Here is a 72,089-nt window from a genome sequence, read left to right as displayed (position 1 = left end):
TAAAAAGGTATCTCTCCCAAATAATGTTGCTCCTATTATTGTTGTGCCTCGTGAGAATGAATCAAAAATAATTGTGGAAGATGATGCAATAGATGACGATATTGCTTCTTTGTCTTATGGCACAATATCTGAAGGAACTATTGAGGATGATTTTGTTATGCCTATTAATCGTTGTGATGATTATGATTCGGAAGATAGTGACACTTCCTATAATCTTGAAAAAAAATTGGCGCCAACTTGGAAAATTATGATACTAGTAATTGTTATACTATTGGTGCTATTCATACTATTAATGATGAGAGTGATCATGCTAATGATATGCAAAACCATAAACTTGGGGATGCTATGTTTGATGAGAATGACATGTTTGAGAATTTATTTGCTGCAATTAATGTTTGTCCCAAGCTTGGGGATGCTATGCTTAATGAAGATGATCTTTTTAGTCCCCCTACTTTGAATGATCAAATTTGTTATAATGATTGCATGCCTCCTACTTATGATGATTGTTGTGATGTGATAACCCACAAGTATAGGGGATCATCTATAGCCTTCTTCGATAAATAAGAGTGTTGAACCCAATGAGGAGCTAAAGGCAGAGCAAATATTGCATCAAGTTCTATCGACCACCGATACAACTCTACGCATGCTTAACATTTGCTTTACCTAGAACAAGAATAAAACTAGAAATACTTTGTAGGTGTGGATAGGTTTGCAAGATAATAAAGAACATGAAAATAAAAGTTAGGTGTTGCTTAGATAAAGAAACAATTAAGTTTAGTAAAACAAGTGTGGATTAGTGGTGGTAGGATTTGCAGACTTGTCCCTTAGCAATTGACTATGTTGCTAGACCCGTAGCAAGTTTTTATGTGGGAGAGGCTACTACTTGCATGTCGTCCCTTACTTGGAATTCTATGCACTTATGATTGGAACTATTAGCAAGCATCCGCAACTACTAACGTTCATTACGGTAAAACACCCAACCATAGCATTAAGATATATATTGGTCCTCCTCCAATCCCGTACGTATCAATTTCTATGATTAGGCTGAAGCTGTTGTCACCCTTGCCATCCAATGCATAGTCCTATAAACATACAACTAACCCTATGGTGTGATCCACATGCACGCTCATATGGTGGACACCAAAGGACATCAACATAACCACAAGCAAATTAAACCAACCATAGCAATTCACCAATTACCGATTGGACAACAAAGATCTACTCAGACATCATAGGATGGCAACATATCATTGGATAATAGTATGAAGCATAAAGCACCATGTTCAAGTAGAGGGTACATCAGGTTGCGGGAGAGTGGACCACTGATATAGAGGGGGGAAGGGGATGAAGATGTTTGTGAAGATGATAGAGTTGTTGGAGTAGATCACCGTCACATGAGGATTGCCCCGGCGGCGTTCCGGTGCCACCGGGAGAGAGAGGGAGAGAGCCCCCTCCTCCTTCTTATTCCTTTGGCCTCCCCCCTAGATGGGAGAAGGGTTCCCCCTTTGGTCCATGGCCTCCATGGCGGCAGAGGGGCAAGAGCCCCTCCGAGATTGGATCTATCTCTCTGTTCTCTTCTGTTTCGCGTTTGTATTTTCTGGCCCTTCACCATTTCTTAAATTCCCGGAGATCCGTAACTCCAATTGCGCTGAAATTTTTACATGTTTTTTCCATAAATTATATTTCTTATGCCCGAAGGAGGGCCCCAACCGACTTACAGGGAGGGCACAAGATACCTGGGCGCACCTGGTGGGTTGTGGAGGGCGTGGGCCTCCGTTAGCGTTGATTCCACCTCAAAAATCATAAATATTCAAAAACAATTCTCTGAAATTTTTTGTCTCGTTTGGTCTTCGTTTGATATGTCTCGCGAGGAGGCGGAGAGATCAAGGCAGGGTACCTCACAAGGTGCCCATGACCCAAGCCATGACGACCGAGGCCAGGCGGGCGCCAGGCGGGCGCCGACCTGCGCAGAGTCCTTGTTTCCTCTTTGGTGCAAACGGGGCCAGCGCAGGCAAGAGTATCAAGCAAAGGCAACCATTTTGGTGCAACAAGACCAGGACAAGGAGAACGACAGGACGGAGGTCATCATGGAGCCCAGGAAGGCGTCATCGACAGAGTCTTTGGTAGGCGAGGACCAACTTTAGTCAGGATAAGTGTACTAGATGTTCCCCTTCAAAATGGCCAATTGTTGGCGCCCTTCCTGCTCAATATTTGGGAAGAGGCCCAGGGCCTCCCTCTATAAATAGAGCTAGCCACCACAGAGAGAGGTATCTGATCAAGATTTTGGGTAGGCCAGAGAGAGAGAGAGGCGACTGAACTCACCCAAGTAGTTCATCGCACCAGCCCAAGAGCAGCCCCTCGCGAGGTTGTTCCCCCCTTGTATTGTTCATCATCAGCCCCTGAGGCAATCCACCACGCCACAAACTAGACGTAGGGTATTACACCACAATGGTGGCCGAACTAGTATAAACCTCGTGTCCCTTGTGTTGTTCTTCGTGTAGTTTAGATCCTTGCGAGGCGACGAGACGCAGGTAAGCAGGAGGTGTGATCACCGCGTGCACCCCAGAGTTCGAACCTTTAGGGTCTGCCGGAACCCGAAATCTGACATTTGGCGCGCCAGGTAGGGGTGTGCCAGAATCCTTCTCCCACCGCCTCGCGTACCATCGCATCGCCGTCACCATGTCCGGCGACCCAACGGGCAACCCCGATCCCCGGGCAGCCTGGCCCGCCCGCGCAGAGCCGCTTGCCCAGGGCGACCTCAACCCTGTGCCCCAGGCGGCCCACGGTCCGCAGGGTGCTGCGGGCCGCGGGCGACGCGGTCAGGCGGCGCCATCTCTCACGCCGCGGAAGATGCGGTCGGCAGCAAGGGCCTCAAGCCACGCCGCGGCCACGGCGCCGTACACCCGGCGGGAGCAGGCAAACTCAAGGGCCGCGCTCATGGTAGCCCAAGAGCTACTACAATGCAGGTTGCTGGAAGGCGGCCGCGATGTGCTACTGGAGCGGGTGGCAGAGCTCCTAGGCTACGCTGCCTCGGGGGCTCACCCCTTTTGCACCCAGCCGCTTCCTCGGGCCCAAGGCGGACCGCACGGAGGCCCCACGCGCGCCCGCACAGCTCCGAGCGGATTCCAGGGCCACTCCAACGCTAATCTGGTCATCGGCGCCGGGCTACCAACAGTGCCGCCTCTGCCTCCGACGAGCGAAGGGGGATTCATTATAGCCCACAGTTCTGGTGGGCCGCCATGCTACCACTCCCAGGTTGGCACCTTGAGTAGGGCTGCGTGGCACACAGGGCACTACAGCGAGGCGTTCGGGGCGGCGGCCCCAGAAGTGTATGTGCCCCATATGGTGGATCAAGGGCACGCGCAGGAGGAAGACCATAGCTTGTTCCTCGGCCCAGGCTGGGGAGAAGAGACACCCGAAGCAGAGCTCTTTCAGGAGCCTAGGTAAGGCCTCGTCGACCGCGCTGGAGGCAGCAACTATCGGGTACCTCTAATTCCTCAGGAACAGGCATACGCTAACCATGGATCACAGGAGGTGCATGTCGTCGCGACGGATGGCTACCCCAATCCAGCAACTTCCTACCCCTTAGGAGGAGGGCACCGGGGGCTGCAGTAGAGGGGCCGAGATCCGTCCGCGCCACCGCGGCGCAAGGAGCAAGGCGTCCTCAAGAGGTAGGCCCTCTGCCGGGGAGGCGCCTCAGGGTCTACCCCCGGCAGAGGACCCATGGTCGTCGGGGGAACCGCTGGTGACCGCTCTATCCCATCGGCGGCGTCCTCGGTCTCCAGCCTTCGTCGATGGCAATAGAGTGTGGCGCAAGGCGGGGCCCTCGTCTGGCGATATGAAGCAAGGCCGGTACCTGTGAAGAAGGCCCAGTGCCTGTGAAGCTCGCCGCCCCGTGACACTCTCACATAATAATGAGTGGGGCTGTACACGCCCCGGAGTCTCCGGAGAGCCGCCCTTGGGCCTCGGGGGCTCCCACCCACACCCAGTGGCAGCACTTAGCTCCGCGCTGGTGAGAATACGTCGAAGACTAGACTAGGTGCTGGACGTGGCCTTTCTGCTTTTTGCCTTTCCCTTGGTTGTTGTTTTTCCCTGTTTGGATTTAAGTTGGATTTGAGCTTGAAACTTGCGTGTGTTCGGGGAGGGGGTGTTTAGTCTCGTTCAAGCAATCTCTTGCATTCTGGCTACCGCTTTGCGTCCATCCAGCTTCAGTTGCCTCCCCTTGTGAGCCCCTCGTGAGCCGGGCCAGGCCAAGCATGAGCGCAACCCGGACTGCCATCGCCACGCCCTCTCAAGAGGTTCTCATTACAGGTTCAATGGGTTCGTTCAAGAGGCACTCAGGACACCACGGCCCCCCGCAGGCTCGCTCAGGGCCCACACGGGTCGAAGGTAAACAAGCCAATTGACTCATCACAAGATCAGTCGCTCGGCGTAGACATGCGGGCGATATCGTGTCTACAAATACGCTAACTGCAAGTTTTTACATGAGGGGCTCCCCCTCCCAAAATGCTCTTACAACCTTCAGGGCCGAGCCCGAACTCTCTCTACGCAGGGTAAAAGTAGGAACAACATGCAGTCAATCGGATAAATCCCCCAATGCATCCTCAGAGGCACCTCTGGAGGCGTCACTGGCATCGCTGGCCTCGCCATTGCCTTCTACGTCGCTGTCATCAGCACCTGGGCCGTTCACCACGCCGCCCTCATCAGCAACCACGACCACACTGTCGTCATCAGCGGTGAAGGCCCTAACAAGGGCGTCCACGTTGTCTTCCACCCAATGCGCCAGATTGCCCCGGATGGCCAGGGGCACCGGTGCGATGGCGGCATCAAAGTCAAAGTGGGGGTCCATGTTCTGAAGAGGACTGAAGACACGGGAAAAAGCACGCCCAAGCAGGGCACGGCTCCTCTCCTCCACCAACCTGTCGGCTCTGCCCGACCGAGTCTCTAGCTGCGTCACCACGTCAGTGAAGAACTGAAGGTTACAAGCATAGTTAACCTCATGAGGCTCCCCAACGGCTGCCTCGCAGATGTTGCCCAAGGCCGTGTTGGACCTTTCCCGGTGCGTGCGGAGCATAGGGACATGCATGTGCTCCAAGGTCTGCCACTGGCGTACCTCGTCCTTGCTCCGCCGCGCGATGACCTCAGCCGCGTCAAGCCTTTGACGGAGAAGAAGCACCTTGGCGTGGGAGGAAGCCAGCTCCACCTGTGTCGCGCCGAGGGCGGCCCCGGCAGTGTCCGCACGCCGCGTCACTTCATCCAGCCTGGCCTTCAGGGCGGCGGTCCTGCCCTCTGCTTCGACCCTGATCAGCTCCAGCCTATCCTCGTACTCGCGCTCGAGGTTCGAACGGGCCTCAGCCACCCGGCGATCAACCTCTTCTAGGGCTCGGGCTTCCCGTGCGGCGACATCATTCTCCGCTTGAGCCACCAGGTGCTCCCTCGTCTCCAACTGCTCGAGGTCGAGGGTACGCTCCACGGTCTCCAGCATCAGCACCTCCGCACGTCTCTGGAGCTCCGCCTGGTCGACCGGGGCCCCCTCCATCGACGCAAGGGCCGCCTCATGCAGCTCCACTTGCTGCTCCAGGGAGCTACTCCGGGCCTGGAGCTCCCACGCCCGCTCCTCTGCAGCCTGGTGCCGCTGGTCAGCCTTCTGGGCCTCCTCGACGGCCTGGGAGCAGTCCTCCCGAGAAGCCGCCAGCGATGCCTCGGCCTTCGCATTATCAAGGTCACGCCAGTGGCACGCAAGGGCAACGGCCACCTTCAGGTTGCGCCTCTCCTCAGCTAGGCGCTGGCCCTCGGCCTCAAGGCGTGCGTCCTCATTGGCAAGCTCTACACCGAGCTGGCTCACTGCATCAGCCGCCCACTGGAGAAACCCTTGGCGAAGGGCGCAGCGCTCCCGAGCGCGCTCAAGCACGTCTTCCGCGTCGACCCCCGCCCCTGGCACGCGCGGAAGGCCACGAATCGGCACTCCCCTTCTGGGCAGGGGGCTGGGGGCTGGCGCCCTCGCGATGGCCAAGCGCGCCACGCTAGAAGCCTGGCCTGGAGCCGGTTCATCCTCCAAGGAAGAATGCAAGACCAGCCTCAACCAGCCGCCGTCCACGACCAAGGGAAGAGCCCGGGGCAGGCTGGCTGCGCCCTAAGAAGGCTCGCGAAGGAGGGTCGTGAGGTGCATAGAATCAAGATGCACTGCAGGATGGCTCACCTCTCCAACCGACCTTAGAACAAGGGCAGTACTCGAGCTCGGGACGCTTGGGGACAGTGGAGAGGGCGAGGCCTGGGGGGATGGCTCCTCGGCCGTCTCCGCGAACTCGGCAGGAAGGGCCCTGCAGGGCAATGGTCAGCTGAAGCGACAAGAAAGCAAGGGACCAAGAAAGGAGAAGGCTTACTCATCAATGGCGAAGTACTTCCTGCGCTTCAATAGGCGGCAGGGGTAATCATCACCCAAGGCCTCCTTTCTCTTTCGGAGAGCCTCGAAGTCCACGCGGAAGCAGCCTAGGAGCTCGACGCAAGGGTCAGTCTGCGACGAGGAAGAATCGCCAAGGTGACCGGCGTCGGGGGCATTTCCCTGGGGCACGCCGCTAGACGCCGCCTCATGGAGGGTGGCCGGGGCCTCGGGGGCCTCTGCCACAGAAGCCGCAGGTCGTGGCTCAAAACCTTCAGCCGCCACGGGGTAGGCCTCAGAAGCCGCCACCACAGGAGTTCCGCGTGGCGTCATTGTCCGACGGCAGCCCCCTCGACCCCCGGCGGCCCTTGCCTCCCGACTCCACCACCTGAAGAAGGACCGCCGCGGGCGACCGGGAGGGCAACCACCGCAACTGGGTACTCGCGAGGTCCCATGAGGCCTGCTGGGCACAACCCCCATTCATGAAAGTTGGGCATCTGCTTCACAAAATAAGCCCTGCCTGAGCAATGGTACAACAAGGCACCCTCTTGCCGGAGGCTGCCGGGGGAAGGATCCCTAGTCAGAATCATGAGAACCTTCCTCAACACTTCAGGCGCCAGATCTTCCTTCTGGAGCCTCATGTGATCGTCACGCCCCCAAAGGTCCACATCCGGCGGGAATGATGCTGGAGAGGGGCAATGCGCCTTTGGAGGAACTCCTTCACCACCTTGGGTGCCGTCACACCGAGTGCCCTCAAGTTCTCGAAGCGATGCCAGACGAAGACGAGCTGGGGTCTCGTGAGCGTCTCATGCACCCAGCCCGAATTGGGAACAACGGGCAAGGTTGGCTCCGAGAGCAGGGGGCTGGGCACTCCGACGTCCACGTACAGCCACTGCTCTCGAAACCCAGTCGCAGGTGGGGGAAGGCTAAAATCAATCCCCGAGGCTACCGCTTTTGGTACGGCGAGGAAGCTTATGCACCCCGAACATTGGGTGGGGTCACTAAGGCGCAAAGAGAAGAAGTGGCGCAGCAAGGCAACTGAAGGAAGGATGCCCACCATCGCCTCACAGACAAAAGCGAAAACGGCAAGAAGAGCAATGGATTCGGGACCCAAATGCATCATGTGGATCTGGTAATGGGAAAGTACGGCGTTGAAGAAATCGGAAAAGGGGGGAACCAGTCCCGCCCACAGGGCGTCGACAAAGTATCGGACCTTGGTGACTATTCTGTCAATGGAGAAGTAAGATGCAGGCCAGACCGTCATCCTCCCACACTCGTTGAATATGGTAGCAAGGGCGGAACTGACCTTGCCCAAGGCTTCCGGGTTGAGTATGATCGACCGATCGACAGCAGGAGCCACCGACGGCGGCGAGCGAGGCGAGGGCACATGCTTCTGCCCTTTCCCCCTCTTCATCGGTGCCATGGCGACAGGAAGGGGGAGGATTCGAGATTGGATTGGAAGCGGAGGCTGGAGCTCGAGAGGAGGAAGAGCAGGAGATGCGCGAGCAGCGAGAAGAGGGATGACTGTGTGCAATGGCGGGTCTGCCTAGCTGGGCGCAAAATAAGGAGGCATGGGGAAATAGGGGCGCCCACGTCCAATTAACCGCCACGCGGCACCCAAGGTCGCAGGCTGATGGGGCCCATGGCGCTTCGCACTTGCCCCTTCGCTTCTCTGCTAAGCCAAGTCCAGACGTGCCTTGGGCCCGGGGGCTACTGTCGGCGTTCTAGGAACGGGGGTACCCAAACTTGCCTGCGTGTGGCCTGCAGCGTGGCTCAGAGAGTGGCCCAGTACGGCCCATCTTCATCGACACACGCTCAAGATGCTCGCCAGGGGCCAAGCCGGACGACAGGAAGCTTCCTCGAGCATAGCCTCATCAGGCTGGCTCGCGAGGAGGCAGAGAGATCAAGGCAGGGTACCTCACGATGTGCCCATGACGCAGGCCATGATGACCGAGGCCAGGCGGGCGCCCGGTGGGCGCAGAGTCCTTCTTTCCTCTTTGGTGCAAAGGGGGCAAGCACAGGCAAGAGTATCAAGCAAAGGCAACCATTTCGATGCAACAAGACCAAGACCAGAAAAACAGCGGGATGGAGGTCATCGTGGAGCCCTGGAAGGCGTCATCGTCAGAGTCTTTGGCAGGCGAGGACCAACTTTAGTCAGGATAAGTGTACTAGATGTTCCCCTTCAAAATGGCCAATTGTTGGCGCCCTTCCCGCTCAATATTTGGGAAGAGGCCCAGGGCCTCCCTCTATAAATAGAGCTAGCCACCACAAAGAGAGGCATCTGATCGAGATTTTGGGCAGGCTAGAGAGAGAGAGAGGCGACTGAACTCACCCAAGCAGTTCATCGCACCAGCCCAAGAACAGCCCCTCGCGAGGTTGTTCCTCCCTTGTATTGTTCATCATCAGCCCCTGAGGCAATCCACCATGCCACAAACTAGACGTAGGGTATTACACCACACTCGTGGCCCAAACTAGTATAAACCTCGTGTCCCTTGTGTAGTTTAGATCCTTGCGACACGATGAGACGCAGGTAGGCAGGAGGTGTGATCACCGCGTGCACCCCAGAGTTCGTACCTTTAGGGTCTACCGGAACCCAAAATCCGACACCATCATCCATTCCTCACCGGGACAATGCTCTAATAATGAGAATTGATGATCATCACACTTCTATTTACTTACAACTCAATATTACAACTCGACACCTATAAAAAAATATGACTCTATATGATTGCCTATGGCAGTGTACTAGGATGTGCAATGATCTAGCGTAACATGTATTAAAAATGATGAATGGTGGCTGAGCCACAACTACTATGTCAGCTATATGATCATGCAAAGCAATATGACAATGAATGCTCAAGTCATCAAAACGGAAGCAATGGAAGTTGCATGGAAATATATCTCGGAATGGATATGGAAGGGCTATAGTAGGTAGGTATGGTGGCTTTTTTGAGGAAGATATAATAAGTCTTATGTGTGATAGAGCGTATCATATCACGAGGTTTGGATGCACCAGTGAAGTTTGCACCGACTCTCAAGGTGAGAAAGGGCGATGCACGGTATCGTAGAGGCTAGCAAATTGCGGAAAGGTAAGAGTGCGTATAATCCATGGACTCACATTAGTCATAAAGAACTCATATACTTATTGCAAAAGTTTATTAGGCCTCGAAGCAAAGTACTACTACGCATGCCCCTAGGGGGATAGATTGGTAGGAAAAGACCATCGCTCGTCCCCGACCGCCACTCATAAGGAAGACAATCAATAATAAATCATGCTCCAACTTCATAGCATAATGAGAGACTATACATGCATGGTTCGGGAATCACAAACCTTAACACCAATATTCTTACTAACCACAATGGTTCACTAGTACATCACACATATTCCATCTCTATATCGTGAAACTATTCCAAGGAATCAAACACATCATATTCAGTGATCCACAAGTTTAATGTAGGATTTTATGACTAACCATGCAAATGACCAATTCCTGTTGCCTCTCTAAATAGATATAAGTGAAGCATGAGAGTTTGGTTCTTTCTACAAAAGACTTGCACATGGTCTAATAAATATAAGTGAAGCAAAAGAGCAATCTACAAACAATGGTTTTCTATGTGAAGAGAAACATGCAATCCAAACTTCAAATGATATAAGTGAAGCACATGAAGCATTATATAAAGCCATACTCAAAAGATATAAGTGAAGTGCAATGAGAATTCAATAAATAAACCATGGACTATCTCATATTAGCATGGTGCATAAAACAAAAATGAAAACTAAACACAAAACACGCTCAGAGATTTACACTTATCACATGAACGAAACAAGAACGAAAACATACCGATACTTGTTGAAGAAAGATGGGATGCCTTCCGGGGCATCCCCAAGCTTATACGCTTGAGTCTCCTTGAATATTTACTTGGGGTGCCTTGGGAATCCCCAAGCTTGAGCTCTTGCCTCTCCTCCTTCTCCTCATCTCGAGACCTCCTCGATCTTTGATCACTTCATCCACACAAAACTTAACAGAAAACTTGTGAGATCCGTTAGTATAATAATGCAAATCAATACTTTAAGTATTGTTGCAAACCCATTCATATTTTGTTTTTGCATTGCAACTACTATAATATAACTTTTCCATGGCTCATACCACTGATATAATCGATAGTTTCATCAAAACAAGCAAAACAATGCATCAAAAATGGAATATGTCTTAAACAGGACAGTCTGTAGCAATCTGAACATCTATCATACTTCTGTAGTTCCAAAAATTCTAAAAATTTAGGAAAAAATAACAAAATACACAAAAAGTTTCAGAAACAACGTTCCAGTAAAAAGGAAAATTCACGCGCTACAACAAAGTTTATGTTTTTACACCACACATACCAACAAGCAATCTAATCATCCTAAAGGCAAATCTTGGCACATTATTTTTATAATACAATGGATTTGTACAAGGGGATAATTATTTTTGTTTAAAAGTTTCTGGAATTGAGATTCACAAAATTTCCATGGGCATGAACAAAGTCCGAGTCTAGCTCCCAGTTTAGTAATGCTCATCTCTCTCACTTTCACTTTTCTTTTTGAAAAAGTTTTAGGTTCCCCTCTATTTTTTTGGTTTTTAAACTTTATAGAGGCACAAAACAGAATAAAATGACTCTCTAAAACTTCCGGGTTGTCTCCCTGGCAGCGCTTTCTTTAAAGCCATTAAGCTAGGCATAAAGTGATCAAGTAATCGATCCTCCCGGATCCCAAGGTATATCAAAGCCAATTTTAATTAGCAATGACTTATAATTTAGTAGTGAGCACAAAGAAACATATATCATGCAATGACGAATTCTAACTCTCTTCCTATGCATTAGCATGTCATAAAAGAACAATTCCTGCACATCAAGTAAAGGCCAATACATAGCATAAGAAGTTTCTTGCAATTTTTTCGTGTTGGAAACATAAAGAGGCGGAGATGTAGTAGTTCCTCTCCCATAATAATTGCAAGTAGCAGCAGCAAGCACATGCATATCATATTCATCAAAGTCATCATGTGCACCACTAAAAGGCAAGCCATCAATATAATACTTAATAAGCGCAAACTTCTGCGATATAGTGTAGTTTGGAGAATTCAAAAAGATAATAGGACTATCATGTGTGGGTGCAATAGCAACAATTTAATTCTTAACATAAGGAACTATATCAAATTCATCCCCATAAGCATAATTCATATTGGCATCTTGGCCACAAGCATAGCAAGCATTAGGTTCATCAAAAAGGGATATTTCAAATTGTGGCACCCCAGGTCAAAGCAACCAGTTTACTTTGTATGGCCAGCCCAGAGATCAAGTCTTCTGGGAACACATAACAACATGGTACAGAAACAACCACTTTATTGATGCTAGCTGGAACATAAGTCTGATATTACATCAAGTTGCGAGGCCAAGCGGCACACATGGTGCGGCTGAACAGTATATACATTATTTAATGAACATGAAGGGGCCTCGATCACATAAACTACGCGGCAGCGGAACGACGACGAAGTGGAATTCCATAGCATAGGGACACCGACGTGGACACGATCTAGACACGGGAAGCTCTCTGGTCCAATATGACTTGCCTGAAATCTGGCATGACACATCAGGCCAGTACATTGAATGTACTTGCAGGCTCACAACAAACATAAGCATGATGGCAAACAATATCATGACAATTATTCAGGTTAATGCAATGCAAATTATACTACTGATGCGGTGAAACCAACTTGTGCACTGAGTCCCTCGTACTCGCTTACCAGATGGGTTACCTCGTAACCGAGCGGTGATCATACCCAGATCACAACTGAAACCAACATTCATGATCAGCTCATGATCCCATAGATCATCACAAAACCTGTGCTAACAATAAATCTTTAGTGTGCAAGGTTACTTATAAATGTTGATCCATGGTGTGACTTACTCATGAGTTTTGTCTGTAACTGAGGACGCGGCTATCGATAGATTAAATACACTCTACAGTGGTAGCGCACTTTACCCACATCACGGAATCCTTGGCCTCGACATCCCATTCGTGTGGACCAACGGTATTCCAACGAAACCCTTCCCTTGCCATGACACTCTCCAGGCCACTCCACCAACTCCCTCTCAGGGCTAAGTCATGGGTGGCCCCGTGCCTACCAAAGGCATCAACGACCACCGTTATGGCAAAAATGGTCCCAAACGGGGACAAGGTACCATAAAAACAATAGGGCACACAAGGTTATGTCTGCTTACTGGGCTATGGTATCGCACGCCCATAACCTTCCCTCGTTAGAGGCGCCGGCAAGAGGCATGACAACGGACCGAATCAAGACCTCCCCATAAAGGTAAATGTGGTCGCACCGAGGAAAAACCCGATTATGTGGCACCATGACTTGATCAATGTTATATTCAAGTTGGATTATTATCAGGTTTAACTTGAAAATAAAATCACCCCAAGTCATCCGATGCCATGATCATGCAACTATTCGACATGCAAAGCATAACACTCCCATGAACAGATCAACATCATAAAAATGATTTTCTTGCACTAATCATCATCAAACTTACTGGTTCTACTTCACTGGTGTTTATCATGCATCATTTTAATTATCTCATCATTTATAGGAAAATCCATTTATCATGAAGAAACTACCATTATTCATAAAAGCATGTTCACTAGTTAAAACTTTATTCTACTTGACAAAACTAGTTCATGCATTCAACCAGTAACTTAAGCAAGCATTTCAATCATACCAAAGTAACTAGCACTAAACAATATTTATTTATCTAATTTAAATGCATAAAAATAGCTCATATTCAAGTAAGAAAAAACATAGATATTGAAATGACACCATCCAAATATTGGTGTGGCTTGCTTTAGTTCAGAGGAGGTTCACACTCCTCTTGGTTATCTTCAAGACAAGTCTCTCCCTCTAAAAATATATAGCCACAAAACAAATTATCAAAAACCATTCTAAAAATTACCAGAAATTCTAGGCAGCAAAAAATTCCACACTTTGGTGTGCTTCTAGAGCTCTTCAAAACAAACACAATGCAAAAAGAATCAACTCATTTGGACTTATAGTTTAGAAGTTATCACTGGTCAAAGTTCTGGTCAAAATTTTGAATTAATTTGAATTAAACAAAAAAATCAGGGGGGTGATGTCAATGGCGTGAACGCAGAATACGCACCCACTCATACCGCGTAGGGAGCGAGTGGAGAGGCTGACAGCGGGCCCCACCAGTCAGGAGGGAGAGGGGGAAGAAGAAACAGAGCACGTCGGTGCTTCGCCAGAGCTCAGGCCAGCGAAGAGAGGTCCTTGGGCGATTCCAGAGGGATAGAAGTGGAGAGGGGGGTCATGGCGCACCTGCCTGTACTCGTGGCTTGTCCGGGGATGGCCGGAGCTGCTCGCAATCAAGCTCGCAAGCGGCGATTGCTGTCGGGACTCACCGGAGAGGAAGAAGGCGACAAAGAGGGGCGACTCCAGGGGCTCCAGTGCTTCCAGACGGGACCAGTGGACCTCCAAGGATGTGCCTGCGGGGTGGATCGAGCTCGAGGGGCTCTGGAACAGCATGGAGGGGCTGCGGGGTCACCGGCGAGCTTGGGTCAGGGACGGCGGCCAGAGGCCTGCCCGGCCGGGCTGCGGCTAAACTACGGGGTCTTGGTGGTTGGGTGGTGTGGTTTGAGGCTTCGGAGCGGAGGGAGGTGAGGGAGTCCCGGATTAAGGGGCCCTCGGACAGCCGGACTATATGCATATGCTGGACTGTTGGGCTATGAAGGTACAAGATAGAAGACTTCGTCCCGTGTCCGGATGGGACTTTCCTTTGCGTGAAAGGCAAGCTTGGCGATTCGGATATGAAGATTCCTTTCTCCGTAACCGACTCTGTGTAACCCTAGCCCCCTTCGGTGTCTATATAAACCAGAGGGTTTAGTCAGTAGGACAAGGATGATCATAATCATAGGCTAGCTTCTAGGGTTTAGCCTCTACGATCTCGTGGTAGATCAACTCTTGTAATACTCATATCATCAAGATCAATCAAGCAGGAAGTAGGGTATTACCTCCATCGAGAGGGCCCGAACCTGGGTAAACATTGTGTCCCCCGCCTCCTGTTACCATTAGCCTTAGACGCACAGTTCGGGACCCCCTACCCGAGATCCGCTGGTTTTGACACCGACATTGGTGCTTTCAATGAGAGTTCCACTGTGTCGTCACCGTAAGGCTTGATGGGTCCTTCAATCATCTACAAGAATGCAGGCCAGGGTGAAGTTTTTCTCCCCGGACAGATTTTCGTATTCAGCGGCTTCACACTACGGGCCAACTCGCTTTGCCATCTGGAGCAGATTGATAACTTCGCCCCTGGCCATCTGGTCAGGTTTGGAAGCTTGAACTACACCTCCGACATCCGCGGAGACTTGATCTTCGACGGATTCGAGCCCATGACAGCCGCGCCCTGCCGCCACGATGAATATGACCTAAATCTGTCATCAAACGGTGTGCGGGGTGTAGCGCCTGTAATCGCTCTGGCCTTAAATCCAGAGCAGAGCGCGCCATCCAAGAACGGGGAGCTCAACCTCACCACAAAGGCCGCAGACTCAGCGGCGCTAGAGCCGAACACATATCTGGCCTCCAACGAGGCTTGTGTTTTCGGAACCTCGGACTCGTCTCGGGCCATAGGCTCCGAATCGCGTGTATCCGCACACATCGAATCTGACCGGGCGCCGATCTTAGAGTTCAGCTCCGCGGACATCTTCCAACACTCACCCTTAGGAGATGTGTTAAACTCATTAAAGTCCCTCTCCCTGTCAGGAGATTCTTGGCCGAACTATGTCCGGCTTGAGTGGGAAGTGGACGACGAAGAACTCCGTTACCCACCCACTACCCACATGATAGACACTGTCGACGATCTGACCGACATGCTTGATTTCGACTCCAAAGACATCGACGGCATGGACGACGATGCCAGAGAAGAACAGGAACCACCGCCCATAGGGCACTGGACAGCCACCTCCTCATACGACATATACATGGTGGATACACCCAAAGAAGACAATGAAGAAACTACGGACCCAGCAATGGAACAGGACGAGCAAGGTGATGGCAAACACAGTCCGGGGCCCCTGTCCAATCATAGTGATGCCGAAGACTCCAATTATTAACCTGTCTCTCAAGAGGAGAATAGTCTGGATGATGATGCATTCATCGTCCTAGAAAAACAATTGGAACAAGAACACCTCCACCAGAGACTTGTCGCCACCGCGATCCTGAAGAAGCAGAAACAACGGCTTAAAGCCGCATAGGATATGCTCAATGATAAATGGAACGAAGTGCTCGACACTGAGGAAAAATACGACGACAATCACCAAACATAGAGCTACCCCAAACGCAAACTGCTGCCCGAATTCGATGACGATGCTATTGCACCCATACCACCGAATAACAATACGGCCGATCAACCAGGCCAACCACCTTGTGGTCGAGATAGAGCCGCTAACATCACCGCATAGAAAAATGCACCCCCTCCCCATAAAGGAAAGGAGGTCGCAACCCAGACCAGAAACATGATTTACGTGAAGACCCGGACAAAAGGGCTGGCAGAACCAGGTCCATTTATGGATCCAGGGAACATGTTCCCGCACAGGATCAAGGCCATCAAACCAAACATGCCGGTCACTTACCAAATCGGAACCAACACCGAACACTACAACCATCGGACCCACGCCACGACACAGCCAAATACAAGGGTGCCGCACACCCCCTGTGCTTCACCGATGAGGTGCTGGATCATGAATTTCCAGAAGGGTTTAAACCTGTGAATATCGAGGCATATGACGGAACGACAGACTCTGTGGTCTGGATAGAAGAATTTATTCTTCACATCCACATGGCTCGTGGAGACGATCTCCACGCCATCAAATACCTACCCCTCAAGCTAAAAGGACCAACTCGGCACTGGCTGAAAAGCCTCCCCGAAAATTCCATCGGAAGCTGGGAAGAACTAGAGGATGCTTTTAGGGCAAATTTCCAAGGGACCTATGTCCGACCTCCAGGATGCAGACGATCTAAGTCACATAACCCAACAACCCGGAGAGTCGGCCCGTAAGCTTTGGAACCGATTTCTCACTAAGAAGAACCAAATCATCGACTGTCCGAATGCCGAAGCCTTAGTAGCTTTCAAACATAGTGTTTGGGATGAATGGCTAGCCAGACACCTAGGCCAGGAAAAGCCAAAGACAATGGCAGCCTTAACCACCCTCATGAACCGCTTTTTCGCGGGAGAGGACAGGTGGTTGGCCCGTAGCAGCACCAGCAATCCTGGCACATCCGAAGTCAGGGATGGCATTGGAAAGTCACGACACAATAAAAACAGAGGTCAAAATAATGAAGAAAGCCTAGACAATACAGCGGTAAACGCCGGATTCAATGGCTCTAGACCCGGTCAATGGAAAAAGTCACTTAAAGGCAGCAGAGATGGCCCATCTAGCCTAGATAAAAATTCTAGAAAGGTCCTGCCAAATTCATGGCACCCCCGATAAACCAGCCAATCATACCAATAGAGAATGTTGGGTCTTCAAGCAGGCCGGCAAGCTCAACGCCTAACACAAAGGGAAGGGACAGCAAAGCAAAGACAAGGACGAATCTCGCGACCCAAATATGGGGGGACAGAAGAAATTTCCACCGAAGGTCAAAACAGTGAACATGATTTATGTCACTCATATCCCAAAGAGGGAGCGCAAACGCGCATTCCAAGACATATATGCTATAGAGCATGTCGCCCCCAAATTCAACCCATGGTCGGCCTGTCCGATCACCTTCGATCGCAGGGATCATCCGACTAGTATCCGTCACGGGGGCTCGGCTGCCTTAGTGCTCGACCCAATAATTGACAGATACCACCTCACCCGAGTCCTTATGGACGGTGACAGTAGTCTCAGTCTGATATATCAGGACACTGTCCGCAAGATGGGGATAGACCCGTCAAGAATCAAGCAGAGTAGCACTACCTTTAAAGGAGTAATACCAGGCATAGAGGCCCGCTGCACGGGCACCCTAACATTGGACGTCGTCTTCGGCTCTCCCGATAACTTTTGAAGTGAAGAGCTAATCTTCGACATTGCTACGTTTCGAAGTGGATATCACACACTACTCGGACAGACAGCCTTCGCCCGTTTCAATGCAGTCCTGCACTTCGCGGCGGCTCTAGTAGCCGAAGCATGAAGCGGCCTTTTCAAGCCGAATAGCTCATCGTTCCTCAAGACCGCGGACAAAGCCAAGCGTGTTCAGCGCACACCTATGGGTAAAAGCTCAGATAAACCTGAGCTTGTTTAAGCATCCCTGCCACCACAGATCGCCCCATAAGAAGACTATACATGTTTTCCCGTATACATAAATATACACTCAAAATTCCTTGGGTAGCGCTGGGGGCACCTTGCATGTAAGAAGTCTATAGTTCGGCTTGACCCTATTCGGACTCAAGAAGCTATAGTTCACAGTTCATCAAAACCAACAAACTATACCCACGGCTGTAATAGATTCTTTCACCTGGTTCTTTCTTTTTTATAGACAGGCCATCATGATATACCCTTCAAGGACACTGCACAACAGAGACAAAGGCACAGACGTGCAGCAGGGTCCTGTTTCAAGGTTTCTGTTTAGATTAAGACCCTGTGTAATCCTTTTTTCTTATTATTCTCTCTTGTTGTTTCATACCCTCCTGGCATATAAAACGCCCAGGAAAGATATCGGCAGTATTCGCGAACTATAAATTCGCCATACTAAAATGGATGTTATAGAAGCAGCCAGTAGTGTGTTGTGAGAACTATGTTCTCACCATAGGCGCTCTCTCCCCACGTCGGGTCATAGCATGCGCCTTGAGGTCAGGTTTCATTACCGGGGGCTGTACCCAGCTCGGTATATATTGAAAAGTCCGAATACCTTCGGGAGTGTTCGGCGTCGCGAGTTTTGGCCTTATATACATCAGCTCCAAATCATGTCTTTGGTCAATAGTTGGGTTTCCCGGCTCATGTGCTTGCTACCTTATGTTCCGTTCTATCGACTAAGGTGGCAAAGGGAGAACTACTGCGATTGTGCCCTGGTTCATTCGGACAAGCACCTATGTAGAGAAAGCCGAAAACTGACTGTCATGATAAGGCGAGAGCTGGTCAACCACTCGATGACTTAGCGGAATCTTCGCGATTCCTCCGGATTAACCAAGGACCGGTTTACTGGTCATATATGTAAACACACCGTATTCGGATAAACGCGGACATACCAGGGGCTATATAGTAGCCCCACCATCAAACTCCTATGGCTAAGTGAAGGTGTTAAAGCTCTATAGTCCGATTGCCTAGTTCGCCGCACTAACACCTCCTTAACGGACCAAGACATTGAGTCAAGTGTGGTCATGTGCTTTTCCAAACACCTCTGCATTATACGCGAGGGGGCTGAAGCCGACGACTGCAAACTTTCAGGTTATATACATATATACATAAACGGCCGCACAGGAGGCACTAAAATACTTTACGGGCAAAAGTATAAACACAACCTTCATTATCATAAGCATTGTTTTTACAGTTCGGATACATGTTACTCGAACATAATATTCTTCGATCACTGACCCTCTATCAAGCGGGCACCCTCTAAGACTTGTTCAAAATATTGATCTGGTGTGTCCTGACCCCTGGGTGGACCCCCTGTTGCAATATCGGTGGCCTTCATCTTCACCCAATACGTCTTCACACGGGCAAGGGCCATCCATGCACCTTCTATGCATGTTGACCGCTTGACAACGTCGATATGCGACACCGCACAAACAAGTTGTTGCACTAAACCAAAATAACTATTTGCAGTTGGTCCCCCAGGCCACAACCGGTCCATGACAGCCTTCATGGCAAGTCCGGATATCCGGTGGAGCTCGGCCCATTCGGCCATCTGCTCATTCAATAGCAGCGGATGCCTTGGCATGATAAACTGTGACTAGAAAAGTCGTTCCACTTCATGGCCTTCTTGGGCCTGGGAAAACTGCGTCGCATCAGAAGAACTCTTTGACAAGTCTAAATATGCGTCAGGAGAACTCCACATTTGATCAAGCGGGGCATACTTCGGATCGCCGAACTTAGCTCGTAATAAAAAGGGCTTCCCAGCCGTGATCTCCCCGGCTTTCAGGATCTCCTCCCATGCCGCTCTGGCCTCTGGTCAGGTTTCCTTTGCCGCTTGTAAGGCCTTCTCAAGGTCCGCCTTTTTTTCTTTGGTCTCTTTCTCGAGAAGTGCATATTGGCTAGCGGCATCCCTTAGCTCAAGCGCCATGTTGGATATTTTTACCTCACTCAGGCGATGAGCAGCCTGTTTGGCATTTAAATTCACCATCTGCCTTCTCCGCAGCCGCATTGCTTATCCTGGCTTGCTTCTTTGCCGAGCAAGCTTAGCCCGAAGGGTCTCCACGGCGGCAGCACCATCTGCAGTCAAGCATATTATAAATTCCAGCATCAAGCTCCTATTTATACTCACTGACCGCCCAAAAGACATACCTTGCGCCTCGTCAAGGCGCTTGTTAACGAGCGTGATGTCATCATCCGCTACATCGAGTTGCTGCTTCAGTTCGGCAAATTCGGCAGCCCGGCCAGTGGCTGGGGCTGCAGCCTCCTGTGTACAAATTAGCAAAATCATTACTTGAGCTTATTTATCTTTCGATCCTCTGATCGCCCCGTTCGGAGGGAAAGCAGAGTCTCAGGGGCTACTATCTATACACAATACACATTGCGTACCTCAAAGCCTCTTAGTAGGCTCGTAAAGGCTTCATTCAATCCGCTTTTTGCGGACGAAATTCTCTCAATCACCGTACCCATTAAGGTATCATGTTCCTCCGAGATAGGCGCTTGCCGCAGAAGACCCGTCCATGTGTCCGGATGTATATCGGACAGTCCGGGGCTTTTGTTGTTGATCTCTCTAGGAGCCGAACACCCCGGACCTCGGGCGGCCGAAGAGTTATCTTCTGGCCTTGTCCTCCTTTGCGGATCGGGAGAGATCCTCCGGGACGACACCTCGCGGTCGTCCGTCTTATGGGGCGGGGAAGTATGAGGCAGCGTTTCGCTCTCCATCATCTCCGGAAGAAGATCCCCCGAAGACAAAGATTGTTGAGGGAGGCTATAGGCCGAACTGCAAAACATACATTTCAGATAATACCCTCACAAACAAGAAAAGAATGGGGTATGCTTATTAAAGCACCTTTGTTCACTTACGGTTTGGATAAGGGTTGGCCCCCTTGTGGGCACTGTGCGGCAATATCGCTCCCCTCCCGAATCCGCGCCCCCTGATAGGGATTTCTTCCCTCGCTTGGAGGCCTTTGCCTTCAGGTCTTTAGGGGTAGCTCTCTTCTTCCCGTGGGGGGAGGGAATGTCAGATTTTCCTCCCTTTTCATCCTTCGACACGGGAGTTCCGATTTCCCCGGATATAGTGCGTGACGCGCCTCCGGTATGAAGGCGACTTTGGGCCTCTCCACTCCCCTCCTTTTCTTCCCTCAACGGCACTTGATAGGGTGTCGGAGCCATCATCCTGGTTAACACTGGGTCCACTGAGTTTTCGGGCAGAGGGGCCGAACACCTGATCCTCTCTGCCTTCTTTACCCAGCCCCGGCAGAGTATGCTTTTCTCAGTTTTGTTATGGGAAACTTAAACTGAAAACATGTTCGGAAATTGAGTACTTACCAGGGAATCCGGATGGTTACAATCGAGGCCTGCGTCCTCGATGGTGTCCGGACACCTTTTTCGTGACCCGAAGAATAATTCATACATCCCTTCGAGCGTTGTGCCGAAGAAGTGCTGAATGGTTCATGGTCCTTCTGGATTGAACTCCCACATACATAGAGATTAGCGCTGGCATGGCAAGACCTGACGGACTAACATAACTTGGGTTATCGTGACAAGATCGATGTCCTTCTTAATAAGGTCTCGAATGCGGCTTTGCAGTATTTGAATTTCATCTAGCGATCCCCAATCCATCCCCTTGTTGATCCACGATGCAAGTTGTGGCGGAGGCCCGGATCGGAAGGCGGGTGAAGCCACCCACTTGGTACCACGGGGCTCTGTGATATAAAACTACTCCCGTTGCCATAGGCCGAGAGCTGCGGTGAAGGAACCCTTTGGCCAGACGATGTCGGCCAATTTGCTTATGAAAGCACCTCCGCACTCTGCTTGTCTCCCGTCTATCACCTTTGGCCTTACATTGAAGGTCTTGAGCCATAAGCCGAAGTGTGGAGAGATACGGAGGAAGGCCTCACATATGATAATGAATGATGAGATGTAGTGGAAGGAGTCCGGAGCTAGATCATGGAAATCTAATCCATAGTAAAACATGAGCCCTCGAACGAAGGAATGAAGAGAGAAACCTATCCCCCGGAGGAAGTGAGGGATGAATACAACCCTCTCTTTAGGTCTAGGAGTAGGCATAACCTGCCCTTGTGCAGGAAGCCTGTGAAGGATCTCCGCAGCCAAATACCTCGCCTCCCTGAGCTTCGTGATATCCTCCTCGGTGATGAAAGAAGCCATCCACCGTCCTTGAAAGATGGATCCAGACATAACCTGAGGCTTGAAGCGACTGGTTAAACCTTGGGTATTAGAACTCGAGGTGGGAGGAGGAGGGGAGCGGCGTAGAGGGGAAAGGTGGGTCTCGGCCTCCTTATAAAGAGACGAATATCAAACGTCCCCAAGTGGCCTTAAAACATGCCTATTCCCAAGGAATCAAACCAACGGGACGGTTGGGTTACCCACGCCCATGTTGATGAGAATCCCGTAATAAGGCGACACGATCTCCGCTTCAACAAGACGTGCCAATAAAACCGCCTCGCGAAGCGTGGAGCAGCAGGTCGGGAAAACGATTCTAAATAATGGTCGGACATGATGTAATGTCGTGTTGTAAAAGCTATTAGCGGATTGAACTTGTGAAAACATTATGCTCTCCACGGTGGTATATGGAATTTTTTTGCAGATCCAGATATGATTCTTATGTTCAAGATCTAATTTGGAGTATTCAGAGAAGGAACCCGCCTTGCAATATCGAAGACAATCTGCGCGCCGGACTTATCATCATTGAAGCCTGGTTTAGGGGATACTGAGGGAGTCCCGGATTAAGGGGTCCTCGGACAGCCGGACTATATGCATATGCCATACTGTTGGGCTATGAAGGTATAAGATAGAAGACTTCGTCCCGTGTCCGGATGGGACTCTCCTTTGCGTGGAAGGCAAGCTTGGCGATTTGGATATGAAGATTCCTTTCTCTGTAACCGACTCTGTGTAACCCTAGCCCCCTCTGGTGTCTATATAAACTGGAGGGTTTAGTCCGTAGGACAAGGACGATCATAATCATGGGCTAGCTTCTAGGGTTTAGCCTCTATGATCTTGTGGTAGATCAACTCTTGTAATACTCATATCATCAAGATCAATCAAGCAGGGAGTAGGGTATTACCTCCATCGAGAGGGACCGAACCTGGGTAAACATTGTGTCCCCCGCCTCCCATTACCATTAGCCATAGACGCACAGATCGGAACACCCTACCCAAGATCCGCCGGTTTTGACACCGACAAGAGGGGCTCTATATATAGCCTAAGGTGGAGGCGGGGGGTACGTGGCATCGCCAGAGTTCTCTCGAAGCCGACGAGCAACGACGAGGGGTGCTAGTTAGGGGGCGGGGTGAAGAGCTTGGTGGTCACACAGGAGCTATTGCAGCTCGCGGACGAGCACACGGAGCAGAGGGGGAAGAAGACAGGGGCACGGGCGCACTATGGCTTTTGTCCACGACGTACCCGTGCTCGCTGCGGCGTCTCTCGCATCAGCGAGCGCTCGGGAGGGGTTATTGGTGATGACTCGAGGATGCTGATGCAGTGCGACAGTCGTTGGCGAGCTCTGGCTCGAGCACGCGTCGAACAGAGGCACTGACGCGACACAGAGCGCGTCGAACACATGCCAGCGCTCGTGTCCTCACGCGGTCACCATGATGGCATGGTCAAGATGACACACATACTCGGCCAAACCTTGTCTGGGGTGTTGTTCATGCAGTGTTAGGTCTAGGAAAGTTGAGAACTCAATGCCAGGCCGACCAGATAGGACTTGAGCAAGCTGGCAAGTTTCTGGTCAGAAACTTGGTCGCCAAGTTTGGAGTGCTTCTAGAAGGTGATTAGGGCTGATCTCCCGGGGTTAAGCTTTTCTTAGGAGGGTAATGAGGCTCAAGAAAAACCAGCTCCATTAGATCAATGAAAAATATACTTGCTACACAAAGTGTATTTTTAGGCCAGAAGTGAAATGATTTTTTGTAGCAAAAATATTACAAAAAGTCATGCAATATTTTTGCTCAGGAAGGTGGGCAAAGGTTCACAGAATATTTGGAGTTATCTCAGGATTTTTGGAGCATTAAAAATGAGGGTTGCTTTGGAGCACTAGTTTCTAAAATGAGTTTGAGAAAAGAATTTGAATATTTCTTTTATGAAAAATATCCCTTTGGCCATTTTGGGATTTTTTCAGAGAAATGAGGTTGAATGAGAGGTTGATGGGTCACTTGGGTGAAAGTCAAGGGCATGCCCAAGTGATAAGTCCATTTGAATTGATCCCGAAAACACAAATCCAAAGCAAGGGCAAATAATGTCCGGAAAAAGACAAAAGGCAAAATCCAGGCTGTTACAAACCTCCCCCACTTAGGATGAATCTCGTCCTCGAGATTCAGGTTCTCGAGAAAACAGTTCTGGGTAGGCAGTCCTTAAAAATTCCTCTCTTTCCTAGGTTGCCTCTTCCTCGGTGTGATGCTCCCATTGAACCTTATAAATCTTATCACTTTGCTGCGAGTGACTCTCTCTGTCTCATCCAATATTCTGATCGGTTTCTTCTCATATGTTAAATCCTTGGCAAGTTCTATCTCAGCCATATCAGTCCTTTTCTCTGGTGGTGAGATACATCTTCACAATTGTGAGACATGGAACACATTGTGTACTTCTGACAATTCTGGGGGCAATTCCAACTGATAAGCAATTGTTCCGACTCTGGTCATGACTGGAAATGGACCAATATATCTGGGTGCCAATTTTTCTCGGGTCTAAAATCTCTTGACTCCTTTCATAGGAGTGACTCGGAGATACACGTGCTCTCCAGTTCGAAACTGATCTGTCGGTGCTTTGCATCATAATAACTCTTCTATCCTGACTTGGCCAACTGCAGTCTGTCTCAGATCTCCTTGACTTGCTTCTCAGCCTCCATCATTAAATCCATTCCGTAAATGTGGTTGTCTCTGGTCTGAGACTAGTTTAGCACAGTGCGGCACTTACAGCCATACAGAGCTTCATAAGGTGACATCTTCAAGCTGGTCTGGAAACTGTTGTTGTAGGAAAACTCGGCATAAGGCAGACAGTCTTCCCATTTGGATCCTTGGGCCAAAGCACATACTCAAAGCATATCTTCGAGTATTTGATTTACTCGCTCGGTCTGTCCGTCTGTCTGGGGATGATAAGTTGTGATGTATTTCAGGGCAGTCCCCAAAGCTTGATGAAGACGTGACCAAAAGGCTGAAGTGAAGAGAGACCCTCAATCGGAAATGATTGTCTTTGGCACTCAATGCGAAATGATGATTCTGTCCACATATAATTGTGCAAGTTGATCGGCACGGTAGGTTGTCCGGATGGGAAGGAAGTGGGCTACCTTCGTTAATGTGTCCACTATTACCCATATTGCGTCATTCCCTCGGTGGGTCCTTGGTAGACTGGTGATGAAATCCATATAGACACCATCCCATTTCCATTATGATACAGGTAGGGGCTGAAGGAGTCCTGCAGGCTTTTGGTGTTCCGCCTTTACTTTGTTGCATATATCATAGTAAGCAACAAAATATGCGATTCTTTCTTCATCCCATCCTACCAGAATACCCAATGAAGGTCTTCGTACATATTGGTACCACCTGGGTGAATTGAATACGAAGATTCGTGTGCTTCTGCCAATATCTTCTTTCTCAGATCTGTTGGGTTGGGTACAAAAATCCTTCCTCAAAACCTTAGCGTACCTTGCTGGTCCTTAGAGAAATCATGTGTCTTTCCTTCTCGCATATGCTTGGCATGTGATTGAGGTGACACGTCATCTGCCTAGGCTCTGCGAATTTCCTCCTTGAGGGTAGAAGCAACTTCCAATATGCTGGCAAGACTGGCATAAACTATCACCAAGTTGAGCTGAGCAATCTCATCATGAAGTTCAGGAGACAAAGAATCCATTAAAGCGTTCAGGCTGGCAGGCTTGCGGCTGAGGGCATCGGCAACCACATTAGCTTTACCCGGGTGATAATTTATCCCGAGGTTGTAATCCTTGACCAACTTGAGCCATCTTCACTGACGAAGGTTTAAATGGTTGAGTGAATATATATTTGAGACTCTTGTGGTCGGTAAATATCCGACACCTTTTCCCAATAAGATAGTGTCTCCAAATTTTCAAAGCATGCACAACAGCGGCCAATTCCAAATCATGAGTTGGGTAGTTCCCTTCGTGAGGCCATAGTTGTCGGGATGCATAGGCCACAACCTTGCCATCTTGCATGAGTACACATCCAAAGCCTTTCCTGGAGGCATCGCAGTATACATAAAATTGTCGTAGATGTCAGGAAGAGTCAATACGGGTGCTGACGTCAGTCTGGTTTTTAGCTCACTGAAGCTTCTTTCGCAGTCCTCAGTCTATTCAAACTTATTATCCTTCTTGAGGAGCTTTGTCATTGGCTTGAAAATCTTAGAGAATCCTTCAATAAAATGGCGGTAATATCCGGCTAATCCAAGGAAACTCCGGATTTCTGAGACTATCGTGGGTGCGGCCCAATCAAGCACATCTTTCACCTTACTTGGATCCACAACTATCCCTTATGTTGAGATAACATGCCCTAAAAACCCAACTTGCTTGAGCCAAAACTCGCACTTGCTGAACTTTGCATAAAGTTGATGGTCACAAAGCCTTTGCAAAACTGCTCTGAGGTAGTCATTGTGCTCTTCTTTGCTTTTTGAGTAGATGAGGATGTCATCGATGAATACCACCACAAACTTATCAAGGAAATCCATAAACACCTTATGCAAGAAAAAGGCAGGGGTGTTGGTGAGACCGAAGGACATGACGGTATATTCATAAAGACCATATCGAGTAGTGAACATGGTCTTGGGAATATCTTCCTTCTTGATTTTGAGTTGATGGTATCCGGTCCTCAAATCAATCTTGGAGAATACTTTGGCCCCACTAAGTTGATCAAACAAATCATCAATCCTCGGCAATGGATATTTGTTCTTGATGGTGACGTCTCAGGATGGGAATGGGTCGGCCCGGACCTGGCCTTGGACCCGGCCCCGTTGGTCTCGAGGCCAATTTGAGAGGCCACGGGTCGACCCAATTCAAAAAAGTCAATGGCCTCACCGGCCCGATGGGTACTTCGGGTCGACCCAATTTTTTTTCTTATACAATATTTGGTTGTGGTACATAGAATATTCTCAAAAGTATGTTATTACAAGTAAAACAAAATTATGACCTAAACATGAATGATTGAAATAATCAAAGTTTACAAATGAACCACAATATACAATTTCAGCTCTTTTCATGTCCGGTTTATAAAGGAGGATTGGTTTAATGGATTCCAGTACGTGTACAAATGTTAGCTAGTTGATGTTTCGGCTAATTAGTATACTATAATTAGATGATCGCTAGTTGTATAAGCTAAGCGAGTAAGATGGATTTGGTGATACTGATGGACTCCAATACTCAGAGATAGGTCGGCCCCGCTGACCCAATGGGTCACTCTGTGCCGGCTCTACTGAACCAATTTTTTTGTGAGGCCGACCCAACTGACCCATTGGGCTTGTTTCTTTAGGTCGGGCCAGAGACCCGGTGGGTCGACCCGGCCCATTCCCACCCTGAGTGACATCATTCAGTTGTCGGTAGTCCACACACGTTCGAAGACTGCCATCCTTTTTATCCACGAATATAGCAGGTGATCCCCAAGGTGAAAAGCTTGGATGGATGTATCCTTTCTGTAACATCTCATCAAGTTGTTTCTTTAATTCCACTAATTCTGACGAAGGCATCCGATAATACTTCTTGTATATTGGCGCGGTTCCAGGCACCAAGTCAATTGCAAACTCAAGCTCCCTGTCTGGCGGCATTCCTGGTAATTCCTCAGGAAATACATCTGGATACTCACTGACCATAGGAATCAATTCCAATTCTTCAGCCACAGCCATGAAAACCATTTCCTTCTTGGGTATGCTCTCGCGGGCATAAAACTTTTTGGTTCGACCTTCCTAACTTGTCATGGTGACTTCTCTGATCACACAGTTGATGCATACTTGATATTGGGTTAACCAATTCATTCCCAGAATAATATCCAATTTGGCAGACTCGATGACTATCAAGGACGTCGAAAACTTGACTCCCTTGATATCAATTTCCAAATTATGGTAGACCAGATTGCTTCGGAGCACCGATCCCGGAGATTGTACCATCATGCTTTTTCCCAAAATTGAGGAAGGAAATTTGTTTTGGGCAACAAACTCCGCGAAATAAAAGAGTGGGAAGCCCCAGAGTCAAATAAAATTTTGCAGGTATGTTATTAACAGGAAACATACCAATGACGACTTCCGGGGTCCTCTTGGGCTTTGTCGGTGGAGAGGTGATGGATTTTTTCTTTGATGGCCCTCGGGACGGAAAATGACTCCAGGTGGTTGACTTGTGGACGGAGTGGAGTGGTTGTCTTGCCGTTCTTGGGGCACTGTATGGCGTAATGTCTGGTTTGTCCACAGCTAAAGCAGGAATTGTTGCATTGACATTCTTCATGTACCAAACTGGTCACGACGTTCTTGACTTGAGTAGTGGTCTTGTTGACATTCTACTACCAATTGGTTTTGTACTCAACTTGAGTCTGCTACAAAGTACGAGCCTTCTGCACTAGTTGCATATCCTTCTTAGGCTCGAATTTGCACTTGTGGTCAATATTAGCGGGCCTGTTGTCGTGCATGAGCTTGTGCTCCCTTTCTACGATGAGAGCCTTGTTCACCAGAGTTTGGAAATCCGGGAAATCAAACATACTGAGAGTGCATCTGAGGTGTTGGTTCAGTCCTCGAAAAAAATCTGTCAATCTTCCTTTCTTCGGTGGCCACATCATAAAGAGAATGGCGGGCCAAATGATTGAACTTGCGCAGGTACTCACTTACGGACAGGCTTCTTGAGTGAGAGCAAGGAATTCGTGCTGCTTGATTTTCATAATCCTAGCGGGAATATGATACTTGCGGAAATGATCCTTGAATTTGGTCCAAGTAATCTCTTCGTCCGCGGGCCACATAGCCTTAGCACTAACCCACCATATAGCGGCAGCTCCTTCAAGATAATGTGTGGTGAACGGAACCTTGTCTCCTTCAGTGTGAGCAATTTCTAGCTTCTTCTTAATAGTCCTCAACCAATCATCGGCTTCCAAAGGATCAATAACTTGACTGAAACTGGGAGGCTTGGTCCTCTGAAAATCTGACAGCTTGGAGTAATGACCATTCTGATTTTCATTCTGTCCAACCATAGCTTGCACACTTCTCAACAGCTCCATCATATTGTTGTTCCTTCTTTCTTCAAACATACGCATGATTTGCTCAGTGGAGGGCGGATGTGGCGGTGGAGGTGGTGGTGGATGGTACGGCTCGGGGGAATGTCCTGCCTGTCTAGCGAAGCGACGAATAGGGACATCCTCACAAGCGTGGCTGCTGTTGCCTCCCCACGTCATCCTATTATTTATTTTCCCAATACAAAGCAACCGCAATGAGAAATATCCAAGAATGGAAGGAAAAGCCAACGATAATCCCAGAAGAAAACATCAAAAAGAAACCAAGGTGAATAAAAAGGTTCCAACATAATTATACATAGAATCAACAGGAAAGATACACATCATGATGGGTTAACTACCCTCATATATGAAACTAAGCATCATGACACATACGACTACATCCATACATGAATCATCCTCATGATGAAGGCGATACTCTAGTGATCTAATGCTCGGCTGGTGCTGCTGCGGGCTACTCTCCCGAGCCGGACTCAGATCCTGAACTGATAGTGGAGACCTCCAGGTTAAAAGAGACACGGCGGCGCTGCCTCGAGGACTCTCCCTCAGGGGCTGGTGCGGGGTGAGGTCTAAGCATAGGGGTTGTAGGAGTAGCGACAAGAGAAGCCCACACAGTAGGGGCACTATGAGGGGTCACTGCCAAAGGGTTAGTGGTACCCTGAGTGGTCACCGGGGTAACAGAGGTTGGAGGAAAGTATGGAGTGAAACCAACACTAGGTGGAGTGTTCCTATTCCGAGCTGCGGCATGGGCTATCCAGGCTCGGGTTAGCTCTCAGGCTAACTCATAGATCAAGAGATAACTGGCAGTGATATAGCGAGAAAGGTGGCTAGAAGGATGATCACACACCGGATACATAAGAGGAAAGCGAATACGCCCATTCTCGTGCAGAGATGGGTAGTAGTAGAAACCTGTGTGGGTGTGCATGCGAACCTCATTGTAGCACAAGTATACAAGAGCCTCGATTGCAGCAAACTGAACAGCTTGAGACGATGTAGAAGCGAAACCACCCTTAGAGGAGTGAGTGTAAGCGTCAGAAGGGGAACTGTGGTGTAGAGTGACCTCCGCATAGTACTCATACAATGAACCGGCAAGATGCTCCCGATACACCTGATACACTCGATCAGCACCCTCTAGATAGAGTCGTCGCCACATGTTCTGAAGCAGGTGCGGCGATGTGTATGGAGCTGGCTCAGGATGGTACATGATCGGAACTGGAGCCATCTACACTCACAATCATCAGACGGCTAGTAATAACAACGAATAAAATGCATGCAATGCAGCAATTAATTTTTATGACTACCGGCACTCAGACGAAACTATCTACCATTCATCTAACGCACTAACGATCGAGTGTGTCCTACAGGCAGCGTGACTCTGATACCAAGAGTTGTGGCAACCTGGCTCAGAGCAACCAGTTTACCTTGTATTACCAGCCCAGAGATCAAGTCTTCTGGCAACACACAAGAACATGGTATAGAAACAACCATTTTATTGATGCTAGCGGAAACATAAGTCTGATATTACATCAAGTTGCGAGGCCAAGCGACACATAAGGTGCGGCTGGATAGTATGTTCATTATTTAATGAACATGAAGGGGCCTCGATCACATAAACTACGTGGCAGCGGAACAACGACGAAGTGGAACTCCATAGCACAGGGACACCGACGTGGACACAATCTAGACGCGGAAGCTCTCCAATCTGATATGACTTGCCTGAAATCTGGCATGACACGCTAGGTCAGTACATTGAATGTACTTGCAGGCTCACAACAAACATAAGCATAATGGCAAACAATATCATGGCAATTATTTAGGTTAATGCAATCAAATTATACTACTGATACGGTGAGACCAACTTGTGCACCGAGTCCCTCGGACTCGCTTACCAGACGGGTTACCTCATAATCGAACGGTGATCATACCCGGATCACAACTGAAACCAACATTCACAATCATCTCATGATCCCACAGATCATCACAAAACCAGTGCCAACAATAAATCTTTAGTGTGCAAGGTTACTTATAAATGTTGATCCATGGTGTGACTTTCTCACGAGTTGTGTTCGTAACTGAGGACGTGGCTATTGATAGATTAAATACACTCTGCAGAGGTAGCGCACTTTACCCACATCCCGGAATCCTTGGCCTCGGCATCCCTTTCGGGTGGACCAACGGTATTCTGACGAAACCCTTCCCTTGCCATGACACTCTCCCGGCCACTCCGACCAACTCCCTCTCAGGCTAAGTCATGGGTGGTCCCATGCCTACCAAAGGCATCAACGACCACCGTCGTGGCAAAAACGGTCCCTAACGGGGACAAGGTACCATAAAAACAAATGGGCACACGAGGTTATGCCTCCTTACCGGGCCAGGGTACCGCATGCCCATAACCTTCCCTTGTTGGAGGCACCGGCAAGAGGCATGACAATGGACCGAATCAAGACCTCCCCATAAAGGTAAATGTGGTCGCACTGAGGAAAAACCTGATTCAGTGCCACCATGACTTCATCAACGTTGTATTCAAGTTGGATTATTATCAGGATTAACTTCGAAGTAAAATCACCCCAACTCATCCGATGCCATGATCATGCAACTATTTGACATGCAAAGCATAACACTCCCATGAACAGATCAACATCATAAAAATGATTTTCTTGCACTAATCATCATCAAACTTTACAGGTTCTACTTCACTAGTGTTTATCATGCATCATTTTAATTATCTCATCATTTATAGGAAAATCCATTTATCATGAAGAAACTACCACTATTCATAAAAGCATGTTCACTAGTTAAAACTTTATTCTACTTGATTAAACTAGTTCATGCATTCAACCAGTAACTTAAGCAAGCATTTCAAGCATAGCAAAGTAACTAGCACTAAAGAATATTTATTTATCTAATTTAAATGCATAAAAAACTCATATTCAAGTAAGAAAAATCATAGATATTGAAATGACACCATCCAAATGTTGGTGTGGCTTGCCTTAGTGCAGAGGAGGTTCACACTCCTCCTGGTTATCTTCAAGACAAGTCTCTCCCTCTAAAAATATTTAAAACCCACAAAACAAAATATCAATAACCATTCTAAAAATTACTAGAAATTCCAGACAGCAAGGAAAGATCCACACTTTGGTGTGCTGCAAGAGCTCTTCAAAACAAACACAATGCAAAAAGAATTAACTCATTTCGACTTTAGTTTAAAAGTTATCACTGGTCAAAGTTCTGGTCAAATTTTCGAATAAATTTGAATTAAACAGAAGAACTAGGGGGGTGACGTCGATGGCGTAAACGCAGAATATGCCTCCACTCATACCACTTCGGGCGCGGGTGGAGAGGCTGACAGCGAGCCCCACCAGTCAGGAGAGAGAGGGGGAAAGAAGAAACAAAGCACGATGGCGCTTAGTCGGAGCTCATGCCGGCGAAGAGAGGTTCTTGAGCAATTCCAGAGGGATAGAACTGGAGAGGGGGTCACGACGCACCTGCCTGTACCCGTGGCTTGTCGGGGGATGGCCAGAGATGCTCACAATCAAGCTCGCGAGCGGCGGTTGCGGTCGGGACTCGCCGGAGAGGAAGAAGGCGACAGAGAGGGGCGACTCCAGGGGCTCCAATGCTTCCAAACGGCACCAGTGGACCTCCAAGGATGCGCCTGCGGGGTGTATTGAATTTGAGGGGCTCTGGAACAGGGTGGAGGGGCTACGAGGGTCACCGGCAAAATCAGGTCGGGGACGGCGGCCAGAGGCCTGCCCGGCCGGGTTGCGGCTAAACTACGGGGTCGTGGTGGTTGGGTTGTGTGGTTTGAGGCTTCGGAGCGGAGGGAGGGGCTCTATATATAGTTGGGGGAGGAGGGGGGTATGTGGTGCCCCCGGAGTTCTCTGGAAGCCAACAAGCAATGACGAGGGGTGCCAGTGAGGGGGGAAGAGCTCAGCGATCACGTGGGAGCTTTTGCAGCTCGCGGATGAGCACAGGGAGCAGAGGGGGAAGAAGACAGGGCATGGGCGCACTATGGCTTTTGGCCGCGACGTGCTCACGCTCACTGAGGAGTCTCTGGCGTCGGCGAGCACCAGGGAGGGATCATTGGTGATGAGTCGAGGCTGGTGGCGCGGTGCGGTAGTCGTCGGCGAGCTCTGGCTCGAGCACGCGCCGAACAGAGGCACTCGTGCAATGCAGAGCACGTCGAACGCATGCCAGCGCCCATGTCCTCACATGGTCACCATGCTGTCATGGTCAAGACAACGCCCACGCTCGGCCAAACCTTGTCTGGGGTGTTGTTCGTGCAGTGTTAGGTCTAGGAAAGTTGAGAACTCAACGCTAGGCCGAGCAGATAGGACTTGAGCAAGCTGGCAAGTTTCTGGTCATAAACTTGGTCGCCAAGTTTGGAGGGCTTCTAGAAGGTGTTTAGGGCTGATCTTCTAGGGTTAAGCTTTTCTTAGGAGGGTAATGAGGCTCAAGAAAAAACAGCTCCCTTAGATCAAAGAAAAATACACTTGCTGCACAAAGTGCATTTTTAGGCCAGAAGTGAAATGATTTCCTGTAGCAAAAATATTACAAAAAGTCATGCAATATTTTGCTCAGGAAGGTGGGAAGAATATTTAGGAATTATCTCAGGATTTTTGGAGCAATAAAAACGAGGGTTGCTTTGGAGCACTAGTTTCTGAAATGAGTTTCAAAAAAGAACTTGATTGTTTTTCTTTTATGAAAAATATCCCTTGGGCCATTTTGGGATTTTCCAGAGAAATGAGGTTGAATGAGAGGTAGATGAGTCACTTGGGTGAAAGTCAAGGGCATGCCCAAGTGATAAGTTCATTCGAATTGATCCCTTAAACTCAAATCCAAAGCAAGGGCAAATAAAGTCCGGTAAAAGAGAGAAGGCAAAATCCAGGCTGTCACACAAATGAATCAATGGGATCATAGCAATTATCATAGCATTCATCCTTCGGTAAGAACGAAGGGATATTAAACAATGTATGAGTTGAAGAGCTACTCTCATTAGAAGGTGGGCACGGGTAGCTATTCCGTTCTTCCTCCGTTTTCTCTTCGCTCTCCTCATCATCGTTTTCATCATTGAGCTCAAAGTTTCATCAATTTCTTCTTCCATAGACTCCTGCAAAATATTAGTCTCTTCTTGGATAGCGGAGAAGTCCCCAATATATGGTTTAATATAACCATTAGAACAATAATTTTCATAGCAATATTAAAGTATGGAAAAAATTTCAGATTTGTAAAGAGTAGCATCATACTTTTCAATCAAAGAAGCAATTTCATAAGCACCCTTAAAAGCAACGAATTCTTCAATTTGTTCAGTATCATAGTAATTATAAACACCCTTGACATAAGAAGATAAAATTCCATTGTCCTTAAACTCACATTGAAAGGGAAGATGTTTTTTGGGATCTTCAGAACAACAAGTAAAATCATGTATTTCACATAAATTCAAAGCATAGCAATACAAACTATTAATATGATGCCAAAAGTCTCCCTTTTTGAGATAAGCGTTGCCACACAAAAATAAGCATGCTCATTTAATGATTTTTCCTCAACTAAGCTAGTTGGCGTTTCAGCACGATCACATAGGGATCAAAGATGATCCAAGTAGAAAGCTTCAGTAGTATGACAGATTTTGGGTGGTTCTTCAACCATTGGCTTAGTAGGTACAACTAATTTTTTTGATATTTTGTGTTTCTTACCCATAACTAAAGATACAAAAACATGAGCACAAAGTAAAAACTACTTAGTGATAAAGCAAACAAGCACACACGAGAATATTCACCCCACGCTATTGCTCCCCGACAACAGCACCAGAAAAAGGTCTTGATAGCCCACAAGCATAAGGAATCATCTGTAGCCTTCTTCGATAAATAAGAGTGTTGAACCCAATGAGGAGCTAAAGGCAGAGCAGATATTCCCTTAAGTTCTATCGACCACCGATACAACTCTACGCATGCTTAATGTTTGCTTCACCTAGAACAAGAATAAAACTATAAATACTTTGTAGGTGTGGATAGGTTTGCAAGATAATAAAGAATGTGAAAATAAAAGTTAGGTGCTGCTTAGATAAAGAAACAATTAAGTTTAGTAAAACAAGTGTGGATTAGTGGTGGTAGGATTTGCGGAATTGTCCCTTACGTTGCTAGCCCGATAAGAAGTTTTTATGTGGGAGAGGCCATTGCTAGCATGTTGTCGGCAACAAACCCTGGGTCCATTGCCCAGACTGTGCACAGGCACAAGAACAAGACCACAACACCAAGATCAGATTGAATCATAAGGGATTAGTTCTTTGAAGGACCAACGTGCGGATCAAGAGGACCAAGACTAGCCAAAGAAGCAAGATGTCGCTAAGGGAAAAACCTCCCTTGCCGGGCAAGCGGGCCTGGCAAAGATGGGGTTACCTCGGAAGCAAGCTTTCAGAACATCCTGGCAGGCCTGCCGGGGCTTATAGAGGTGAACCACTCCACCGCACCACCTCATCATGACGCACGTCGTCGTGTCAAATTCCAAAGTGACTGGCTGCTATTTGCCACATGGCAGCCACTTCCTACAGAAAATACCTCCAAGCGATACTCGTCCTCAGACGTGTCAAGCAAGCAGGCGCAAAGCTAGCAAAACAGCCCGGCAAGGCCTGCCAGGCAAGCTATGATATGACGTTGAGCGGCACATTTAATGCGCTATGTCAGCCTGCAGAGTTAGGTATGATACCATTGTTTGCTATCTAATCAGTGTGTAATGACTGAATTGTCACTGTGGTGACCTCTTGATCTATAAAAGGAGGCCCAAGGCAATCATAGAAAGGGTTGGCTAATTCAGACCCTTACACACTCCTACGCGTGTAGCCGCTCTCGCCCCGAGGCAACCCTGCGGGGTAAGCATGCTGCGCTCACCACCATTTTTCCACCATCAATCGACCAAAGTAGGAGTAGGGTTCTATGCCTCGCGGCGGCCTGAACCTGGGTAAAAACTGCTCGTGTGATCTCTGCCATGTTGTTTCATGCTTCTCCGCTCTTTGTGAAACGTGATATCCCTTCGCCGAACCAGAAAGGGCCTCTTGGTCCCATAGGTGGCTGTTGTTTCCCATGACATTTTTGGCGCGCTGGGTAGGGGGGTCACTTGCGCAAACCTGAAAGCATGAGCAACGTGTCATCTTCATCGTCATTTTCATCATCGACAGCTCCATCGACTATGGCGCCCAAGAAGAAGTCCGGTGCCGCAGCTCACCCATCTGCCTCGAAGGCCCCGCCGCCTTTGGCCGCCAACGCTGCGGGGAATGTGGAGGCGCACGAGGATGTGGGTGCTGCAGGGGACGTGGTTGGTGCAGGCGGTGTTGTCACCACCTCCCCCATGGCCGAAGCAAGAGCGGGAGGCACTGAAGAAGATCAACATCAGCAACATCCTAGTGGTCTTGCTCCACGAGGTACGAACAAAGGGGTTATTCCATCTATACCCCTTCTCCTCGCTGATGGGTACAACCGCAATGGTGGCACCCGGTCTGGGGTGAATCGCCACCCTCCGGTCGCCCCCGCCACGGGCTCGACCGCAGGGCACGCGCCTCCCCCGGAGCGAGCTGACCCAACCACTGTGCCCAATGGATCCACTGGCCTCAAGCGCCTCCACCACATCACCATGCCATTCAATCGGCTGGTTCACAATAGCGAGGGCATGACGCGGTCGCCGCCAGCACCGTCAGACACTACAAAAAAAAGACACATCCGTGACATTTTGGGCCAAATGAAAAAAAATTCTGTCATACATATGACACTTCTATGATGATAATTGTGACAAAACCCGGTATCATCATAGATGTGGTGAGCTCCTACTTCTATGACAAAAAAACATGACAGAAAATGGGCTTTTCGTCCTGGGCGGGCCGGAGACGCAACTGCATGACATTCTTTGGGCTGTCCATGACGGAAAAAATCGTGGTAGAAGCGAGGGGGAGGAAAATTTCAGGGAGTTGCCGGTTACGGTGGGAGAGCGATGTGCGTTTCTCTCGTACGTATGCGCGTGTGTGCGAGGCATTGGCTCTAACTGAAGCCGAGCGAGGCGTTGGGCTCTAACTGAACCCGAGCGATTGCACTGCAGGCTACGCATTACTGAACCCGAGGGATCGATCGATGGCTGTTAACTGAACCCGATGGAGCGATTCCTTGGCTACTGCTGCTAACTGAAGCCGATCGATTGGATGAACAGTGAGCGTTGCGGGGGGGTTTGGATGAACAGTGAGCGGTGGCGTTGCCTCTGGATGAATAGGAACCCGTGGTGTGGAGGGCTGGATGAACAGTAGACGATGGAGGGGTGGCCGTGGAGGGGTGGTTGAACAGGACCCTGTGGTGTGGAGGGCTGGATGAACAGTAGACGGTGGAGTGTGGCCCTGGAGGGGTGGTTGAACAGGACCCCGTGGTGCGGAGGGCTGGATGAACAGTAGATGGTGGAGGGGTGCCCGTGGAGGGGTGGTTGAACAGTAGCCGGTGGAGTAGCGCGCGGTGGAGGCTGGATGAACAGGAGCCCGTGGAGGCTAGAGGAGGTCGACGGTGGAGATGAACAGTGTACCGTGGAGTCCCGTTTTGCAGTACGCCACACCCCTCCCACCCACCCCCCCCCCATTTCGACCGTAGCGCTCCAACACAAGTCCGTTCGTCTGTTTTGCGGTACGCCACACCCCTCCCAATGAACAGGACCCCCATTTCGACTGTAGGAGGTCGGTTTCCTCCGTTTTGCGGTACGCCACACCCCTGTCGATCAACAGGACCCCCGTTTCGACCATAAGAGGTCCGTTTCCTCCGTTTTGCGGTATGCTAGGCCCCTCCCGATCAACAGGACCCCATTTCGAATGTGGCCGGTCGAAGACAAGGCCGTTTCCTCCGTTGTGCGGTACGCCAGGCCTCGTTTCCATCGCCTGTTCCATCCAAGCCCTCCCGATGAACACGACCACGCATTCCGTTCCGACCCAGTCGGTTGGCTCCCGATGAACACGACGACGATGTTGTTTCTCCGTTCCGACCCAGCCATGTACGTATGCGCGATAAGCGTTAGAGACCCTGCCCGTATGTACGTACGTGGCCGTATTTTCTTTCTTGCACCCTCGCCGTTGTATGTACGTGTACATGCTACGTGCGCGCCTCTACATCCACCAGTATATATGTACGTACACGTCCGCGACCAGAATGACAACACTACGTACGCTTCGACCTGGTGGGTCCCGACTGTAAGGCACTTCCTTGTGTGCGAAGATGTAGCTGGTGGGTCCCAGGAGTCAGGGGGGTGAACCGTTTTGGTTTTTTTTGCCCGGACACACTTCCTTGTGTGCGAAGATGTAGCTGGTGGGTCCCAGCAGTCAGGGGGGCAAATCATTTTTTTTGCCCAGATGCACTTCCTTGCGTGCGAAGGTGTAGCTGGTGGGTCCCAGCAGTCAGGGGGAAAACGTTTTTTTCGCGAAATATGGTGGCCCGTCCAGTGGGTCCCTGCTGTCAGGTGAAGGAATAATTATTTTGCGCGTAATAAGGAGGCACTTCCTTGCTGCAGCTGTGGACCCAGCTGTCAGCCTCTCCACGTACAGTCCACGTCCGATGGAAGCCATTCCTTGACCATGTTGACCACGCCACACCGAGAGCACCAGGGCGGTGGACGACGGTGAGGCCTAGGAAGGGGATAACGCGGAGCCAGGGAAGACGTGGCAGTGGATGCCCACGTGTAGAGGACTACGAGGATTCACTGGTTCACTGCGGTGTGAGGCTGCCATCGCCGCAGAATAACAGGGGGTGTGGGTGAGTAGAGGGATGGCCTGGCTAGCGGTGGGAGTAGTAGGGGGTGATGAGGGCTCCGCCGCATCGCAGCTGGCCACGGGAGGCAGGAGCACGAGGCACGACCGGCGCTGGTTTGGGCGGCTGGAGCAAGAAGACCATAGGTTGAACAAGCACTACAGCCATTGGATGGACATCGTACGGTCACTGGATCTAGAATCGTGCATATTGACGAAGTTGACAAAGCCCTCCGTCCCCGTCCACTTAGTAGGCCCACAAGTCAGCCTGCCACTATACTGGGTCCCAGCTAACAGGGGGAGTGTTCATTTTTTTTGTGCGTAATAAGGAGGCACTTCCGGTGGGTCCAAGCTGACAGCGGGGGGAACGTTTTTTCGCGAAATACTGGTGGTCCATCCGGTGGTTCCCTGCTGTCAGGTGGAGGAATAATTATTTTCCACATAATAAGGAGGCACTTCCTTGCGGCTGTCGTGGACCCAGCTGTCAGCCTCTTCACGTACAGTATTCTTCCGATGGAATTCGGTCATTGACCACATTGACCACGCCGTGCTGAGAGCACCACGGCGGTGGACGACGGCAAGGCCTAGGAAGGGGACAATGCGGAGCCGGGGAAGACGCGGCAGTGGATGCCCACGCGGAAAGGAGTACGAGGATTCACTGGTTTGGCTGCGCTGCCGTCGCCGCAGAATAATAGGGGGTGTGGGTGAGTGGAGTGGAGGGATGGCCTGGCCAACGGTGGGAGTAGTATGGAGGCGCTGAGGCCTCCGCCGCATCGCAGCCGGCCATGGGAGGCAGGAGCACGAGGCACGACCGGCGCTGGTTTCGGCGGCTGGAGCAAGAAGACCAGAGGTTGAAGAAGCACTACGGCCGTTGGATGGACATCGTACGGTCACTAGAGCTAGAATCGTTCATATTGACTAAGTTGACAAAGCCCTCCGTCCCCGTCAACTTAGTAGGCCCACAAGTCAGCTTCCCACCAAGGTGAGTCCCAGCTAGCAGGGGGAGTATTCATTTTTTTGTGCGTAATAAAGAGGCACTTCCGGTGGGTCCGAGCTGACAGCGGGGGGAACATTTTTTCGCGAAATATGGTGGCCCGTCCGGTGGGTACCAGCAGTCAGGGGGGAAATGTTTTTTTCGCGAACTAAGGTGGCCCGTCCGGCGGGTCCCTGCTGTTAGGTGGAGGAATAATTATTTTGCGCTTAATAAGGAGGCACTTCCTTGCGGCCGCCGTGGATCCAGCTGTCAACCTCTCCACGTACAGTACTCTTCCGATGGAAGTCGGTCGTTGACCATGTTGACCACTTCGCGCCGAGAGCACCAGGGCGGTGCACGACGGCGACGCCTAGGAAGGGGACGACGCGGAGCCGGGGAAGACGTAGCAGTGGAAGCCCGTGCGGAGAGGAGTACGAGGGTTCACTGGTTCGGCTGCGGTGTGAGGCTGTCGTCGCTGCAGAATAATAGGGGGTGTGGGTGAGTGGAGGGATGGCCTGGCCAGCGGTGGGAGTAGTATGGGGGCGGTGAGGCCTCCGCGGCAGCACAGCCGGCCACGGGAGGCAGGAGCAGGCGGCACGACCAGCACTGCTTTGAGCGGCTGGACCAAGAAGACCAGAGGTTGAAGAAGCACTACGGCCGTTGGATGGACATCGTACGGTCACTGAAGCTAGAATCGTTTATATTGACTAAGTTGACAAAACCCTTGGTACGCTCCAACTTAGTAGACCCACAGGTCAGCCTCCGAAATGGTGCGCCCCAGATGTCAAGGGGAGGAATCATTTTTGGGCGGCCGAAGCTAAGAATATCCGAGATTGAAGAGAAGCACGACATCCGTTGGATAGACATCCAACGGCCACTGCTGCTAGAACCGTGTGTTAACTATAATAAGTTTACAAAGCCTTGCATACGCGTCAACTTATTTTTTTAGGGGACGCGTCACTTAGTAGGCCCACAAGTGTGTGGCAGAGAACTTATAGCCCATTTGCGTTCTGTAAGAATGTACAGCCCATTTTTGAGTTCTAATGGAATTTACAACAACCCATTTACAGTTTGTTAAAAGTACAACCCATTTTCTAGCTAGGACAATGATTAATAATTTCAACCAACCGTTGAAGACAGAATTCAATAAAAATTTCCCACATTTTGATGGGATCCGAAATATTTTTATCCTGAAATTTCTATTCAGATTAAATATAAATTTGTATTGCGTAAAAATCCAACGAAACATTGCGCGCGCAACAATGAAAATATAAGATTTTCAAAATCCATAAATCATATTTTATAAACTAATTTCGTGTTTGGTGCATTTTTTTATAGTTACTGCCCAGTTTTTATAATTACATCCCATTTATTATTTTTAAAGCCAATTTTCCTATTAAGCCTAATGCATCCCTCCTAGGAAAGATTTGCAGCATAGCGGGGCGGAGAATAACAAGTTGACCTTGCCTGGGTATTCCTCAAAAAGACGTATAGCTGGGCTAGCTATTTTCATCTTGAAAAAAGTAGTATCTGGGCTGGATATCTGGCCTAGGCTAGACGGGCCACACCCCGCCCAGTTAATACCATGCTCTCCCCTGAACAACAACGAAATCATCGCCAAGAAAAACTCTGCAGTGCTCATGCCTCAAAAACACACATACTGCTCGAGCTGCTTGGTCCCAGCTGTCGGCCACACCTTGTGCAATTCTCTCGTTTATATTGACTACATAGGTTGACAATGGTGTGGGACCATGATGTCAGGAAACTAGGAGAAAGCGAAAAAAAATATAGTTGTACATAATAAGGAGGCACTTGCGTACGTACGCTATGGCCCTAGTGGGTCCCTAGTGTCATCCAGTCAAAATAAAGTCATCTCCTGAATCCTCATGTTCGTTGACCATGTCAACAATGCTCGGTGCCACAGCGAGCGCAACAACTCGAAGGACAATGGAGAGGGCCTCGCGGGCCCTACGGAGGTCTGATACAGCGCCCGATGCTCATTCAGGAAGCCAGGATCATCGGACACCTATGAGCACCTTCGAGAAACTGAGATGGCATGAAACGTTAAGGCCGCGCTTGGGAGCTCTGGTTTATTTCAAACTTGTATTAACATACAAGTGTAATTTACTCTTCATCGGAAGGCCAGAGGTCTGTAAGTAAAACCGGTGGGTTACGCATGTAATTTGAGACACCAGTGTATATTTTACGAGCATTGCTATATGGACGACATTACCAGACAATACATGCACGACGTGCATATCATGCCATCCATGGGCAAGGCTGAAACAGCAGCTAACGACTGGATTAGCAATCGTCCGAGTGTCATTCAGCGTTTTTATCGTGTGTGAAGTACTTCCGACATTTTACTAGTCGAAATCGACCAACCAAGCGCCTTCGCCCGAGATCATCTGCTTTAATTTACAAGCGTCAGTTTTACAAGCGGTTTTGGTTGGAAAACGACGATCCAATCACGGCCTAATATCATGAGTTGATCGGAAGATCATATGGTTTCACGTCTAACCTACCCGACATGTCGTATAGGCTATGAATGAAACATCAGACGATGAACTTCTTACGCACGGAAACAACAGAAGAGGATGATCTTCTTAACAAGCAAATCACTGGCATTAGATCGACATGCAAAACAATACGAAGCATTATTCTCAAGAGGCATGGTGAATAGCTCGTGGTGCCGCATGCCACTACATTCCAAGCTCAACTTTGCAATCAAACACAAGGCATGACATTACATAGACAATATTCAGAACAAACTCTTAACACAGGAATATCTCAGCAGAGTAACTATTTACTTCTAAACTGAACACAGGAATAGGAAAAAACACTCGACGCTGCTCACAGCAAGGGTGTCCCACTCAAAAATATCAAATGCGTGTCTTCTGGCTAACATCAATGAGCAAATTTTTACAAGGTTTTCCAATTCCAATATATTAAATTAACGTCTTCTTGCTAACATCAATGAGCAAATTTTGACAAGGTTTTCCAATTCCAATATATTAAACTAATGTCTTCTTGCTAACATCAATGATTAAACTTTGACAAGCTCCTCCCCTTCAAAATATGTAATGCCTATGATCGTGTCCTGTCTTAGCTTCTTGTACTTGTTTGGGCACTTTTTGCCCAGGGCACTCCACATGTTGTTAAATTGCCAATGGTCTCTACAGACTAGTCATGTCACCGGTGTCTAATAATACTATGTAAAGCTTCTCGGTCATTCCTTCTGTAATGTACCGCATCCAGTGACTGCTTCTTTCTACAAAGTGGAACGACCAACTGGACCCAGTAACGCAGCAGTTTGCCTTGGACACATTGGCTCCTTTTGTGCAGCTCAACTAAAATTGAAGTCGGAATAAAACCGAGCTTTAATTTTGATATCCCTGTAAGCAAGAATAGGTATAAGGGAAATAATTACTGAGAAATAACGGTTGATGACATGTCTTAGTAGGAAACAAAGCAGGAGAGGAGCAATTCTCCATCAGTGTGATTCATTCATATTGACTGAGACATTATCTTAAAAATGCCTTGTTTCAACATGTATAAAGAACAACCAAGCAGAAAAGTACCATTCCTAAAACAATGCACTGAAATCAAGCAAAGTGTTTCACGTAGGGAAGCAAAATGTCGCAATAGCAACAAGTTGAATAGATATCATGTGGTAGAGACCAAGATTTGAAACAACTCGACAGGAACACTGGAAACAAATCTCGATCTCCTTTTGTGCAGTTCCACCAAAATTAAGCAAAGTCACCGGTGTAACATTCAAGTTGAATTGCACAAAACACTCTTAAAACATAAGTGTTTCGAGTAGCGAAGTAAAATGTCGCAATAGCAACAAGTTGAAACAACATTCTTGAAACAACATTCGTTAAAAAATGTAATTTACTTTTAACAGTGGCATTGCTTCAATTTTTCGGCGGCATTCTTAGATTAACAACAACAAAATAGCTGTGTGGGACAAGCTAGCACCATGTGCGTCCACACGTATAAATGGGTGATGCAGAGTATGTAGCCAAGCAGCATATCTGTGTTGGTCCCATATTTGTTCTCTTTGAACTTTTTTCCTATGTGAGCGCAGCAAATCTAGTCCTGCACAAACTACCCGACCCCCCCCCCCAGTTTCTTTCCCTTTTCAACAAAGAGATCGGTTCCTTACAGATGTGTGTACTGGGTTACCCCCTTTTTCCCTTTTCGACCAACAAAGCGGCTGGATAGCCAGTCTATACTACTTTTCCTCCCTCCTTTCCTCATTGAACCACGTCCTAGATTCATGATCCACCCCACCGCACCTTTCTTTCCTCTTTGAACCAAGACCTAGATTCGTCTACAGATTGAAAAAGATCCACATGCAGCTAGAGCAACGACGGTTTCAAAGAAACTTATACCTTAGGGTCGTCGGGATGTGGGAAGGCATGCGGCGGGAGGCCGGATCTGCCCACACTATGTACGACAGCGAGGAAGAAGGGGTCGGTGGCCCTCCCACACAGGCGCTGGGTGAAAGAGAACAGCGCAGCCGGCAGTGGATTGCCTCCCCTGCCGAAGGCGATAGAGTTAACGCTGCACCTCCTCCCCTTCCCGATGCGATGGGATACGGACGCCTCCTTCACCAGCTGTGAGGGGGGAGAGAGACAAGAGGCCAACGCAGCCTTGTTTAGATCTGGTGAAGAGAGGGTGAGAGACTGTGAATATAGCAAACCCTAGCAAATGAATGCTGAGCCTCCAGCGTGTAAATATATGTATTGCGGCGAGCGTGTGCAGAGTGCAAACCCTAGCGAACAAGCGTTGAGGCTCCCGCTTATATATATACTACTAATGTAGTACAGACTGAGCTCCGGTGCCTTCACTCCATCTGCTTTTGGTTGTATGACAGGTGAGCCAGCCACATTTTGGGCCCACCTTTCATAAACCCAAAGGCAGGTGTACTAAGTCAATGAAGCTGCGTCCATATAGTACTCTCGTGTGTATACGACTAATATATAGTGGAGTGGTTTTCTTATTCTCTCCATAACAATCATTTAAATTTTGCTAGTACGAAACAAAACTCTTTATTTAATGTACAGAGGGAGTACTACTTCCGATGAACTAACGATCCATGCCCACGCGTCCTGGTCGCACTTCCTGTCCATCATGTGTGGTACACTACCCTCCCTCAAGTGAACAACCACACATGCGCCAAATTATCGGAAACGTGTGAGAGTGTGTACAAATAAAGAATTTTAATTTCAATTATCGGAAAGGTTTGAGAGTATTACAAAGTTTGACTTCAGTAAAATCTAATATGCGGAGTAAATAAAAATGGAGGGCTACTACGTCCATCCGGGTTTTTAGTCCACACAATTTTTTAAATCAAAGTTAATAGCTGGACAAATAAAATTACAGGGGAGCTGGAGACAAAGTTGTGAGAAGGCTTAGATATTAATACAAAACATATGCTCTTAGTACCAACGTCGATCCTTCTTCGAGGAAACATTTGGTTCATAGCCAATTGTGTGATAAAATTGCACCAACGTGAAAGACGACTGCGTCTCCAACGCAGCCAAGGTGAACTGACAAAGGATATCATCTTTGTGTGTAACAAGCAAAGAGCACTGATGGAAGACAGCTTGTTTTTCATTGAAAATCGATCAGCTTCACCAGCCGACGCAACCATGAGGCGCGACCATGAGCATCGATAGGTCATCGTGGTGATGCATCATCCATTTGGCATCAAGTTTGGGTGAGGCACCTATGAAGTTCGACAAATCCTCACTGTGGTCTGTTTCTTCTCAGTAATCAAGCTCGAGGAAGGAAGAACCACGTGGCAGAGGACAGTGAGGCGGAACAACAATGGCTATCCAATTTTGTGCAGTTCCACTAAAATTGAGGAAGACATGCCCGGGTATGGAGACACGCATCGCTGTTTCCAAAAATATAAAAAAGGGGTTAATGAAAAGTACACCAACAAACAGAAGCATCATAATTATATCTTGATGGGAACTAAACCAGGATACTCGAGAAAAAAAGTATTTCTTCATTTAACCAGTAATAGTACTACCACCATATGGACAATGACCGCACAACCACCATGTACTTTTTGTCGAAACAACATGTATACCTCCACCGAGTATAATAGTACTAGTAGGTGATGTTGGACCAGCTGACGAACCCTAGCTACTATGCATGGGGAGCGGGGGAGTAGTCGCATAGAAGAAAACCCGCACGCAGCGACCTGGGGAGCTGGACCAGTACAAGAAGTTATACCTCAGGTGGGCGAGATGTCGTTTAGACGGGCGGGCGGGATCTGCCCACACGACGGCAGCAAACAAGGGCGCGGAGGATCTTTGTCCGCGCCAGCGCCGGCTCCGAGAGGACGGTGCGCATCAGCTCCCCCCGTTGCCGACGGCGACAACATCAACGCTGCACCTCCTCACCTCCCGCAGCAGATGGGATTCGGCCAGATCTATGACCACCGGTGAGGAGAGAGATAGACTGGACACTGTCATCTTGTTTTGATATGGAGAGGGTGAGAGAGCGAGACGCGAGAAACTCTATCAAACAAGAGGCTATAATGGAGTAAAAAAATCTCTCCATAGCAGTGGTTTTAAATAGAATACGCGTGTTCCCGGAAAAAAGAAACGAAAACTGGCGGACAATTTTTTAAGGGTCTGTCTAGGACACATCTAGATGTGACATAGTTATGTCACATCTAAGTTGATGTCCACTCTGTTTGTGGTCTTTTTTTTGGGTCCTAGTTTTTTTGTTTCTTGTTGCTACATTATATACTTGTGGGAGCTTAGATGTGATATCCTTAAATAACATCTAGATGTGAATTGGACAAACTGATTTTCTAACGTACCAAGAAAGAAAACTCGATCAAAAACACGCCCCCGGTTCCAGGTCACGAGAGTCGTCGCGCACACACACATAGACATAGACATGCATATCCGTGTTTACGTAAAACTCCATTTCCATCTCCATATCCAATCATATTTGTCCAACTGGCACATTATTTATGTTATTAATTATATACGCAGCAATATTAACGTACAACATCTCTTGTTTGCGCACGTCCGGACCGCTGCCACGGCCGGTCCTGACCAACCCGAACCCTCTTCATCACCCGCGCGTGCTTCCCGCCCGAAACGGTCAGTGCCGCATTCATGCCCGGCCAGAGCGGACGCGACCTCTCACTAGCGCCGGCATTGAAGCGGCGCGCCGGCCGAGAGAGCATCGCCCACGCTGCATCCGGGTGCACACGGCTGCTCCGCGTTGAACGGTCGCAATAGCCGGCTACAACATGCATGTAAAAAGTTTTTGGGAGTCCGTGCTACAGCTAGCTGTCCTCCCCCAACTCGTCAATCTCTTCCAGTAGTGCTAGTTGTACTCCATGGTGCGATCCATCGACAAGCAGGCGGGAAAGTTATCGTATACTCCGTTTGCGGTGAGTGGCATGCCGAGCGACTGTGTGGGGTCGAGTCGTGGAGGAGGGTGAGACACGAACACGACAGATGTGATTTACTGTGTGATTTGACTGCTTCTTCGTGGCCCCTATACATACTCCCCCTAAGTGTATGCAACAGTCACACGTACACATGGACGCAAAAACGCGCGCGACGCCCTAATGCATGCATGTTCGAGCACACGACGGAACACACACGGTCACGCTAAGTGCTCAACCTACACGTGCATGCACACACATACTCAGTCAGGGTGAGCTAGTGACCGTATAAACACCGGAAAATATATATATTGTGCGCAATGAGCGTATTATGAAGTCCAGTGACCGTATTTTTACAAATATACAATGATAGACAGTGTATTTATCTCATTTGAAATTAATACATATTAACCGGAGAGGAGGCAGTATGGACTAGCATTACTTGCGCGCGGTGGCTCGCAGGACAAGGAGAAACTTTTGACTAATGCAAGCTCTCCCTCGCTCAGGTGGTGGACGTGCAACAGTTAATTCGGTGTCAGATTGCCAGAAGCATACACTATACTACTAGTGCTACTATTGTTCGACTTCCCGAATAGGCGAACAGCCAAGCGCAAAGTTTACTAATATAGTCTATAAAGGTACATACTATACAAGTACTAGGAACCGGATGGAGGAGCATCTGCACTCTTTAAAGCAATCTTCAACACATTTGGTTATCTTCGAGGGTTCTCGCATGTGATAATGGAAGTTGATTGCGTGGAACACTCACCACAATTCTCGCTTAATTCTGGCTCATATCCTGTTACAAATAGTAGCGCTCGGTAATATTTCCTCTTTTTTTGTTATTCAGCATGTAAACAGGTCAGCAAACCTTGTGGTGCATCTTCATGCAAACCGTGCTTGCTGCACTTTGAATGTGGCCGAGAGTTGGCTTGATGAAACACCTCGCTTCCTACTTCTTTTTTTGCGGGGTACCTCGCTTTCTAGTGACCAGTGTCTTGGCTGATCGTCCTAAGAATGCTTATATATGAATAAAGCTCTCTCATTTACCCGCAAAAAGGATTGAGCCATATTAACCGTAAAGGAGGGAGTATGGACTAGCACTACTTTTTGGTGTGTCCCGTCAACTCGCAGAACGAGGAGAAGCTTGCAGGACAAGGTGAAGCTCGCTTACGCCTTTTGACTAATGCAACCTACCCTCGGTGGACATGCATCAGTCCATTCGGTGTCAGATTGTCAGAGGCATACACTATAGTACCCAACATGCGGAGTACCATCATTGTTTGACTTCACGAAGAGGCGAAGAGCCAAGCGCAGTAGTACGAGTAGTACTACTACTAGAACCGCATGGTGGAGCGTTTGTACTCTTATTTCTTTTTATCTCTGATAAAGTACACGTTTATTCCGGAGAAGGGTGGAAAACGGCAGCCCAACATGGCAACATGTAATGAATGATATCGATCAACCAACCATGCTCGAATATATCTTGGCCTCCATGTGAACCCGTCTGTGTGTTCCCGCTCCTCGTCTCTCTCAAGGAACGGCGGGTTGGCTCTTTGCCGTCAATTGAGATCGGTTTGCTCACACTCTTGTCCCACATGTCAGTGATATGCCAAGAGGAGGTGCGTTGACCGACTGGCCATACGCGTACTTGGTTTTGAACCTTCATACTACTCCTCCCTCCGTCACAGTTTACAAGGCGCGCTTCATTATGATGCATTTCTCTCAACGCATTTCCACCACCAGAGAGACTTTAGACGCGTTTGGTTTAATTCTCAATTAATTAGGGAGTGGTAACCGCAATCAAGTCCACAATTTTCTCTCCATGTAACTATGGAATGGAGTAAGTGCATGCATGTGTGTACCCGGGGTGGAAGCACTGCATGCATGTGCATACGCATTATTCCCTCTACTAGTAATAGATGCCGTGCTATAACTACCAATGCTATTTTTCAGGCCAATCGCTAGTCGCCTTGGTCCCACAGATCTTTTTTCTTTTTTCTGAAGCGCGTTGTATAAACAGTGACGGATGGAGTAGTATGAGCGGATTCAAAGAAGAGCGTATTGATGGTTGCTTCTTCAGAGCAACTTACAGTGGGAAAGGTGGGGCTTACGATTTGACTACTCATTACTCACTATTAATGCGACGCAACGACCGGGCTGAGTCTCCCATGCGGTTGTGCACTACCCCCTCGGTTCTTAAATATACTCCGGAGTATATTTGTCTTTCTAGAGATTTCAACGAGTGACTACTCAAATATTTGTCTTTTTAGAGATTTCAAATGGAGTGGCACATACGGATGTATATACATATTTTAGAGTGTAGATTCTCTCATTTTGCATCGTGTGTAGTCACTTGTTGAAATCTCTAGAAAGACGAATAGAATATTTAGGAATGGAGGGAGTACACATACGAAGCAAAATGAGTGAATCTACACTCTAAAATATGCCCGTTTGAAATTTGTAAAAAGACAAATATTTAGGAATGAAGGAGTATAATTTTGTGCATGGCACATGGACCCGGATGATGAAGAGGCTTCTGGCAATGCTATCAAGCTTCCATCATTTGTTTACATAATTGACATACTATACAAATAATTTTCTAGCGAGACATGAAATTGTACAATGGTGTGAGCTTTCAGCTTCTGTTTCGCGTGTCTTGCCATCGATGCTCTTTCGGAAACAATAAAAAACTAACTTCCTTGCTAATGCATGTCAATTATTAGCAGATCAGAGCTAATAATTACATCACAACTGAAGACAGAGTTGTGAGAAGGTGTTAAATTAAAATTGATCCATGCTTTCATTTGCAGCAACGTCCCCCCAGCTCTATCTAAATCAACAAGGCATGTTGGGAAAAAAGTAGCTGTCTGGAGCATGCAACATTCCGATCATTTTGTGCAGTTCCACTAAAATAGAGCTGAGCGTCCCTGTTCCAAAGATATTAAGTGTGATTACGATAATAGAGGACTGCTGATGAAACAATAAACACATAAATAGAAGCCGGTCACCTTTGCAGTCTCTTTTAAGACTAACTAGTTGGAGAAGATTAGGCTCGGAGTTGGATGAGGAGGATAGAGCAAAACCAATCTCCCTTTGTGCAGTCGCACTGAAATGTAGAGACGTTGCCCATGTGACATTTTAGTACAACTGCACAAAACACTCTTAAGAAAAAAGTGATTTGTGCAGTTCACCAAAAGGTCGCAATAGCAACGAGGTGAAATGGATAGCCCTTTTTGCAAAAAAGAGGTAGAAAGGAAACAATTACTGGCCAATAACAGTTCATGACACATGCAACGACAAAAAGAAGCATATTCCTTGCCCTAAGGGAAGATAACAACATGGTTGTGTTTGTCTAAAACGGTGTGAGGACGAGAATGCAGTATGGAAAGTACGCTGGACGAGCTACGTTTTGGGCAAAGAACTATGGAAGATCCACATGCAGCGACGTGGGAAGACGGGCAGTGAAGCAAGGCCGGAGGGGATACCTGGAGGTCGTCGGGATGTAACTAGGTGAGCGGCGGCGGGCGGAATCTGCGAGCAGGTGGCGTAGGCCCTGCCGCGCCGGAGCTTGGTTAGAGAGAATGGCGTGTACCGCAGATCGGGACGTGCTGCCTCGGCGCCATCGAACGGAGAAACGATGCACTTCCTCCCTTTCCCCCGGCGGACGGGATGCGGCCGGATCAGTGACCAACGGTGAGAGAGAGAGAGAGCCCACCGCACTCCCTTTCCCCCGGCGGACGGGATGCGGCCGGATCAGTGACCAACGGTCAGAGAGAGAGAGAGGCCACCGCAGCCTTGTGTGAGATACTCTGAAGAGTGACAAACCAGGCACGCAAGGCTCCATTGTATATAGTGAGCAGACTACCTTTTTCTCCATAAAAATCATTTTATATTCTGTGTACGTGCCATTGAGCGCTATAACTTTATTTAAAAATAACGCGGAAACGCGTCAAGTCGAACTTTGTTTCGTGCAGGCGTGGTACACGACCTCCCTAGGTAAACAACCGCTACAGGCGTTCAAATTAGCACATGGGCTGCCATTTCGTAAAGAAATGAGCTCCACCGTGTACCTGCACGGGTGTGGCTGGGCATGAAGCGTGAGTACGTGCACGGTGCACCTATTCTCTTCTTGTATACGTACACCACTTACGTGGGGTTGTGTGAGAGAGATACAAACCTAGAGAGATATGGTGTGTGGGTTCTTGAGAGTTTTTTTTTGGGGGGGGGGTCAATCAAAAAATGTAACATATACAATGTGTGTGAAATAGAGTCCTGGATATAACATATATATAGAGGGGGGATCCACGAGAAGAGAGTGGAGGTATCACCGGCTTGAGGTGTCCATAGAATCGAAAAGAGGGATGATGTGTGTGTGTGTGCGCGCACGATCAATAAAGAGTGCCATCGAATTTGTGTGTGCCCACGTCAAAGATATAGAGTGGCTGGCCTACTGGAACATGAGAGGGGACATGTGCAGTTTGTCTCTGTGGCATGGATACCTACCTGTAGCGCTCGACTATCGGTGTGTGGTGGGGGAAGAGGGAGGCCCAATTAACTATAGAGGTACAATGGCTGGTATATGTGTGGAGGAGGAGAGAGGCCTACCTCATGTATTAAGGAGATCGATCTGCCTCATGTATTAAGGGAGATCGATCGGCATCCATGCATATGTGCATGAGAGGAATAAGGTTGGGAGAGAGACAGAGCTAGAGTGTTGGAGGGGGTGGTAGTGGAGTTGCTTCTAACAAATGGTGGGATAGGCTTGCTAGACAAACGGAGGGCACGCCCGCAATATCAGTAAGAGAGGAGATGGATGCTTGTTGTCTGTGCACATGCGTGTGAGAGATGGGTCAGGAGGCATGCACGAATGATGAGGGGGGACGATGTGGCTGTGGTAAGCAGACATAACTACATAGGGAGATCAATCGCCCTTTGTTAGAGAAAGGATAGACATAACTTGTGAGGTACGTCGATCGATGGGGGGATAGTTAAAGTCGATCCAGGTATATGTTGGGAGATCGGTCGGTATATACATGCATGTGTGTGTTAGAAGCAAACGAGGCACGAGGAGAAGGATAGAGATAGTGGGATGCATGTAGGAGTGTGCGAGTACGAGAACGATGAAAAGAGTGGTGGGAGTGAGGCATGGACGGTGACAAGAGAAGAGGGGAAGCTTGTGTTTGTGCTAGGCACACCTGGCTAGAGAGTCATATCGATCGATGTGTGCCGTAAAGAAGGAGCTGGGGGGCCTACACACACCGTGGGTGAACGACCTAAAGTGAAAAGACGAATTTGCGCGATGGAGCTAGAGAATGCTGAGGGAGGGTGAGAGGGGTGTGTGCGTGTGCATGCACAAGAGAAAGTTAGCGCTAGCTACAAAGATAAGAGGGTTGTGTGGGTGTAAAAGATGAATAGAGATCATATATACTTCATTATAAAAAGCGAATTCGGATATTTGAAGAATTTACCATAGTGTTATAAACCGACGTATGTGTGAATATATATAACGGTGATACACATGGTGTGTTTATGAACATGTTATACTATATTTAATATATTTTATCTCTACTCTTATAAAAACGGAGTTGTTGATGATGGTGTGCCTGCCATCCTGCATTATAGGCCGTCCGATTTATATCTGGCGGATAGCAAGGAAATTATGATGGTTGAAGTTGGCAACAATCATGATTGTAGATTCTTATTGAAATAGAGAAACGAATTCAAATTTATTTCGAATTGCAGCGGTAGTATAGACATTTGGAATGCACTTAAATGTTGGTATGAGTAGGTTACATGCATTATACAGCAAAGCGAAAAAAATTAATCGGACATAACATGGATTCATACTCCCTCCTTCCATCTATATAGGGCGTAATGAGATTTTTAAGACCGCCTTTGACTATTGACAAGATTAATAGTCCATGACATGCACAATGTGAAAATTATATCGTTGAAAGAACCTTTCACAGACGAAGTTAACGGTGTGCTTTGTGTAAGTTGCATGTCATATATCATTGCTCTAATATTTAGTCAAAGTTAGCATCGAAAAACGCATTAGGCCCTATATAGATGGAAGGAGGGAGTTGGTTTGAATAGCATTTGTATAGTAAAACGGGGCAAGACTCTCTCTTTGTGTGGTGTGAATAGTTTTATTTTTTTGTTTTCATTTTGGTTGAGGGAAGTGCGAATTGATTTGGTACGTACAAGTACAATATTACTATGCAGTCAAAAAAAAGTACAATATTACTACACATTAGGCTTGTCCCTAAAATTCAACCCGCGTCTTGTTATATCCCGAAAATTCAGATATCGTGCTCCCAAAATTGGCGCCTTCACAATCCGCGCCTTGTTATCCCGAAACTACAACGCGCGCGAAAACTCCCTCCAGCTGCCAAATCCCGACACACAAAATCCCCCTTCTAACCCTGAGCCGAAAGAACCGCTAGTTCAAATCGATGGGGGGTACTTTTGTAACACACCCTACATTTTGGACAAGCGCGTCCCTAAGTCATGCTTCACCCCCTCCCATCGCCCCCTTTTCGCCATTCGAAATCCCAGGCCGCCATAACCTCTCTGCTCCAGCCGCGAAACCCCACCCTCCTCCGTCCACCACGTCACAACTGCCCAGCCGGAGCCTCTTCCCCGACGACGTCGTCCACCGCAACAGCTCGACGTCCCTCGTCTACCTCCCCGGATGAGGATCCGTCGTCCATCTCGCCGTCCCGCCGGTTCAGCCGCCCCGTCCTCCACCTCCAAGGAGCTGCTCCGATGATCGCTTCGTCTATCGCGGCTGCTCCATCCCCACAACGCCACCTTAACCTGCTCCATCGGAACCGCAGCATCCTCACCGACTCCTCGGACGAAGTCGAGGCCTATTCGGCGCCACCAAAGAGGTTCTACACTCATCGCATCGCACCTTCTCCTTAACTCGACCTCCCGGCGCCGACGGTGCTCCATCCCGCACCCCGATGGAGCGACTACCTTGAAGCCGGCGCCACGGGTGACATCTCTATGGAGGCTCTCCCCCAGTGCGAGGCCCCTTCGGCGGTGGCGTCCATACCAGTCGGATCTGCTGCTGCTGCTCCGGCTCTCGCTCGCTCACTCACGCTGCTGCTGCTGCTCCGGCTCTCGCTCGCTCGCTCGCGCTGCTGCTGCTGCTCCGGCTCTCGCTCGATCGCTCGCTCGCCCAGCTGCTGTTGCTGCTCTCCCCCTCGCTCGTGCTGCTGCTCTGCTCTGATTAAGCCACACCTCAGTCGACTGAATCGACTTTTGGGTCAGTCGATTTTCAGGGGTTGGGGGGGCTCGCTGGAGTTAAGGAAGAACCACCCGCAGCGGGGATGGGGGCTCGTCGGAGAGTTACCCCACTATCTATCTTACGGTTCAGGGTGGGGGCGGGGGGCCTAGAGGGCAGGCCGGGGCGGCGGTGGTGAGTTGTTTCGGGGCGGCGAGGCGGCGCTGGGGCCGGCGGTTTGGCTGGTGGCAGGCGGCTCAGGGGTGTGCAGGTTGAAGATGAACTGCAGGCCCTCCCAAAACTACATGTCAAGTGTGTCTCTGCTACCATTGTGTTCAGTTTCGACAGTAGCATTCAGATTTCACAGTTAATTTCAGTTCCGATAGTTAAGTTCAGAGTCAACAGTTTTTACCTCAGCTGTTGTAGTCAGGTGGTTTTTGGTGATGTTAATTTTACATCCATTTTTCATCATCTATTGGAGATGCTATTAGAATCCCACTTGAGATTGATGATGTCTGTCTTGTGCTGCTTCCGCCTTGACGTCTTACGGCTCACCGGAGCTGCTCCAATGACAGAACGATCCATCACAACAGAGCAGTGCCCTGAATGCCATCTACACATTCCTCAAATCTTCCTCCACACCTCCAACAGCCGTCTCTGCCTCAACTGCTTCAGCGACCAACCCAATGATGCTGAGGTCGACACGGCTATGGCAAAGAGGTTGTACACTTGTTGCGTCACTTATTACTATACATTCACGTCGATCCATTAGGGCTATTTTGGTTCAACGGAAAAACGTCGATCCACTAGTTGTTACACCTAATTCTGCACTCCTTAAATCCATTTTTCGTGCATGTCAGATATTGTACACAGTCATGCTGAACATGTGGAGAAAAAGAGAAGAGTTTTGCGCGGCAATACAATGTCATGCAGACATCGCTCCATGGTGGGTTCAATGGCAAACCCTCCCCACCCCTCTCCAGATTGTAATCCAGAGGAAGATATCTGTTCTGAGGCGTATTCAGACGCCGCTGACCACTCCTATTTACCCCCCAAGGTGTTTGCTCTACCTTGGCATGATGATATTAGTCATATCATGCATATGTTGCCTTGCAGTGCCTACTTTTGACATCATATATGTCATCTGCTTAGTTTAGACATGTTCTGTAATGCCACCTGTTTAGTTTCTATATCATATATGGGAATTATGCAGTCTCGTGTCTTTTAGGCAGCCATAATATATGTGAAATGTGCAATGCCATCCTGTTTAACCAGGCGTCATATATTTGAATGATATCTTGCCCATCCTTTTCTTCATTATATTTCCATTTGTCGACAATGTTTGTACATTAAACTACTCTTCCTGTGAATCAGCCATTTGGGTGGGAGATGGAAAAATCTAGAGTGAAAACAAGGCCTTCAGAGCACACAGTGCTACCTGTCAAAGCAGATCTCTTGTTGGGTCCCGATAGCTCCTCAGAGATGGATTCAGAGACAGATGACCAGTCGTATTCCCCCACTGAGGTGTATGCTCTAACTTGGCATGGTTATACTGCTCGTATCATGCATACGGTGTCTTGCATTGCATAGTTTAGACATCATATACACAATATTCAACACCATGTTCTTAGTTCAAACATCATATTGAATGCCCTCTGTTTAGCATATAAATCACATATGTGAATTAAATGATGCGATCCTGATTACTTAGATAACATGTAGGTGAATTATGTCATGCGATCCTGTTTAGTTATTCATCATATCTTTGAATTATGTTATGCTATGCTATCCAGTTTAGATAGACATCATATATGTGAAATTATGTCATGCTATCCGTTTTGTTAAACAATATACATGTCAACTATTTCATGAACTCTTTTTTCCACACTATCTATTGCATCTGTCTCTCATACAATGTCTGTACATTCAACTATGTTTCCTGTTTATCAGCCATTTGAATTGGAGCGGGTGATGCCAGTATCTAGTGGAATAAAAACACGGTCTTCAAATAAAACAGTGCTACCTCTTGGTGGAGATAGCACCCCGATTGTACATGCACAAGAACCAGCCCTACCACACATAACCCAAACTCTTGCATATTGTACCCCTACTGCGATGGACAAAGAACTAGCTTCACCCAATCTAACCCCAACCCCAGCCGATAGTAACCCAATTCCTGTTGACACAGCACCATCTCCACCACAGAGCTCCCAAACAACAGCAGTTAGTAAGGCAGCTCCAGTGCCCAAAGGGTCAGTACTAGCACGGCGAACCCCAACTCCACCAGTTAGTACGCCTATTCCTGTGGAGGAAGCACAACCAGCCAGTCGTAGTTTAGCATCTATCGCATTTGATGTTGTTAAATCGTATGTGCGTATCTTCCCATCTTGGAAATATTATATTGAAGATGAAGGAAAATGCCGGTTGCAGGTGTTTGTCCAGGAGTTATGTGTAAGTAATGTTATTCATGGCAATTACTTTGCTTCGTCCCATACATCCTACCTCCATGATGGTTATAATACAGCAAATTTTCCCATTTTTCTCTATAGAGTAGGACCGATTTGGAAACTCAGGATGAGGTAACCTGTGCTAATACCTCTACTATCTTCAAGAATGCTTAGTGGTAGTATCGGAATTACCTGAAGAAACGTACTTCACCGGCAAAGAAACTCATCAAATTCCCTTACGTTCTCCTGAGACACATTTACTGGACGATGACTGGGAATGCCTTGTTCTATACTGGTCCCGAACCAAGAATGTGGTAAGGTCTATGAGCTCATTTTCTATTTTTAAGTATTTTATTCTTGCCTCTTACTGTACTTTGTTCATGTAGAACAACTGTTCTAATTTAAGATTCCATTGCTATCATAGTTCAAAAAAGCGCTAGGCGTTAATTGTGCGTTTTGCCACCGCCTTGCGCTTTACTGACCAAAGCGCATGCTTATGCGCAGTTATGCACAGATTATGCATAGTTATGCGCAATGCGTTTTGCCAACGCCTAGAGCCTAGGCGCGCTTAAGCGCTCGCTTAGGCGCGCCTTTTTTAACTATGATTGTTTTGCTATTGTATCACAGTATTTACTGATACGAACTTATTTTTAAATTGAAGGATCCAATCGGAACTCCAATGGCATAGTAGGTATGTTCACGCATGTTTCTTTAACAGGTTTGCTCTTATCAATAGCTCTGTTGATTTCAATTTCAATTGTGTATACAGTTGACTTTCATATCATGCACATTACTAGCATCACAACAGAGCCAATAGTGTTGTTGTACATATAGACCCATGGTACCCATCTGAAATCTTGTTGTGCCATGTAGTTTCCCACGCTTTGTATTCTTTCACTACTGCTTTGTCTCGAACTGATATGATTTGAATCGTGTCTCTATTTTGATTTGGCAAGACAATGCAGTGACCATAGGACATAGGTATATGTTTGTTTGATGCTTTTATTATGTACTAGTACTTGGCAATAGAAGACTTGGTAGTTTAATCCTGTCCACCTTACTAATGAACTAGTTCACCGAAATGAGTTTCATATACTAGTACATGCTAAACTTGTTATGTGGCTGCTTGTTTCTTCTTTTAGAATGGTGACATAATATTGGGGAAGAGTGCCTTATTAAGCAATGGTAAAGGAAGTAATGCAGATAAGGTTCAGGTTAGTGACACATCCTTGTTGGTCTCCAACAAAGCTGATAAAACAGCTAAGGAAGACTATCTTGAAGACAGCGAGACAACCCCAAAGTCCTGTCTTGGTTTAGTGTTCGAGTTACTGGCCACTACCGCATGCACAAGCTATTCAAACTCACTGTCTGAATCAGTTCGGTTTCTTGAGTCTCAACTACAAGCTGAAAGACATCGATCAGCTGTGCTGCGACAAGAAGCGGAAGGACTGTGGAAGTCCCTGGAGCATTCAGATGCAAACTTTTTGGTGCAACAGCAAGCGTTGGAGGATTTTACTGCCAAACAGGACAAAGCTAATCAGCTTGCTAAGCTTATTGCCAGCATGGTGGATACCCAGGATAACATTTCTTGAGCTCTTCTGAAGTTGTTTCAGTTACGCTCTTGTTTTGCTGTCGCGTTTATTTGCACTGGTGGCCAATTTTGACGGCCAAGTGTATGTAATATGTTGCTTTGTTCCCTATATTTGCACTGGTGGCGAACTTTGATGCCCAGTGGATGTAATATGTGTAATAGAGGTAATAGGCTAGCCTTAATTGCTTGCTTATTTATTTCCTTATTGTCTTGTTTAGTTGTTTGCTTGTAGTCACTGCAGTTCTTTTTCTGTGTTTTTCTAGTGGCCACAATAGCCTATTTTTGGTAACTAGGCCAAAATAATCATGGCCACACACGGACTGTTGTAACCATGGGCCTCCTGCAGGCCGTATGATCCATGGGCCTTCGTTCGGCCGTAGGACCATTAGCCTTCTATACGGGCCGTAGGATCCATCGGCCTTCTATACGGGCCTTAGGGATCAATGGGCCTTCTACGGGCCGTAGGTTCCATGGGCCTTCTACGGGCCGTACTATCCATGGGCCTCATACGGGCCGTAGGATCCATGCGCCTTCTGCGGGGCATATCATCATTTCGCCAATCATGGGCCATACTATTCGTGGACCATAACGGGCCGTTGATAGGCCGTATTTGATAACTCTATGAAAACAGCCCAACGGGTTTTTTTACATGAAAACGGCCCAACGTATTAACGGTCCGCAAACGGGCCGACTGTAATGACGGGCTGAATTTGGCCCACAAGCAGTAAATGATAGTAACGGGCCGTATGTAACTGAATGCTGCAAATGAGCCCAAGAATCAATGGGCCATGAGAAGGCCGAAAGATAACTTGGGATGGAAACGGCCCAATGGAATAATGGGCCGTTAATGGGTATAAAGTGATACACTGTTCATTACGGGCCAGTTTCACCACGGGCCGTTAATGGGCCAAGAGTTACAAAGGTCCTCATATGGGCCGAAAGAAGTCATGGGTCACACATGGGCCGGAAGTTAAAACGGGCTGAATCATATTGGACGGCCCAGATGACGCTACTGGGCCTAATTCAGATAGGGCGTAACGGGCCCTCGGTTAGCGGGCTGTAAATGGGCTATAAGAGAACAGGCCGTTAACAGGCTTTCCGTGGGCCGGCCCGCCACCTTTTGACCAAGTCAAATGGGGCGGCCTTTTCACCAGAATGGGCCTCTGTTGGGCCGTGCCACGTGTCGCCGTATCATAGGCGCCTTTGGTCCAATGAGCCGATGACATCTGTCCCAACGGTGAGCCGACACGTGTTTGCTCCAGCCAATGATGATTTTACACATGGAAAATCCCCATTGGTCGGGGCTGTTAACGGGTTTTCGGATCCAAAACCCGACCCGATAGCTTAACGGTGTTCCGTTACGGTGGATGCCACGTGTCGGTCACCCTTGACGAAAGTAGTTCTGTGACGCGTGATTTATCTTCATGGAAGTGGACACTTCTGTGATGATAATTTTGGTAATGTCATGGAACACTTCTATGACAGTACAGGTATGACTATCTTGATTCTGTCATAAATTTGTCATGGATGTACATGCATGACAAAAAACGCGACCTACTGGGACAAACATGTATCATCACGGAAGTGTATTTTTTTGTAGTGAGAAGCCCGACAACGATGCGGTCCACGTCATCATCACCAATGCCAAGCACCGCTACGGAGGCCATGCCACGGGCCCAACTGCTATTGAGGTTCCCACCGACAGCTGATCAGATGGATGAGTGGAGAGCCACCATTCAGAGCCCGATTGGCTTCGCCGAGGCTGGGAACTCACAGCAAGCCGGCCTACCGCGGCCTCCCCAGACGATGATGGCAGCTCGTGCTGCTGGCCATACGGAAGGGGCCACCCTCACAGTGCAGTCCCCACCACGGCAATTAGTGCGGGAGCCACGAAATCAAGAACCCGACGACGTCTCGATGGCCTCTTCCGACCCTCGAGCACATCAAGGCCAACGGCAAGCCCTGGAGGACAGGCGGAGGGAAGGCACATGCATCGTCGTCGAGTGACGCCGCGATGACAATCGCTGGACTAATGGGTGGAATGGCCCCGATGTCGACGAGCCCGTGCTCGATGATGGCGGGTGCCTTCCTTTCAAGGTTGGGTGCCCTACCTTTACTCGTGAGTTGCGGCAAGTCCGTTGGTCATCCACACGCACATTCAAGCCAGAGCTACCCGAGAAGTATGATGGGAGGCTGAACCCGGATGAGTTCTTGAGCATCTACACCATTGCTGTTCAAGATGCCAAGGGAAGAGATGAGAAGGTGTTCGTCAATTACTTTCCTTTGGCACTCAAGTAAAATGTGAGGTCTTGGCTGATGCACCTACCAGAGAACTCCATTTCGACATGGGCTGACCTGTGCCATGAGTTCACTGGCGCCTTCACGGGCGGCCATCAAGAACGAGGATGAACCAGTGACTTGAAGCTTCTCCAATAGAAAGAAGGAGAGACTCTACGAAAGTGTTTGCAGAGATTCAGCAGAGTCCACAAAAATATCCCAAATATCCACCCGGCGGCTGTGATAATGATAACCCACAAGTATAGGGGATAATTGTAGCCTCTTTCGATAAGTAAGAGTGTCAAACCCAACGAGGAGCTAAACGTAGGACAACGATTCTCTCAAGCCCTATCTACCACTGATACGACTCTACACACACTTAGTGTTCGCTTTACCTAGAACAAGTATGAAACTAGAAGTACTTTGTCGGTGTTGTTGGATAGGTTTGCAAGATAATAAAGAACACGTAAAAAAACTAGGGGATGTTTAGATAAAGAAGCAATAAAGTAAATATAGCGAGTGTGGAAAAGTGGTGGTAGGAGTTGTGAAATTGTCCCTAAGAAATTGACTACGTTACTAGACCGGTAATCACAATTGCAATTCTATTTGAGGGAGAGGAATAAGCTAACATACTTTCTCTTCTTGGATCATATAAACTTATGATTGGAACTCTAGCAAGCATTCGCAACTACTAAAGATCATTAAGGTAAAACCCAACCATAGCATTAAAGTATCAAGTCCCCTTTATCCCATATGCAAACAACCTACTTACTTGGGTTTGTGCTTCTGTCACTCACGCCACCCACTGTAAGAAAATCATGAACATATTGCAAACCCTACAGCGGGGATCCCTCACGCTTGCGCGACACGGAGAGCACCATAGGACAGCACAAATAATAAAACATGCAACTCAAACCAATAATAGCAATTCATCAATCACCGATAGGACAACGAAAATCTACTCAGACATCATAGGATGGCAACACATCATTGGATAATAATATGAAGCATAAAGCACCATGTTCAAGTAGAGGGTACAACGGGTTGTGGGAGAGTGGACCGTTGAATATAGATGGGGAAGGTGATGGAGATGTTGGTGAAGATGGCGGACGTGTTGGTGTAGATCGCGGTGATGATGATGGCCCCCGGCAGCGTTCCGGCGCCACCGGAAGCAAGGGGGAGAGAGCCCCCCTTCTTCTTCTTCTTCTTCCTTGACCTTCTCCCTAGATGGGAGAAAGGTTTCCCCTCTGGTCCTTGGCTCCCATGGCGTGGGAGGGGCGAGAGCCCCTCCGAGATTGGATCTGTCTCTCTGTCTCTCTCTGTTTTTGCGTTCTCCTGTTCTGCCCTTTCACCGTTTCTTTTATATACGGAGATCCGTAACTCCAATTGTACTGAAACCTTCGCCCAGATTTTTCTCTGAAAATTAGCTTTCTTGCAGCCAAAGTGGAGCATCAACTGCCTTACGAGGGGCCCACGAGGGTGGGGGCACGCCTACCTGGAGTGGTGGCATGGCCCACCCTCGTGGCCACCTCGGGCACCGTCTCGCGTTGATTCTTTCTCCCAAAAATCACAAATATTCCAAAATAATTCTCTGTCCGTTTTTATCCCGTTTGGACTCCGTTTGATATTGGGTTTCTGCAAAACATAAAACATGCAACAAACAGGAACTGGCACTGGGCACTGGATCAATATGTTAGTCCCAAAAATAGTATATAAAGTTGCCAAAAGTATATGAAAGTTGAATAATATTGGCATGAAACAATCTAAAATTATAGATACGACGGAGACATATCAGATAGCTGCCCTCCAATCCAATGTGCGCAACCGCAGGATATGTTCCAAGATGAATGTTCGGTTGCCCAAGACTATGAAGGAGCTTTACACCTTGGTGGACAAATGCGCTCGGGTGGAGGAGGGAAGGAAACTCCCTGGAGAGGAAGATTGTGTCGACATCGACTCAGAGGATGACGACGAGACCACCAGTCAGAAGAAGAAGAAAAAGAAGCACAACAAGAGGCGCAAGGACAAGGCAGTAATGACTGTTGAAGGATCGGGCACGCCTAGGACCAGCAAGAAGGCTAAGGCCGAAGCCCCCGAGAAGGAAGCTGTCGCGTGCGCTGACTGCCGGGAGGCTGCAGCTGCCGAGAAGGCTAGGAAAGGCGATGGGCCATATTGCAAGATTCATCGGACCAAAGGCCATGATCTCCAAGAGTGTCATCAGGTTGAGCAGCTCGTCAAGAAGCAGAGGGCTGAATATGAGAAGTGTGATAAGGAAAAAGGTCAGAATCGCACTGGCGGGAAGGGTCGAGGAGGTGAAGCAAATCGCGTCGCCAAGGCTCTTCGGAACCAAGGAAAACCCGCCAGGGGCCGAGAGAAGGAAGATTGCAACGATGAGAGTGATGGAGGGGATGAAGAGGAAACGAGTGAGCAGGAATTCCAAAAGGCCACCGACACCCTGTGCATTGACGGGGGTGCATCTTTGCACTCCTCTCACCACCAACTTAAATGGTGGGCACGTGAGGTCAATACTATGGAGCTAGAAGTAGAGTCTCGGAAGCCACTCAAATGGTCACGCACGCCCATCATCTTTGAGGATGAGGACCATCCTGACCACGCCACCATGGTAGGATGTTTGCCGTTGTTGGTTTCACCGACAATTCGCAGCCTCAAAGTCACAAAGATGTTGGTTGACAGCGGGGCCAGGTTGAATCTGATTTCCCCAAAGGTTATCATCAAGCTTTAGATAGCAGAGGAAGAACTAAAGGTCACCGGCACGTTTCAAGGAGCCAATCCCAGCAGGAGTCATCCGAAGGGAAAGATCATGTTGCAAGTGACATTTGGGGGAGAACTGAACTACCGGACTGAGAAGGTTGTGTTTGATGTGGTCGACCTCCCCCTGCCGTACAATGGGACCCTTCAACGCCCAGCTCTGGCAAAATTCATGGCGGCATCCCACTATGCCTACAACACTTTGAAGATGCCAGGGCCGGTAGGAGTCATTTCCATTTTGTCAGACGAGAAAAACACAATCATTTGCGTGGATAAGGTGTACCAGGACGCAGTCGCGGCAGAGGCAGTGGCAGCAGCGGTCCCCACCAAGGAAAACAATGGGAAGAAGAAGGATATCAGGGACACCAGCAAGGATTCTGGGAAGCGTACCTCTTCGGAGTGCGCTACGGCTGTTGATGACTTGCCGGAGAGTTCCAACAGCAAGAGATCCGAGGTTGCTGCACCACATGTGAAAAAGGTCCCGGGGGGGCTGGCTGGCATTGATGGTACCTTTACTATCAACACCACCCTTGATGACAAATAGGAAAGTGAGCTCGTCGCCTTCCTACGAGCAAATATCAATGTGTTTTCCTGGCAACCATCTGATATCCCCGGTGTTCTTAGTGAGGTAATCGAGCACCACCTTGTTGTCTGCCAACATGCCCGACCCATCAAGCAGAAGGTTCTAAAGCAGGCCTTGGAGAGGCAACAGCTCATTGCCGAAGAGATTAGAGGCAGCTGGTCTGGTCAGAGGAATACTGTCTCCAACATGGTTAGCAAACCCAGTGGTCGTACGCAAGGCTAACGGAAAATGGAGGCTTTGCATAGATTTCACAGATCTCAACAAGGCTTGCCCAAAGGACCCATGTCCCTTGCCACGCATCGACCAGATTGTGGACTCCACTTCAGCTTGTGATTTGCTCTCGTTTCTGGATGCATACTCTGGATATCATCAGATCTTCATGTCCAAGGAAGACGAAGAGAAGACCTCATTCATCACCCCATGTGGTATGTACTACTTCGTGCACATGCCTTTTGAGTTAAAAAGTGTCGGGTCCACTTTTGCAAGAGCAGTCCAGATTGGTTTTGAACCACAGTTGCACAGAAATATTGAGGCTTATATGGATGATATTGTGGTCAAGACCAAGGATAGATCAACCCTCATCCAGGATTTGGAGCAGACATTTGCTAATCTATGCAAAATCAACTTGAAGCTATACCCGGAAAAGTGTGTGTTTGGCGTTCCCTCCGGCAAGCTACTTGGGTTCTTCGTGTCCCATCGTGGGATCGAGGCCTACCTCGATAAGATCAGGTCTATCAAGCTGATCCAGGCACCCAGGACAGTTAAAGATGTGAGGCGTCTGATAGGGTGCGTTGCCGCACTAAGCAGATTCATCTCCAAGTCTGCCGAGCATGCCTTCCCGTTCTTCAATTTTTTTGAAGGAGGTAGGGCCCATGAAGTGGACCCGGGAAGCAAATGCAACATTGCAAGATTTCATGACCTACTTGTCCTCTATGCCCGCTTTGGTTGCTCCCAAACCACAAGAGCCGTTCTGCTATACTTAGCAGCAACTAATCAAGTGGTTAGTGCAGCCCTAGTGGCACAACGGGAAGTAGAAGAAACAGAGAGTGAGCAAAGCTCGGCAGGACCGGATGAGGATCAAGACAAAGAGGAGCACAACAACAGGGACAACCCCAAGGATGTGGCAAGGAAGAAAGTGGTGCAGCGCCCAGTGTACTTCGTCGGCTTCCTGTTACAGGGGGCTAGATCGAGCTACTCTGGTGTGCAAAAGTTGATTTTTGGCCTCATCCTGGCCTCAAGGAAACTGTGCCACTGCTTGCAAGCCCACGAGATCACGGTTGTCACCCGCTTTTCGTTACAAAGGATACTCTGAAATCCAGAGGCAACCGACATAATTGTGGAGTGGGCTTTGCAACTATCCAGCTTTGGCTTGAAATTTGAGAGCACATCAACAATTCAGAGTAGGCATTGGCAGAGTTTATTGCAGAATGGACGCCAACCCCTGATGAAGAAGTGCTAGAAACAGTTACCTGTGACACTCCAAAAAAAATTATTTAGTTTTCAACAAAAACTTTGTTTGATTTGAAGAAGGTCATTTAAATCCTTCCAAAAACCTCTATCTCTCAAAAAATTTCCCCATGGCAAGGATTTTATTTTTGTATCTTCTTCAACCCTGGTGTTTGGTTATTAAAAACCTTTCTTCTGATTTTTTCCATCTCAAATATATTTTTGGAATTTATTTTCTTTTAAAAAGAAACCCTATGGGTTTTGGGGCTACTCTTTTGTTTTGAAACCACCCATGGTTTTACCATGCCTCATGTGGTAAATCCTCCGAAAACCCCTCCCTCCACTTTGGGGCAACCCAAACATTCGGTTCCAACAGGTCCAACCCATTTTTTTTAATTTTATTTCATTTATTTTCCCCCAAAAACAATTCTGTCCATTATTCTAAGCCTAGATGATTTACAAAGGAAGTACCTGATTTCCTTTGAGTTTTGATCTCAAACCAACTCCTCTAGATAGTCCCTAGCAACCCCAACCTAGAACCATCAAGATCCACTCTTCCTCTTTTCAAAATTTTCAAGTTTCAACCTCTGCAAGTTTGGACCAGATTCATCATTTTTGGTGAAATTCATATTTTTCCTTTCTCCAAAAATTCCACCAAAATTCAGGCAGCCCCCACGTGCGTTGAGAGGACACCACACCAAAGATCAGCCCCAGAAAAATTCTTCTCAAGCTTGAATCATTTCATCAAACACTTGGTCGGCACTGTTCCTGTACACTTTCAGTAAATTCAGAGTTTCAGAGTTTTGTTAGTGTCGTTTTTTCGTCAGTGCCTTGTCATCGATCACCAGTGCACCCTGGCGCGTTGCGCACGGCCTCTCCTCCTTGACCAGAGCACCGCATGCTCTCTTGGACGGGCGTAGCTATCGGTGGCGGCGAGCATCGCCGACGCCGGCAGCTTCTGCGGTGGCAGAGCCACCCGTGGCGGCCAACGGGAGCCAGCGCCAGCTCGCTACGCCGTCCGGCGCCGCCCAAAGCCCCCTAGCCCTCCGCGTGGCCTCATGCATGCCAGCGCACACCACAGCACCGTCGCCGTGGCCCGGCAAGCACAGGGCGCGCCCTCTGCCGCCGACGGGCCCGTGCCGCCCCGTTCTGTCGAAACCACCCAAGAGCGCCTAATCCAACCCGGTTTAGCTTCTAAACGGAACCCGTGGACCTCCACGTTGATGCCCAACCCCCTAAACTCCCCGACCAAGCACTGCACCGCCGTAACCATCGCCGGAGATCCCCGTTCATGGCCACCGCCTCGGGTCGCCTATAAAATGAGGTCCCGAGCTCATTCTCGAGCACGCACCACCCCTGCACCCCACCAGAACCCCGCCAAGCCACTAGGAGGACCTCGAGGAGGTCTCCTCCCCCAACTCCGGCCGCCCCGATCCGCCTCGGCCACCAGCTCGATCCACTCCGGTGAGGCCATCCCCGCCGCCCAAACCACATGAGTAGTTTCCTCGAGCACCCAGTGATCTAACCCAGGCTTCAATTTGACCTCCGCAGCCCTCCCCGACAAGATCCAACTTCACCCGAGCCGCCGTCCGCCGAAGCAAGGACCGCCGTCGACGTGGTGCTCGCCGACGACCACCACCACCGCCCACAGACGCGGAAGGTCACGCTGATCACGTAGGTACTATCTGATCCTCCTAACTCGCCATGGATCGCCGCCGGCGACCACCGCAGCTCTCGGGCGCCGACGAGCTCTGTTTCTCCCCTGTTGGAAATTTCAAACCTGACGGGTGGGACCCCTCATCAGTATTTTCTTTTTTTCGAAACGTTTTCTGAAAACGCCTTCGGACAGAGTACGTCTCCCTTTGCAGTTGACGGCTTTTTAGCCGAAGCGTTTTCTGTTTTTATAAGTTGGCCCCTGAAAACTTTCTGTTTCATTACAGATGAGTCCCTGGATTAAAACCTTTATAATTTTTAAACAGAAACTGATTTTTGATTGATTATTTTTCTGTCATCTTTATTTTTCTGTCTATTTTTTTCATATTTATTTGAAAAATATTTGGAACACTTTTTTGTGCACTCTCGGTATTTACGTTAGTACGTATTTTCTTATACCATAGATACCGAAGGAGGTGACGGAACCGCGAACTTCGCCAAGCTAGACTCCGACTACTCCGAACCAGGCAAGCATGTTTGAACTTTTGATATGATGAGTGTTTGTTTCATGTTTGCATTAAGTAGTTTCATGGCATGTTTATGAGCATTTCGATAAATGTTATATTATATGCAAAGTTGAGGCAAGTGAGTTTCAGAAATCCATATGTTGTTGGATATGAGTTTGCATGGCCATGTGATGGCATGAGAATGGGTAAGATGGCAGTGTTGTAGCATGCCAGTCTTATGCCAGACTATTTGACTCCAGTGTCAACGTGAATCAAGTCACGTTTCCGTCCGTTTTCCCTTCCTGTACTACCACGTGTTTTCCACAAGGGATATGGCTTAGTAAGTTGCAAACCACTTTCCTGGTACACACCAAATAGAGAGGCCGTGATGAGGATTCCATGGCCCTAGGTTAAAGTGAGTCATCCGGTCAGGGGGCATGGGTGTTTCCGGTTGGGACCGAGAGGGGGGCACCCGTTAGAGCGCGCGTATATAAATTTGATCCCATGCTATTCGAGGTTGTGATCTCCCCGTCTCAAAGTTTTTCTTGAACGTTTTTTAGGGTGATTCCTGGCATCGTGAGGTGGGATGGGTGTGTACTGGTTAGATGTGTTTATACCGAAATACCGTAAATGGAACTAGTCCTTCGTGACTACGGAAATCCGTTGGCTGTGGGAAATTAGTACAAACTCTGCATAGTCAAAAATCCTTTGAATCATCTTATCCATGTCCAAGTACTATGTTCAACTTATCTTGTCAAGTGTCAGTCTCAGTGACAAAACTCCGGTGAACAACATGAGTGTTAAGTCCGGTTAAATGTTTATTCCTGTGGATGGACTAACCCGTTTATTGTTATGTGTTGAATATTTCCTATGAGTATTATATCTTCGTGAATTTATCAGATATGAATAATGAAATTTATGCACTTTCTGCGATGTCGCTCAGACGCCCGACTGTGGCACACTTGTTATTTACTTTTGATATACGCCCTTTCTGCGATGTCGCTCAGACGTCCGACTGTGGCACACTTGTTATTTACTTTTGACATACGCCCTTTCTGCGATGTCGCTCAGACGTCCGACTGTGGCACGCTCGTTATTTACTTTCGATATAAGCCCTTTCTGTGATGTCGCTCAGACGTCCGACTGTGGCACGCATGTTATTTGCTTTCAATATAAACCCTTTCTGCGATGTCGCTCCGACATCCGACTGTGGCACTCATGTCATTTACTTTTCAATATAAGCCCTTTATGTGGTGTCTCTTAGATGCCCGACTGTGGCATGATTATTTATTTGTTTACCCTTAGAGGCGTCGCTCCAGACACCCGATCAGTTTTCAGTTGTTTGTTGGGATTTCGGGAGGACTACCGCCCGACTTCCTTTTTACTTATCATGTCGTGCAAATATTTATTAATTGAGTGTGCATTGCTATTTGCTCATAACGCATTCATGCATGCATTTGTTATATCTTATGTCCGAACTGTCTTGCGAGTACTTTCAAAGTACTCACCTGGCTTGTTGATTTGGCCAGATGTTGATGAAGGCGATCTCATGGATGAAGAGTTTGATAGCGAGTCCGACGCCAAGAGGAGTCCCAGTCAGTCCCGTGCGACCCTGGATTTGGTCACTATATTATATCCGCTTCCGCTACCCGAATAAATTCATCGAGCCTCACCTGGACGCTCGATGAGCCGCCAGTTTAGGAGTCATGTTATCCACTCCACTGTGATATATCCACCACCACTTTTATCTCGAGTCAGTAGTATGCCACCACACCCCTATATCATAACCGCCCTTATGTACAATATTGGCATGTTTGTAATAAATTGTTAAGCAGCCTCAGCTCAACCCTGTAATATTTTTAAAGCTACTGGCCTTCTGTATCAAGTATTTGTCTACCAGTAAGGATAACTCTTCCTATACTGGAATCAAATGATCGATTTCTCAATAAGTATTTTATTGAAAAACCGGTCGTGACAAACTTGGTACCAGAGCCAGGCTGACTGTAGGAAGCCACTAGGTGCGATCGCTAATCGGTTATTAGCATAGTAGAGTTAATTGTCATTTTTGCAAATGTAGTCATATTCTGACAGTCAGCATAAATTTATGATCTGACCATTCAGAATTTTTGCCTACTTTTGTAGATGGCTGGCAACGACTGTGAGTCACAGGTGTTCGCCAACGTGCCTGAGGGGTTCGTCAAGCTCCTCTCCTTCATCGTCCAGGTCGCGATGGGGCCATCAGTGCGCCCAGTCTTCACACTCTACCAGCACAAGATCAACGACAGTCTGTCCATGCACCAGGCCGCGGTGCAATTCAAGGGAGGGCGTGTTGAGTTACGCCGCTTCCGGTTCTTGGGGAGAGCCATGCCTACGGAGAAGCATGCTATGCAGATGGCTGCCCGTGAGGCGATAGCTCGTCTCCGGGATGTTCTTCCTCGATGAAGACTCGTCGTTACCGCTACCTTCCATGCCACGTGCCATACACCTGTCACTACGCATTCGCTTGCCCCAGAGGAGAGCGAGACGAGGCTTTTGAGATGCTTGTCGAGTACCTCCGGGCTCTGGAGGCAGCCTTCGACAACCTGGTGGACGACCTTGTGGCTGCCCGCATGGACTCAGTCCATGGCTGTGCCGCCAACAGGAGGGAGCTCCTGCACACCGCACCACCACTGACTTTCGTCTCGTCCTCGGCATCTTATTCACCTACCATTCTCGCCACTACTCGTCGCCTGCCTACCACTGAGGAGTTCAACCAAGTCATTGCGCCCACTTCAGTTCATACTGCACCACCTATTGCGCCCACTCCTGTTTGTGTTGCTCCGCCTATGGCGCCCGCTCCATCAACTCAGCGCAGCACTTCACGTCTGGAGCCTATTAGCGAGGAGGAGGTTGAGTCCCCAGCCTCACTGCGCCTCACCCTCGGCAGGCCAAGGGAGATCCTCACCATCTCCGACTGAGTACGCTTAGCCGCCATGCGATGTACCGGATTGTACGATATGTTTATATGTACATAGGTTGTGAGAAGTAGCTTGTTTGCGCATCATGTAGGAACTGGGAGAAGTGCACTAGCCTAAATAACATGTCAGGAATATGTACGCATATCCTGAGTGATGTATTGTATAATTACTGCTTGCGTGTAAGATATGTAATGAGCAGTCCTTCTCCGTGCGCAATCGATTATTCTCTTGAAAAATCTGGAGTTCTTAAAATTTCCCGTCGTTATAAATTTATTGATTCTTGCGACTCAATTCCTTTTCTTATGAGTTTTACAAAATATATCCCCAGAGTGAAAAATGTCTCGCCCTTGGACGCGCTCCATGCCAAACCCGCCAGAGGAAAATTATGGCACACAAAAAAGCAACAATTTCACACAGGGGCAATCAAGTCAACAGGGAAGCGAAACAGCATTTTCCCAAGTATGCCGCCTTTATGAACAGAGTCAACAACAACATCAGGAAATGATGAACCAAGTCATCAATATGGGAAATCACCATGGACCGTATCAGCAGCAATCCAAATTGTCTGAGCTACAGAAGACGCGTCCCCCAACATTTTCTCATACTGACAAACCTCTTGAGGCCGATGACTGGCTTCGAGACATGGAAAGGAAATTAATTATTGCACAGTGTTTAGACCGTGAGAAAGTACTTTATGCACCGCACTATCTCACTGGATCAGCTGCATCATGGTGGGAAAACTTCCTACACATGCACCCCAACAAAAATGATATAACCTAGGAGGAATTCAAAGAAGGTTTTCATGGGGCACACATTCCTAAAAGTGTTATGAAGATCAAGAAGAGGGAGTTCGATGACCTCAAGCAGAGGACCATGACGGTGTCGGAATACAACAGTCATTTTACTCTGTTGTCTCGCTACGCCAACGAAGAGCGTATGACTGAAAGCAAGAAGATGAAAAATTCCTGGACGGTCTGGCACCCGCGCTTAAATGCCAGCTGGTCGTGCACACCTTCCCAGATTTCAAAACACTGGTGGATAAGGCTATTACCTTGTAAAATGAGCGACGCAGCTTGGAGGATTTCCGCAAGCGCAAAAGGGACCAGACTACTCTTGCTCACAACCACCGGAGCAAGACGGATTTTCAGAAAGGTGGGACACACAGACCCACGACAAATGTTTCACACCCAATCAAGAATTTCCATGCAAGGGACAAGGAGTTCACATATCGCCCAGGCGTTACTTGCTACGCTTGTGGAGAAGAAGGGCACTATGCCAAGCAGTGCCCCAAGCCAAGGAACTCGACCCCAAAGCCGAACAACGGTGGCAATAATTCAGCGCCCAAGCGAAACAATTTCAACCCCAATAACAACCACAGGAAGGGTCATCTGAACCACGTGACCAGAGAAGAAGCACAAAATGCCCCGGATATCGTGCTCGGTACGTTCCCTGTCAACACAATACCTGCCACGGTTTTGTTTGATTC

This window comes from Triticum aestivum, chromosome 6B (genome assembly GCF_018294505.1).
Source record: "Triticum aestivum cultivar Chinese Spring chromosome 6B, IWGSC CS RefSeq v2.1, whole genome shotgun sequence".
Lineage (NCBI taxonomy): Eukaryota > Viridiplantae > Streptophyta > Magnoliopsida > Poales > Poaceae > Triticum > Triticum aestivum.
Note: the sequence above shows the minus strand (reverse complement) of the source record.